Source organism: Schistocerca gregaria, chromosome 4 (genome assembly GCF_023897955.1).
Source record: "Schistocerca gregaria isolate iqSchGreg1 chromosome 4, iqSchGreg1.2, whole genome shotgun sequence".
Taxonomy (NCBI): Eukaryota; Metazoa; Arthropoda; class Insecta; order Orthoptera; family Acrididae; genus Schistocerca; species Schistocerca gregaria.
In genome coordinates this window covers 561,322,411-561,394,499 of record NC_064923.1, presented here as the reverse complement: position 1 = coordinate 561,394,499, position 72,089 = coordinate 561,322,411, and the positions used below count along the sequence as shown (strand labels likewise).

General features: G+C 40.3%; 1 protein-coding gene across 1 annotated transcript; it reads left to right on the top strand.

The window, feature by feature from the left end:
- The first annotated feature begins 20,006 nt into the window (after positions 1 to 20,006).
- Positions 20,007 to 68,224, top strand: LOC126267951 (mitochondrial DNA helicase-like). The gene is made up of 6 exons (XM_049973282.1): positions 20,007 to 20,447; positions 43,512 to 43,750; positions 43,841 to 44,123; positions 66,352 to 66,653; positions 67,174 to 67,833; positions 67,938 to 68,224. Exons 1-6 carry the CDS (start codon positions 20,018 to 20,020, stop codon positions 68,046 to 68,048), a joined length of 2,025 nt encoding a protein of 674 aa, XP_049829239.1. The 5' UTR covers positions 20,007 to 20,017; the 3' UTR covers positions 68,049 to 68,224.
- The last annotated feature ends 3,865 nt before the right edge of the window (positions 68,225 to 72,089 follow it).

The window sequence follows — 72,089 nt, the reverse complement described above, 5'->3', positions numbered from 1 at the left end:
CGTTGCACCACTTTGAAATTTTATCTAGATCTGGCTGAATATTCGTACAGCTTCGCTCTGACTGTACTTCATTGTAGATAACTACATTATCTATGAAAAGTCTTCAGTTACTATCAGTAATGCCCATAAGATCATAAATACGACAACATGAATAGCAAGGGAACCAACAAACTTCCCTGGGGTACATCCAAAGCTACTTCTACACCTCCATCCAAAATAATGTGCTGTGACCTTCCTACCAAACAACTGTTAATTCAGTCATATATTTAGTCAGATACTCCATATGATAGAACATTTGATAATAAGCTAGTAGGTGTTGGACTGAGTCAATTACTTTTCGGAAATCGAGAAATATTACATCTTCCTGACTGCCTTGATCCATGGCTATGATGATGTAATGTCAGAAAAGTGTGAGTTGGTTCTCATAATCTATGTTTATGCTCGTTGGCATGTAGGAGGCCGTTCTGTTCGAGATACCTCATCGTGTTTGAGCTCAGAATATGTTCTATGGAACTAATTTTACAGATCACTTCTGCTACCCTTCTTGTAGACAAGTGCGAAATGCGTTTTCTTTTAGGTCCGGGGGACCGTTTTTCGTTCGAGGAATCTACGAGAGATTATAGTGAGAAGAGTGGCTAACTCAGCCGCAGACTCAGTACAGAATCTGATAGACATTTCAATTTTTAACCATTTCAGATGTCTCTTAAAGCTACTGACACTGATGTCTATTTCACTCAGATTTTCAGCGGCATAGGAATTAAGTTTGACAATGCTTCAGGGATTTTACTGGTAAATGAACATTCGAAAACAGTGTGAAGCATTTCTTCTGTTTCCAGTCTTGCCAATGAATACTAATGGATACTAACGTTGGTCCCACTAACACCATGTACATATGACTAGAATTTCTTTGGGTTTTGTGAAGTATCATTTGACAATATTCTGCTACGGTAGTCATGAGAGGCTAGATGCATTGCTCACTTGACTGCTAAACATGTATCATTCAGCATCTCTCTATCTGTAGCCATATGATTTGTTTTATACCTATTATGCAGTGGCCTGTTTCTACAGAAGTTTCTAGGCTGTGATTGCATACCATGGAGGATCTCTGTCATTATGAACTGTCCTACTGGGTAGATATCTATCCAGTTATGATCAACTCTTCTTTACACTAGAGCTATAGTTTCTCTACATGCTCCTGTCCTGAGCTAAATGTTTCACATTCCTCATCGAAGTACGACACTACTGTTCCTCTGTCTAGTTTGCTGACTTTATAAATCTTTCCACTTCTTTTAGTTGCCCTTTGTGTTTTGGTATACATTGATGCTTTAACTGCCTTATGGTCACGGATACAGTTATGATGAGGACCTCCTCAAAGAGATCAAGTTTATTTGTTGCCATTTAAACTAATATATTTCTGTCGTCAGTGAGGTACTGAACAATATGTTCTATGCAGTTTTCAGAGATGGCATTTATTAACTATAAGTATTCCAGTTCATTGTTTGATGATTACAGTCTCCTCCAATGATTACAGTACCATTAGGGAAATTTTGTAGAAGCGAACTGTGGTTTTCTCCAAAGTTTTCTTTTACATCAGGATTAGAATCTGATGGTAGATAAAAGAAACCTATTATAATATTTTGCCCACCATTGATACTGGGGCTTGCCCCAACAGTCCCACATGCAACTTCAATTTCTACCTCAGTGGATTTGAATTTCTCACCTGCTGTGAAAAATCACCATCTCCATTTCTCATTTCCCTATCCTTCGGTATGAGCTTAAATTTTCCCCAAAGATCTTGCCACTGTCAACTTCACGTTTTATCTGCACCTAAAATTAATGAGCTGTGGTGCTTCTGAGGAGCGCGTCAAGTTGTAGTACTTTAACCACTAGGATTTTGACAGAAGCATCTGCAGGAGCCATTTGTTGGGCCCTTATACTGATACTTACGTGTTTCCCACAGCTGTTGTTATCTGTGTTGGATAGAGAGTCACCTAATAAAAAAAACCGCACAAACTTGAGTAGTTGCCTCTGATGTTCAAATGTATGTGAAATCTTATGGGACTTAACTGCTAAGGTCTTCAGTCCCTAAGTTTACAAGCTACTTGACTTAAATTATCTTAAGGACAAACACACACACCCATGCCTAAGGGAGGACTCGAACCTCCACCACGATCAGCCGCACAGTCCATGACTGCAGAGCCTTAGACCGCTCAGCAAATCCCGCATGGCCTAGCTTGTCACAGAACCCTTGCAGTCTAGGGTTCAAGCCTTCCACTCTCCAAAGAAACAGGAGGCCACGATCTGTTCTGCGAACTATTCTGCAGTTTTTGAGCTTCGGTGAAACTCTGTAAGCATGGCTGGTATTTTCAGCGCTTTCTGTAAGTCTCTGAAATGAACCAAATCTGACTTCGTGTCTGGCCGAATAGTCTCTTCAGTATGCTTTATGAGGCTTCCAGGGATACACACTAAATGTACCTGGTGTTCCTTTCCAACCTTGCTGCCGTTTCCCTACGGGGTACCATTATTCGCCATATGTCTGTACTGCCGATGTTTAACAGACTCCTAACCATTTGCATTTGTTCCCATTGACAAGGGAGAAGGTAGCTTTACCCAACACAGGTGAAGTGAGTCCCACTGGTTCAGTTTCAGTTTCAATGGGAGACAGTACCTCAAACTCATTTGTCAGATGGATCGTTGAAGCACCATGAGTTCTTCCTGGTCCCTGTGTACCCTGTAGAGGATGCCTAGACCCAACATTGCCACACGAATACCAGTCAAGTGAACATTTAATGATGGGGCTAGTATTTCCTGTGGGAGAGATACAGTGTCCCCAGGAGAGGATAATACATGAGGTAAATTTGGAACCTCTGGTACACAAATCTGGTAACCCTCGAAACACTCCCATTTGCAGCAGCTTCGAATTGCTTGAGAGTAGTCAGGGCAATTTCCAGCCGCTTATGAATATCAACCAACTCATATCCTGACCAAAACAGCGAACACAGTGGAAGTGCGTTATGGCTGGTGGAATATTTAACAGAACAGTAAAATTTTATGCCTAGTGCAGTATTTTACAGAACTGCAAACAAATAACTTTATACTAAGCTTTCTGATTATCTTTTAATTTATGACTTTGATATGTCACAAATTTCATCTACAGTCTTTTGGAATTTAACTAAATTGTGGGCAAATATGAGATCCCTATTACAACAGAAAATTTGGAGTAAGTTTTGCTACAACACTTAAACAAACAGATTTTCTAGTGATCAGCACATAGATATCTGTGCTTGTGAATTAATACAGAAAAATAATTAACTTTTGATTGTAACTGGATAATGATCCCCAGTGGAAGATTTTGACTTGTTGATAAATATTATGGATTCCTTATTATGCTATCTGTCATACAGCAGGAAACAGTTAATAGTCTGTAGTGATTTCACTGTAGATTTTCTAAATGACTCCGATAGGAAAAATGTTCTGGAAACTTTACTTGGAACATGCTCCTCAGGGGAAATAAGTTGGAATAATTAATTATTCAAGGACAAACATTTTGAAGGATAATTTAAAAGAGATGACCTGCAATGAAATGTATAATGACCTAAATGCTGAAACAAAATTTAAACTGTTCCATGATAAATCTATATCATCATTTGAAAATAGCTACCAACATAGGCTAATCAGAGGAGACATTAAATAACAATGTAAAAAATCTGGTACTCTAGAGGGATTGAAGAATCTTGTGAAAAGAAGAGGGAAATCAATTTGTTGTCAAGAACAAGTAGAGATCCTGCTGTAGTTGTACACCACAAAAACTACTCAAAATTACTCATAAAAGTTACTGAGAAATCAAGAAACATGCACATTACGCCACGAATAAGTTAGTCTGATAAAATATTTAACGATACATGGGATGTAAAAAACGAGAGATGGGCCAATAATACACAGAGTAGGATAACATCGCTATTAATTTAAATGACATTCTCTAAATTATCAGTCAGAGGTTACAGCTGTGTTTAATAATCGTTTCCTAAATGTGGCAGAAAATATAGGCACAAACAGTTGAATCAGTAGCATATGTGGGACAAACTGCTTTCATTAAATTGAATCATATGGATGTCTAACACACTTCTCCCTTTGAAACTTAGAAAATTATGTAGTCCCTCAAAAACAAAAGCTTGTCTCGATTTGATGGGATTTCCAGTAGAGTACTAAGAACTTGTTCCCATATAATTAGCATTTTCTTTCTTGAATCATTTAATGCATCGTTAACTCAGAGCATTTTTCTGGAGATACTAAAATATGCCATTATTAAACTTCTCTATGAGAAAGATGATATGAGAGGTGTCAATAATAACCAACCCATTTCTCTACTGTCATTCTGACATCATTTTCTAAGTGTTTTGCAGACGTAATGAATTCGAGAATAGTATCTCATCTGAACAACAATAATATCCTCAGTAAATCACAGTTTATGTCAGAAGAGATACTTAACAGAGAATGCTATTTACAAATTCATTCATAAAATTTTATAAGCACTAAATAGCAAAATAGTATGAGAACTGAGTGAAAATAATAATTGCTCACATTAGAAATAATAAGATCCCCCATGGCCCACCTGACACTAGATTGTAGAATTACAGCCTGTCTGTAAATATCCAAGATGCGACTAATAAACCACAACTGGGAGCCCAAGCTAAGTTGTAACAAATTCTTTAAAATCTCCTTATGCTCGCCGATGGCGGTCGTTCGCAGGGTAGCGGTAATCAAGGCATTCACGTCAAGTTATTAAAATACAATAACAGAATTGATATCTGAGATGAGTTAACTATGGATCGGCAAAAGTGTCAGTCATACAGAAATCTTAGTACAAACCTCCGTACACACCACAGTAGAAAAAGATCCTCCTACAGTAGCATTACACAGATGTGACTTTGTCAGTGTCTTGCCACAGAATTTATTTAACACGATTACAGAAATAGACGAAGTGCTAGTTTAGCTGGTACAAAATTGTCGTATAGCTCAAAGGCTAGGTGCTAAGCTGCAACCTGTCAAGTGGCAGACAAAAGTACATGTTATCATAGTTAATGGAGTTATGTGGGTAAGCACATTAAAGTTGACGTGATATTAACCCCAGTAGAACAAGTCAGTAAGCATTAAGAGCTAAATATTACCAGGGAATCAAAACAAATTTTCGAAAATAACGATTACACCTGGTGGTAGTACATCAAAACACTATTATGAAAGAGTCGGTAACAAAATCTATTCATGTGATAAGCACTGGAAACTTCTTATCTTAATGCACATTAGTAACTAGAAATAACAAACATACTTCTCAAAATAACAATAAACAAACATATTTTTGAAGTTCTAAGGTTTTCAGGAGACACATCGTGTAATTAAAACATATGTGTACCATATTGATGTAATGGTAAATGACATGTTTTGCCATTAATACTACTCCATTCTGTGGACAAAGTGGGAGGCTGTTGACAGAAAAATAAGATGAATGCTACAAAGGTAGGTGACTGAAGTGTCTCATTCCCCATACTGTAGTCCATTACTAGCAGTTAATGAAACTATGACCAATTTAGTTTTGGCTGCATGTACTAATAAAAAATAATTGTGGCAGTTTCCATGCAACCTGAAAATTTAGAAGGGCAATTGCAAACATTTCATGGAGTGCTCTATTTACCTGGCCCTGAGCTGAGATGTTCATACTGAAAGGCTGTGTTATCAACTGAATCTATGAAATACACAGCTTATGTACGTTCTGGCAGAAGTTACCACTCATGTTTTTACTTTTTGAACTTAACGTATGTTCTGATATGTTTATAATGATGCTACAGTCAGTTCTATGGCATGACCTCTGAGATAAAATAACATATGTTAATGACATCCTGACTGCTATTGCTACATAAGCGAAACACCTTGAATTACTGAACAGAATATTTTGTAGGCTAGAGTGAGTTAACTTACAGTAAGGAAATTTTGATTATGAGGAACTTACATTTTTATGTTGTATCATGTCTCCTTCAAGAATAACATCTGTTCCTGATAAAATAAGTGCAGTAAAAAAATTTCCATCTCTAGAACGTAAACGGCAATTAAAAGCATATCGTGGTCTATGTTCATTTTTTCTGGCCATTTTGTTCCTGCGCAGTTGCTTAATAGCCCATCTCTGTTGAGTTTGTTAAAGAAGAATGTCATATGGTTTTGGACAGATAGATGTCAGATGGTTCAAATGGCTCTGAGCACTATGGGACTTAACATCTGTGGTCATCAGTCCCCTGATGTGTGTGATGTCCTTAGGTACTTAGAACAACTTAAACCTAAGTACCTAAGGACATCACACACACCCATGGCCGAGGCAGGATTCGAAACTGCGACCGTAGCAGTCACGTGGTTCCGGACTGAGCGTCTTAACCGCGAGACCACCACGGCCGGCAGAGATGTCAGATTTCGATGCAATAAACAACACTTTGTTAAATTCTGAGATCATGTGTCACAACAACACGAGTTTAGGTTTTTACATTGCAATTGCATCCTTTTCGGAAATTGGTGCTTGTTACTTCCTATCCCTGAGAAGGACAGTACAATTGCAGCTAACATGGTCGATTTCACCAGTAGAATCCTTTCAGAGTGTGAGGCTGTATATTCAGTTACAGAAACTATAGCCATAATAACAACACCCAAGAATATCAACTATTACGTTTATAGAAACACATTAAAGTATTTTGTGATCAACTGGATCTGTGCTTTTTCTTAACCTGTAAGTTACTTTGTCCTGGAATTGCAAAACAGAATGCATTATAGAATGAAATTTTCACTCTACAGTGGAGTGTGCACTGATATGAAATTTCCTGGCAGATTAAAACTGAGCAACAGACCCGAGATTCCAACTCGGAACTTTTGCCTTTTGCAGACAAATGTCGGAATATATCAAATGTTTGGACGGCAGACTCAAGACAAATAAGTACACGCATGCATCACTCGTTGTGACCGTGATGGTATAAGCAACTAGCAAAGGACACAAGTAAAAATCGTAGAGGGAAACCAAGAGATGAATACACTAAGCAGATTCAGAAGGATGTAGGCTACAGCAGGTACTGGGAGATGAAGAAGCTTGCACAGGATAGAGTAGCATGGAGAGCTGCATCAAACCAGTCTCAGGACTGAAGACCACAACAACAACAACAACACACTCACACACATATACATACACACACACACACACACACACACACACACACACACACACACACACACACACACATATATATATATATATATATATATATATATATATATATATATATATATATATATATATATATACTTGCAAACAGCTTCGTCCATTGACAACACATGTTTTGAAACAGAATCTGGATGTCTGGACGCTAGTTTCCCTGTCCCGTGGAGGTTCGCAAAATGTTTACATTCCTTTTGGCGGCTTTTTCCATAACAAGGGCCCATCCTCTGTTTTATTTGCGGCTTACAATGTGCTATCGGCGATTTTTCGGCGCTAGGCCACATACCTGGACGTCTGCCTGTCGTCCAGCGCCATCTTAATGTGTTTCTGCACAATGCGACCGCTGCACACAGACGTTTTCTCCAGAGAAAACGCGCACTGTCGGCCCACCAACGCCGTGCTTTTACTGCAGTCATTTAAGTCGGCAACCTGTTCCTTTGAACGCAGGTGAAGCTTACCGTATTTTCTTCCCTAGAGCATGGAAACAAAACCATAAACTACTGCCCACCATTTCATCATAATGTATGAAGTCAAATCGCATTAGATCGTATTCCCTACACCAGATCAGAAGTGAGATTGCCCTGCAATCTCTCAACATTACTGTGTACTTTTTGTTAGACAAAAGTTGCAGGTGGCAAAAAGAGTCACATATTGCTACCAATCGTCTTAACCTTGAAAGTTATTTCCAAGGTGTTTTTTTAATGGAAACCATAACATTTGATCTCAGTTTTGAAAATAAAGGAAAATTTTACATATAAAATTATACATTATTCAGGGTCATGACAAGGTTCAACAAAGGTGAATTAAGCAAATTTGTTTTTAGTTCTAGTAGAGAACAAATCAGAATAGAGGAAGCATGCAGCAAAATACACTCCCGGAAATTGAAATAAGAACACCGTGAATTCATTGTCCCAGGAAGGGGAAACTTTATTGACACATTCCTGGGGTCAGATACATCACATGATCACAGTGACAGAACCACAGGCACATAGACACAGGCAACAGAGCATGCACAATGTCGGCACTAGTACAGTGTATATCCACCTTTCGCACCAATGCACGCTGCTATTCTCCCATGGAGACGATCGTAGAGATGCTGGATGTAGTCCTGTCGAACGGCTTGCCATGCCATTTCCACCTGGCACCTCAGTTGGACCAGCGTTCGTGCTGGACGTTCAGAACGCTTAAGACGACGCTTCATCCAGTCCCAAACATGCTCAGTGGGGGACAGATCCGGAGATCTTGCTGGCCAGGGTAGTTGACTTACACCTTCTAGAGCACGTTGGGTGGCACGGGATACATGCGGACGTGCATTGTCCTGTTGGAACAGCAAGTTCCCTTGCCGGTCTAGGAATGGTAGAACGATGGGTTCGATGACGGTTTGGATGTACCGTGCACTATTCAGTGTCCCCTCGACGATCACCAGAGGTGTACGGCCGTATGCAGTCCTGATTGTGGCGCTCACCTGCACGGCGCCAAACACGCATACGACCATCATTGGCACCAAGGCAGAAGCGACTCTCATCGCTGAAGACGACACGTCTCCATTCGTCCCTCCATTCACGCCTGTCGCGACACCACTGGAGGTGGGCTGCACGATGTTGGGGCGTGAGCGGAAGACGGCCTAACGGTGTGCGGGACCGTAGCCCAGCTTCATGGAGACGGTTGCGAATGGTCCTCGCCGATACCCCAGGAGCAACAGTGTCCCTAATTTGCTGGGAAGTGGCGGTGCGGTCCCCTACGGCACTGCATAGGATCCTACGGTCTTGGCGTGCATCCGTGCGTCGCTGCGGTCCGGTCGCAGGTCGACGGGCACGTCACCTTCCGCCGACCACTGGCGACAACAACGATGTACTGTGGAGACCTCACGCCCCACGTGTTGAGCAATTCGGCGGTATGTCCACCTGGCCTCCCGCATGCCCACTATACGCCCTCGCTCAAAGTCCGTCAACTGCACATACGGTTCACGTCCACGCTGTCGCGGCATGCTACCAGTGTTAAAGACTGCGATGGAGCTCCGTATGCCACGGCAAACTGGCTGACACTGACGGCGGCGGTGCACAAATGCTACGCAGCTAGCGCCATTCGACGGTTCCTGGTGTGTCCGCTGTGCCGTGTTTGTGATCATTGCTTGTACAGCCCTCTCGCAGTGTCCGGAGCAAGTATGGTGGGTCTGACACCCCGGTGTCAATGTGTTCTTTTTTCCATTTCCAGGAGTGTACATTAGATACAAGTTGGAAGGGGCATAAGGGGTCACATATCATTATCAGTAGCTATGATCATAAATGTAATCATCAAAGTCGCTTGAAGGTTGGGTTTTGTTTCATGGCCTCTTTTTTGTGACGCTAGCTTTGGAAAGAATGAACTTTAAGTTTTAATTATTGGTGACAATAAAGACAACAAAACATATAAATTTTATGTTGACACTTACAAGACAGAAAAACAAATAAAAGTTATATAATTTATTTCCAAGTTGCTGAGTGAGTCCTCTCACCTGTCATTCCTTGGGATGTACCTTCCAATTTGTATTTAACTTTGTATTTTGCTGTATTCTTCCTCTTTCAAAATCAGTCCCTACGAGAATAGAAAACATATTTGCTTACTTGACATTTTTCACACCTCGGTATGACCTTGAATAACGTATCATTTTACATATAAAATATGCCGCTATTTTCAAATCTTAAATAATACATTAGGGTTCCCATTTTAAAAAGTCCCTTTAACCTCCAAATTACCTTGAAAACAATTGGCTTACAACTAGATCTGCAGTGAGATGATACTGTCGTCATAAGTGATGATTACAAGTAGTCACTGATTCAAAGTTTGTGTGTGACATGTCGGATGTTTTTTATGACACCATAAAGAGTAAAAACTCATTTAAAAGCTAATATTTCAACTCTTGCACTCACTCCACATCACTTAAATATGATGCAATATTAAATTTACTCTTTACCAATTTTTGGAGCTCTCCTTTGAGGAAGTGAACTGAAAGACACTGTAATGTAGCTGATTTCGTTTATTAAAGGTATGCTGACAATGAAATCCTTATTATTTCCTTCCTCAAACCAGCTGGACAAGTTATGAAGTTTGCCATACCAGTATCTGAATATACTGCAGTACAGCATTAAATTTCGTCATTTTTAGAACAAAGTGAGTTAATGCGTACCCACAAATCACTTTTAACTATTAACTAATACTTGATTATTCACAAACAAATTGTACCCATACGTCATAAAATAGACACCATATACTTCTAGTACATAATGTGCACATAAACACAATGGCAAAACCTTTACACACCAAAGTCGCACACCCTACCACTATAGCATAGTAGGCATGCTCAGAACAATGTGTCTTGGACAGGTCTGTAACATGATATATCACTGAAACTACATATTTTCGTAATATTCAAGTATAAATATGGAGACCATAAAATATGGCTCGTTAGTTTCAAAGATAGCAGCTCTCTCTGAGCCAATCGTGGCATCCCTGTTGGCTGTCAAATCACACCATGTCACATCACAGCACAGTTCTACCTGTTTCTCAGATAGATTGTTTTGATGGCTGACATCATTATCCATTGTTGATTATATGACCCTTCAGCTCATTTCCATGCTTTACAAAGTCATGCATCCTTCGTTTAATCATGCTATTTGTGGATGATCTCAGTTAGTATTCGGCATGTTTTTTATTTGATATTTTTGTTATTTGTTATATTTTTTTCATTTCGTTATTTTAATTTCATAATGAATTACTAATGGTTAATTGATGGAGTGAGACAGCTGTCTGAATTGTATGACGTAAGTGTACTGAATTCTCCTACCTCTATTACATTTATAAAGAGGAGTTTCATGTATAATGGTACCGTTTCTAAGATTTTACAATGAAATGGATTGCAGTATGGCTGCAACTTGAAGTGAACAAAACACTACAGGTAGAACCAGACTGATTAGTAAGTGGAATTTATTTGTATTTTGGCAGACATTTGTAATGTTTGATAAAGAAATGAACTGAAATTTTCAGGCGCTGCAGCAGTGACAAAACGCTTTTTTGTGATATATACATAATACAATGCATTAGAGTTGCTTGTTTAGGAATGTGTTTGTGGCAGGCTTATTTAATGTTAAGTAGCTCTCTCTATGGGATGTGAAACAGTTCTGCAAACATCAGTAGTCAGTATTTATTTGGTTTCACTAGCTAAGTGCAGTAAAAACAAGGCCCTTATAATATTCAAAGCGAAATACAAGTGTAAATCCCGAAGGGAAAGATATTGAGGGAGATATGACATACAAATGTTTGCAGAGGACTGGCAAATGAACTTAAACAAACAAATTTTTCACTAGGTGTGATGACAGCTTGTAGCACAGAGTATTTTTTTAAGTAATTCTGGGTGCACTTTGACATAGCAAATGAAAAAATTGGTGCTTCAGATTCCTAAAATGTTTATAAAATGCTGTTTCCTCTTCCTTGAGTTCCTTGTAGGGTGTGTGAAATTCTCGTTCTGTACTGTGTAATGACATGCACTGATGTGCCAAAACATTAAGCCCAGTGCCCACCATCACATTAGATGTTACATGGTGGCATTGTGGGCACATTACATGGTAACAAAAGTAGGTGTGCGGAGCACACATGGATGTGGGACCACCCTAGTGAAGACATGGGTTGCAAATGGGGGCATAGCCTGAGAATAAGTATCTCGAAAATGACGAGCTGGTCGAATGTTCACGTGCTACTGTTGTAATAGTCTATGGAAAGAGGTAGGAGGCAGTGAAAATAACATTAGGCACTAAATTGCTGGACGTCCAAGACTCTTCAGAGGATGTGGGCTTCGAAGGCTTGTGTGCTCTGTAAGTACAAATAAGGTAGATGGTGATATATGGAATTTCTGCCAAAAGAACATAGTACAGGTCCATCCACAAGTGTTTCAGAGCAAAACATTCATTGTACATTGATGAACATGGAGATCTGCAGCAGGCCTATATGTTTACACATTGATCCAACAGCATCGTTATTTAGGATTGCAGTGGGCGTGGGACAACAGGTATTTGGCTGCCGATCAATGGAAGTGTGTCGGAGTTATCATGAATTACATTTTTGCTACACTAGGTCGCTGGTCTTCTCCACAAACGCCATCATCGAGTTGAATGATGGGTTGAAAGATGCAGTGCGCCATGGACGCAGGCTTGTGGGAGTAGCATTATCTCTCCCGTTTGTATGGGACACGCTGACAACTGTGAATCACTTGCATCCCTTCATGCTTGTTGTCTTCTCCAAAGGTGATATCATCATTCAGCAGTATAGAGGTCTGTGTCACTGAGCCAGAACTGTGCTAGTGGTTTGCGGAACACTAAAGTAAACTCACATTGATGTCTTGGCGACGAAATTGACCTGATGGAACTCATGTGCGTCGCTATCAGACGCCATCACCGTGTACGCAAATCAGTGACTCATTGTTCACGCGCATGCATAGGTATCTGATGCCACATACTTCCACAAACATACCAACGAACTGTCAGATCCCTGATACTCAGAATCAGTGATGTATTTCGTTCCAAAGACGGACAAACAAGCTGTTAAGCAGGCAGTCATGATGTTTTGGCCAGTGGGTGTATTTCTTTGTTTGCATTTTTTCGTACTTCAGTCTTCCTCTTCTAATATGAGAACTTCTCTTGCAATCTGCAATCCATTTGACTTCATTAAATGTCATTTTCATACAAATGTGAACTCGAGTAGTCACATATATAAGCTACCACATTGTGTACACTTCACACATAAAAAAGTTGAGAATCATCGTGCAAAGACCGCAATTCCAGCAGAAAAACAGTTGAGGGCAACCAAGCCTTTATAGTGGCGGCTGTGGGACAGCCATATGAGCTGTGATCATGTGACTTGAATTTTCTTGACATGGCGTAAAGTTATGGACAGTACTGAAAAACACTGACGTGACGATGCTGTAACGTGATTGTGCGACGACAGCCAGTGTGGACTGGCCTTAAAGTGGCATTAAGAAGTTAAATCATTTGGATTACACAAGGAATAAAGATATTATGTGGAAAAAAAGAGGCTGTATCTACTATCTGGGAACAGCTCTGATTTTAGCATTGTAATACAATTCAAAGAACACTGAATAATATTGAAACAAGTAATTGAGGAATCGAAGCAGCTTTATTATGAGAAAAAGATAATTACATCAGGCAACAAAATAAAAACTGTATGGGATATAGTGAAGAAAGAGAAAGGTGGGGCCATATAGGAAGAGGAACAGTTACCTTTAAAAACATATGAGACTTCGATAACAAGTGCATGTAGTGTTACAAACTTCTTAAACAAGTACTTCGTTTCTGTTAACGGCAGCATGGGGTTATCAGCTTCAATGAACAGTGTAATGGGGTATCTGAGACCAGTCTTTAAAAGTAAGTTCAGCAAAATGGAAATGACACTCACGTCTCCCAAAGAAGTAGCATTCATCATAAAACCCTTAAAATCTAAGTAGTCTAGTGGGTATGACAACATGTCATTGAAGTTAATCAAAGAGTGCTCATGCAGGTTGAGTTCTTGTGTAATCAATCTGTTATCAGTGTAACATTTCCAGACTGCCTAAAATAAGCCTCTTTACAAGAAGGGAGATAAAGAGATACCATCAAACTGTCGACTAGTTTCACTTTTGCCAGTCCTCTCAAGAGTATTTGAAAAAAGTTGTGTTCAAGCATCTCCTTAAGCGTCTGGCTGCAAATAATATATTGTCCAAGTCACAGTCAGCGTTTCTTAAGGCTTTTGATATAGGAAGCTGTTTACAGTTACAGTGAGAAAATACTTAATACATTAGATAATAAATTAGAGGCTACTGGCAATTTCTGTGACCTTCAAAAGCCTTTGACTGTATGAACCATAGCATTCTCTAAAGTAAATTAGAATATTGTGGTGTCACCGCCAATGCCGCAAAATGGTTTGAGTCTTATCTATCTAACAGGAAACCAAGGATGTCGTTGAGAATTACCAGTGCAGCAAACAGTCAGTCTTCATCTGATCAGGAATTAGCTACATGTGGTGTCCGTCAAGGTTCCATCTTGGGTCTGTTGCTTTTTCTTGTGTACATTAATGACCTCTCGTTTGTTACATTGCCAGATGCCAAGTTTGTTTTGTTTGGAGATGATGAAAACGTAACATGTCAAGCACAGATTTAGAAATAGCTACTAATCAAATTGTCACTGACATTAACAACAGGTTTAAAGCTCTCATTAAACTCTGAAAAGACTGACTATATGCAGTTCAGAATCTGTAAGAGATTTCTTTACATTATGTGTATAGCACATTAAGACATGCAGATGAAAGAGGTTGGCAGTGTTAAATTTCTGGGATTACTACTGAATAATAAATTCAGTTGGGAAGGACATACCACAGAATTGCTTAAGCGCTTAAGCAAGTCTGTATTTGCAGTGAGAATTATGTCAGATGTAAGAGATATAAATATAAATAACTTCACACTTTGCTTACTTTCATCATATTATGTCATATGGGATCATATTTGGGGGAAGCTCATCAAACCAAATACAAATTTTTAGAGTGAAAAAGTGTGTAATTAGAATCATTTGCTGTGTAAATTCAAGAACATCATGTAGAAACCTGTTCAAGGAATTTGGTTTTCTAATCACTGCTTCTCAGTGTATTTATTACTTAATGCAACTTGTTGCAAGTAATATATTTCTATTTGCTACCAGTAGCTCAATACATAGTATCAAAACTAGGAATAAGAACACTTTACATAAAGACCAAAAAACACTTATCTTGGTCCAAAAAGGGGTCCAATATTCAGGAACACACATTTTCAATAAATTACCAGCAATCGTTAAAAACTTGGTTTCAGATTAAGCACTGTTTAAATACAGTTCAAAAGACTTTTTGATAGACAATATCGTGATGAGAGCTGCGATAGTCATATATGAACAATGGAAGAACCTCACTTCGATATACTCTCTTTTGGAGATATTTCCAGTCTTCGTACCGCTTGTGGATGTAAAACTATTGTTTCCTGACATTTCTGTTATTCCCGATATGAGAGAACATTTCGCACTTTTTCATCAGTGGATGTTTAGTATCTGCCACCCGCTGTAAGATATAACGATCACACGCCATAGTTCTGTGAATATGTAGAGGCATTTCTGATGCTCCCAGGAGAAGGGAGTTGGTGGGAGAAGAATACATAGTTCCAAGGCAGATGCAAAAGCTTTTGTACTGCAGCTTATTCAGTAGTGTTAGGTACTTATTAGCACCAGTGTGATAGACCGTGCATCCATAGTCCGTATGACAACGTATCAACGTTGGTAGAGGGTGAGCAGAGTGTCACTGAAATGATAAGGTTCAATGGTTTTTCACACGTACTGATGATGGTTTGAATATGGGGTATCCAACTCATTCTGGAATCGAAGAGAACACCGAGAAACCTCGCATGGGATCTCAGTGATATTTTATAACCAGAAAGTCTTGCACTATTCAAGTAGCCTAGCATAATTTGTTTCGTGAAAGGAACAAGTACCGATTTTTTCTGCCGAAATCTGTAACCAACAGCTACTTAATGTTTGATCCAGTGTGCCCATCGCCTTTGATAGCTCACACACAGCCTGATCCATTACTCTTGTCGACACATACAAACAAAAATCATGTGCATACTGGAGGATTTTAACTGGAAAAGGAATGATCCTCGCCAGTTCGTTAGTATATAGTGCAAAGAGTAGGGGGCGGATGATAGCTCCTTGTGGAAGACTTGTTGTAAGACGATGTGGTCCAGTTAATTTATTTTGGAATCGAACCCATATGTGTCTTTCAGTGAGTCAAGTGCCGATTCCATAAATCAGTTGTGGCGGGATTCCAATGGTTTCCAGCTTCCATAGCAACACAGGTATAAGAACATTATCACACGCTCCAACTATAACCAGGAATATAGCTGTTAAAGTCTCTTTTCTTGCTGTTGCGTCATAGATCTCTGAGGTTGAGATATTTAAATTATCTATTGTTCCCTTGCCTTTTCTAATCCCGTACTGGCTCGATGACAGGGTCTGATTAGATTCCAACCACCATTCCAGGCGATTTTTTATCAGGCATTCTAAAGTTTTACCAATTCAGAAAGAAAGAGAAATAGGTCTATATGATTTGGCCTGCTCTTCATCCTTATGTGGTTTCAGTATGGGTACCACTACTTGAGTTGTCCAATCTTCTATAAGCATGTCATTCATCCATATTTGTTTAAATATCTGTAACAGTTTTCTGAGTGCTATGTCTGGGAGATTTTATATCATCTGATCGTTATATCGTCCTTACTGGGAGTGGAAGTCACGCTCTTTTTAATACCATTCGTCAGTACTTCATACGAAAACGGCACCCCAAGCTGATGATTGTGATCCTGTTGCTCTGGGAGGCAATATGGCTGCTCAGCTGTGGAAGCTGGTGAGATTAAATTCACAAAGTCTTCAAGCCATGCGTCACTTGATGGCTGATGCATAGTGCAGTTTCTTTTTGTTTGAAAAATCTTAATTTCTTTCAAACATCAGTGATACTAACATCGTTACTAAAGATTCAGAGAAATTTTACCAGCTCTTCTTTTTACTGTCTTTTAACCGCCTTCGAACTTTCGCTGCTATTTTCTGATATGGAATTTAATTTTCTGCATTTTGTTGTTTACAGCAGTTACTGTACGCAAGTTTGCGCTGTGCTATGGTTCCAGAGCACTCTTGTGTCCACCAGACTGGGGGCCATTGCTTCAAAACGGTGACTTCCTTTTTCCTTGGAATAAGAATTGTTGCAGCATCTTCAATAATTGAATTTAGTTGTTGGTAGGCCTCTTTCGCAGCTGAAAAACTGTTAATAGATTGAAACTTCAACTGGACTGTTACAGTATACTTTGGCCAGTCAGCATCCTTTATTTTCCACCTGCTGATTGGGTAGATAATTTCTACTGTATTTATAGGTAAGTCTATTGTGATTTCCAAAGGGAAATGATCTGAGCCAAGAGGGTCTCGTTTGACCGTCCGCTCCGTTACAGAGGTTGAAGTCAACAGAGCACAATGTCCAATCGACGGCCGACGGTCGTCTGTTTGGGTTATGTATCATAGTAGGAGAACCATCATTTAGAAGATTCAAATTGAATTTTTCAAAAAGTGTAACTAACTCTGTGCTATCCACGTCATCTATTACGCAACCCCATAGTGAGTGGTGTGTGTTGAAGTCTGCATGAAGAAGAAATGGCGTTTGATGCTGGGCTACAAGCTGATCCAGTGAAAGATCTTGTATTTTACACTTAAGTGGTTTGTAAATGGTGACGATGGTGAATGCGCCGTTAAGAGTGTAAATTTCAGCAGCAACTACCTGTCATTCTGTTGTCCTAATAGTGATGTCCAATTTTTTAAACTTAATTGTCTCTCTAATCAACATGGCTACTCCTCCTCCTTTTCCATCGTCTCTGTCGTTTCTGAGAATAGCGTATCCTTTGAATTGTATTCGTTGGGTTGGCTGAAACTAAGTTTCGCAAATACAAGCTACCGGTATGTGGTTGCTGTTAAGCTCCTGATAAAGACTTTCTCTGTTGGAGATTGCTGACCTTGCAGTCCACTGGAGTATATTAAAAGCCATTGTAAGATTCGCAGAAGTCTTCAACAGCATTACATATAAGAGCAGCCTGTGTCGTTACCATGTTTGCTTCATTTTTAAGAGAAAGATAGATCTGCATTATTAAAGCACAAAGGCTGTTAATAGTAGTTTCTCGAGAAGTTTAAGATGTTGCCAGAGTAGTGGGAGGGTATGGATAGATTTGTATTGAATTCTGTGGACCCTACTATTCGTATAACATATCAGAATAACCATGCTTGTATGGACTGCGAGTAAATGATTCATTTTTGTAAGACCTGGGAGCTGGAACCGACATAACTGCATGCTTAGGTCCCTGTTGTAACCTTTTGTCCGTCATGTTCAAACCTTTTAGTTTGTCGCATATTTTACGCTAGTCACTAGGAGAGAGCTCTCGTGTCGTAGAAACACCAGCAGTAGTCTGTGCAATGATGGTCGCGGTGACTAGACGGCAGTTGCGAAAGATGTATCATAGGCTTTGTTGCACTTTGCTTCCTCGTGCTACTGATAAATTCGGCAACAGCGATCAGTAGCGAGGTGTTTTCCGTTGCAGGGCAAACACCTGGGCTCTCCGGCATATGAGCACTGTGAGGTCTCGTGGCCTCCCATGCATTTGGCACAGTGGGCACTATTATGACATTCCAAACTTAAATGGAAATATCTTATGCAATTATGACATTGCAAAACTGACTGGACATACGGTTCAACAGGTCATCGCATACCGCACAAATATATATACTGGGGAAGTTGTTGAGATTTAAATGTTACAACACATTTTGGTGTGGGAATTACTTTCAACTCTCCATTTTGTATTACTTTCTTTGCGAACCTTCGGACGTCGGTTACTAAAAACTGCGACTTTATTTCTGCAAGGATGCCTTCGTAGGACAATGCAATATCAACATCACGGATAACTCCCCTTTTCTTTGTTAGGAAATTTGGAATGTAAGCTTCCATATTCTTCAGCCGAAACACGTCAAGCAACCGCAACCTGTTTGCAGACTGCCCTGTTTTGGTTTCAATTTTGTATCTGTTTCTACCAATAGCTGAGATATTCATCTCTTAAGCTATTACTTTCTGTAAACAACATTCTTCCAAGAGCCATCGGATGTAGCTTTCCTATATTACCATCTTCTCCCTCTACAAAGACGATGTAGGAACCCATGTCTGTTGATTGATATGTATTATCTTTACTAGCATATTTGTTGTTACCAGGAAACGTGTTATTTCCTGTAGGAGGTACCGTAGTGGTCACTGAATTGTCCAGGTTTTTACGACTAACAGACTTTTGGGAAGCAGGCTGCTCATTGCAATTCCTGTCTCCTATATTTACAAAGCTACTGTCTATTCCTGGAACTTCCACAGTGTGTGCAACATTATCAATATCTACCATATCTACATCCCCTTCAACATTACTACTGTGCTTTTCAATTGCCTTTGCTTTCTTTGGAACATTTCGTCAGGAGCTGCTGCCTGTTGGGGTGATGGTGATCGGTGTCTTGCCTTTTGTCGCTGGGTGTTGTTTGTCCGACACTGCGACAAGGCAGCTGAACTTGATGAATGCTGCTCCATCTCCATCTGATCATTCTGAGGACATTAATCTTGAGAGCACATTTCTATGGTACCCAGTTGATGCTTATTTCTAATTAACACTGTTTAATGTGGGTGCATCATGACTGTCTCATTGTTGTGACTCCTATACAAGCGATTGGCCGGTATCGACTGGGATTTCGTCATTAGTTTCCATTTTAAAAATAGCCGCCGAGAGAAATCTCCCAGTAACGATGCTTTGACACTTGTTACTACTTGTCGTTAAAATATCCAGTAAATTAAACTAAAAAAACCTGATAACAGTTCAACAAAACACTTTATCTAATCGGTGCCGGCCGCCGCACGAAGAACAAACGACTGCTCAACGCGGCTGCCGCATCTGCAAGCAACAATTTGCCCTTACCCGCTCGTCGGAAAATTTTTCACTGCAGACAACACAGTTTAGAGTAAAACAGTTAATAATTAACCACCCTTTCTCAATATTCTTGAGAGCGGTCGGAAAAACAGTGTTGTTTATTTCAATGCTAACCAAAGATCCACAGATACTAACCTGATTCCATCTGTGATATGATGCAATAAAATCGATGTTTTGTTTATATTCCCATGTGGCGCGAGAGTGGTGTAGTTAATGTAAACATTAGCTGGGTAATGTTTCGCAGTACGAAGTACAGGCTGTTATTAAAGAAAATTGTTCCAGAATGTGGGGAAATGTTCATAAGAAAGGGGAGGTCTGTAAGAATTACCGGCAGTGGACGTCCCATGTGTTGTTATATGAATCTTCACTTCTATTCTCCAAAAATAAGGCCTATCACGAATCCAAGAGTTGAGAACTGTGGCAACGCACGTCATTATAATGCTGTTAACGTCGAAGAAACGCGCGCCGTTACGGTTACAGATATTAAGAAGACCCTCAGGAATCATAATCTTACTTTTGAGGATGGGCATGCTTGTATTTCCGTGAAATGTCCGGTGTGTATGTACTTACAAGAGCCAGACAACAATGCTGGCAGAGCTTACATAAATAAAACTACAGGTAATTATGTTGGTACAGACTTTAAGAAAATTGAGCTCTTCGTGGTGTTTTTCGTAATCCCAATGTGGATATGTTTGATTAACTTTTCCGTAACAAAGGATTCATTCAGCTTTTACCCATTGATTTTTTTTTTCATACTTTGATACGTTTAATACCACTGTTCTGTCACAGATTGCATTACAGTGAAAGAGTGAAAGCAATCAGCTACATGTGGTGGAAGAACTGTAAATTACTCAATGACCGGTCATGATGTATTTTACATGTTAGTTCCATATACTGTATTGCAGATGCATAGTGTGCGATAGTCATTCTTACAATGCCCCTATATCTCTTCTATTCTAATTAAATTGAATGTATTATGGTCAAAAGAGCCTGGTTCGTGTATAACAATGGTAGTCAAAATTACGAACCCTGGAACTAGTTGTAACAGCAGCGGCTCTGCCACTAGTACAAATAAAGCCCTGTAATTGTCAGGCAAGTGGAAAAACAAATGCGTGACTTGCATCATTTTCGGTTTTTGTTGTTGAGAGATGTACGTAATATTTGAAATTACATGGACAGTATTTACATACATACATAAAACAGTTGTCCAAGATTGAAAATAAAGGTTTGTTATTTGTAAAACGACAGTGGAATTAAAGTCATGAAGTGAGTTTTAAACCATCACAAGATGACTCATGTATAACTGGTAGCTCACAACCATGAGTTTAAAAAAGCTATATCTGTATCATAACAATAGCCAGAATAAGACCCAACTTGCAGTGAGAGAGAGAGAGAGAGAGAGAGAGAGAGAGAGAGAGAGAGTGTGAGTGTGAGTGTGAGTGTGTGTGTGTGTGTGTGTGTGTGTGTGTGTGTGTGTGTGTGTTGGGAGGGGGGGGGGGGATTAGTACACACAATTTTTCGTATTCCAGTCTTCAATTTAATGAATTTGTAGCTACATTTTTTCTACTTCATACGTTTGGTAAAGAATAGTAGCACTAAAAATTGCACCAAAGCATATCAAAACTAAATGAAGACTGTTTACAGAAAAAGTGTTCTGTGTGAAATGCCCCAAGACAGTTTTATCTGCTTTATAATAGGAAAAGTATCCCTTGTGTGAGAGAATTTTTGGTCAGTACTTCTCTTCAGAAGATGAAATTTTGACCATCATCAGTACTGTCAATAGCCACAAAAGTACACACCATTATCCAAGCTTTCAGAACTATTAGGTCCTAACTTGGAGAGGAATTATGGATACGTTGGACAAGCTTAAAAAATAAGGGCAGCTCACTCAGTGCTCTTGATGAGAGGGATATACCTGTCGTGAGGACCCCTGAAATCGCCGATGTCGTGACACTAATTTGTAGCCCAGCTTGAGGTCTAGGTTTGGTTGAAAGGTGGTAGTTTGTTTGTCAGTTGGCAAAGCCAAATAAACATTGTGGTAGTGAATTTACTGGTTAATGTTTACGTCCTCACCATATTGAAAAAATGCATCGGGGGGAAGGGGGGGGGGGTCTAATGTGAATTTTTACTAAACTAACAATAAACTAACACCTTGTAGTGACACACAACATTGTCAGTTCTTATTAATTTTCTAGGCATATGCTTTTTCTTGGGAAAGTGTAGGCCTACATCTGTGTGTCAAATGGTAAGCAGAATACAGATTGCAGTTCAGCTGATTGGACCATTGGAAATGTCGAATTCGTTAAAGTGTTTACTGTGTACAATGTGCCAGATTAGGCTACAAATTTGTGCTTAAAGATGGAAGAAAGTTCCTCAATATGTTGCACTGTAAACAGGTTAAAATATGCCAGTTACTTATGAACCACAATATCAATAGTACCATCCCACACATTTACTGAGGATGGAAAAAAATGAAAACTGGTATATGTATATATGAAACAGACTTTATTTATGGGAGTCTGGCAAGAAGAGCTTCCACGATATTGGCATTTACATAGACGATTCATCTCGCAATGAAAACAGAGCTATATATGATGTGTGAAAGCATTATATGTATTGTACAACTAAATGAGGAAGTTGGTATTGTGAAAACAACTGTTTTTATTTGTGCACAGTGAGTGAGTTCATTGTTAGAAAACTAATAGTAGCCAAAAGGGTAATGGAAAGGTAAGTGTTGAGCTACACAAAGATAGGTAAAAAGAAAGCAGTCAGTATCAGGTCAGTAACATAATAGAAAGAGTGAATACCTTGAAATGGCAGTAGGCTGGCTATATCACTCGAAGAAAATATTGCAGGTAGTCAAAACAAGTACTAAATTGGAGCCCAACTAACCCAAAAAGACCAGGGGAAAGACCACTGGACAGATGGGACAGAGACTTGAGAAAGACAGCTGGATTGAACTGGCAATGGGAAGCTCAAGATCGGCAGAAATGGAAGAATCTGCAGGGCTCTGCTGACTCAAAGGAGTCGCATCACCAAATGATTGAACTGGCTCATTTTTATATAAGATCAGGTCTGCAGATTTTGAGATGTATTGCAGTAGAGCTTTAGTTTTTAACAGTACAAATGTTGTATTCACACTTCAAAATTGCTCAGAAAAGTGTTAAAGTAACATTTTAAGAACTCTAAATTTCACATGAAACGCACTCTCATGATTGTATGTGTATGGAATACGCAATATTTACAGTTCTGAAACTGTTATCATACATGTGTTTAGTGACAATTTTATCGTGTTTTCCACAACTTGCCTTTGCATAAGATATTATTTGCTTACATGTTGACCAACAGTATGTAATATTATACAAAGTAATTGCTGTTGTAGAAGCAAAGTATGCTCTTCTCATTGTTATCGGGTCACTTGTTAGACTGCTCCCTCTGTGTCCCCAGCTTGCGATCGCGTTCTCGCTTCCCGAGCACGGGACCCCAGGTTCGATTTTCGGCGGGGTCAGGGATTTTGACCTCCCTCGAGATTACTGGGTGTTTGTGTTGCCCTCATCATATCATCATCATTCATGAAAGTAGTGAGATTGGACTGAGCAAAGATTGGGATTTTGTATGGGCGCTGATAACCACACAGTTGAGCACCCCACAAACCAATCATCATAATAATGCTCCCTCTGTAAACACTACCAAGTTTTTTATACAAATAAAATCTTCTTGCTACATCAGTTAAAGTGAAATTTTCACACATTTGACAGGCGTCTATGTCTTGGACACTGGGAGAAAAATTGTTAACTGCCAGGGCTGGCAATCTGTTTGGCTTCTTGATACTTCTAGAGCAGGGCTGAAGTGATGTGTGTGAAGTGAGTTGAGCAGCTTCTGGCTTTGGATATCAAGCAGAAATAAAGATGGATGTTTGACACTTATAAGGAGTGGACTGCTTCTTTGGAAAGATCATTTTGCAGTTACAGTTCTTTCTTTTTTGCTTACAACTTCTGTTGTTTTCTATTATTAATCTGTCATGTACTGCAGGTTGTTGTAATTTTTAAATGTTTTTAAACTATTGGTCAGGCATTTTATATCCCTGGGTAAGTGATCAAAACTTTTTGTTGCAGTATTGTGCACCGCTTTTTGTGCTAAAGATAACCTCGGTGTGGAGTAATGAACATCATTTTTCCCTCTGATATTGCAATTATGTGCATCATTGTCGTTTTTGAACTGTAGGGAATTATTTACAACAAATTTCATGAGGGAATAAATATAGTTTGAAGCAGTAGCCAGAATGCCCAACTCTTTACAGGTGATCATGGGTGAGCACCATGTATTATTTTTACAGTTTGTTTTTGAGCAATGAAGACTTTCTTTCTTAAAGGTCAGTTACCCAAGAACATTATTCCATATGACATTATTGAATGAAAATATGCAAAAATGACAGCTTACTGATATCTCTCTTCCCAAGATTTGCGATGATTCTAAGTGCTGAACTAAGTTGTTTTAGAAGTTCTAAAATGTGTTTTTTTTCCCCAGTTTCAATTCTCATCAATATGGATCCCTAAGGATTTTGAAGTTTCTGTCCTATTTATTATTTCCTCACATGCATACATCTTCCTCCATTCTTTTGGTAAAATGATTTATAGGAGATACTATGATTCACATGGCAAAATGCCTTAGATAGTTCGCAGAAAATACCAACTGGCACTTTTTGTTAGTTAGTGCTTGTAAAATTTGATGATGGAACCTGTGAATGGCGTTTCAGTGGAGCATCTCTTCTGAAATTCAATTTGTGATTTGCTGAGGATATTGGTGTAGCTCAGGTGAGACTCTGTTCTACAATGTATCACCATATCAAAAATTTTGGGAAGTTTCAGCAGTGAAACTGGTTGGCAGTTACTGACATCTCTCCTATCGTCCTTCAAAAATAGGGGTATGACTATGGCATAGGCCTATTTTAGCCTCTACAAAAAAATGCGTTCTGTTAGTGGTGTATTACATATTTCAGATATGACGGCTTATTGTATGGGAACAAATCTTTACTACTCAGTTTAAAACCCCATCAAAACCAGATAAGCTTTTATTCTTTAGCTCTCCAATGGTGCGCAGGAAAAACGGGCACTTAAATTTCTCTGTGCGAGCCCTGATTTCTCGTATTTTATCATGATCATTTCTCCCTATGTAGGTGGGTGCCAACAGAATGTTTTCGCAATCGGAGGAGAAAACTGGTGATTGAAATTTCATGAGATCCCATCTCAAGGAAAAATGCCTTTGTTTTAATGATTGCCAGTCCAATTTACGTATCATGTCTGTGGCACTATCTCCCCTACTTCGTGATAATACAAAACCAGCTGCCCTTCTTTGTACTTTTACAATGTCACCCGTCACCCCCATCTTACAAGAATCCCACACTACACAGCAATACTCCAGGAGAGGGTGGACAAGCATGGTGTAAGCAGTCTCTTTAGTAGACCAGTTGCACCTTCTCAGTGTTCTGCCAATGAATTGCAGTCTTTGGTTGGCTCTACCCACAACATTATCCATGTGATCATTCCAATTTAGGGTGTTTGTAATTGTATTTACATGAATTTACAGCCTTCAGGTTTGTGTGACTTACTTTGTAATCGAAATTTAGTGCATTTCTTTTAGTACTCATGTAAATAACTTCACACTTTTCTTTATTCAGGGTCAATTACCATTTTTTGCACCATACAGATATCTTATCTGAATCATTTTGCAATTTGTTTTGGTCATCTGATAACTTTCCAAGACAGTAAATGACTGCATCATCTGCAAACAATCTAAGACGGCTACTGAGATTGTCTCCTGTGTCGAGAGCAGGAACAATAGAGGGCCTATAACACTTCCTTTGGGAACGCCAGATATTATTTCTGTTCTAGTCGATGAATTTCTGTCTGTTACTACGAACTGTGATCTTTCTGACAGGAAATCACAAAACCAGCCACACAACTGAGGCAATATTCTGTAGGCACACAGTTTGGTTAGAAGACGCTTGTGAAGAATGGTGTCGAAAGTCTTCTGGAAATCTAAAAATAGGGAATCCATGTCACATGCCCTGTTGACATCACTCATTACTTTATGAGTATAACAAGTTAGTTGTGTTTCCCAAGAATGATACTTTCTGAATCCGTGCTGACTACGCGTCAATAAATCGTTTTCTTCAAGGTATTTCATAATATTCGAATACAGTATATGTTCCAAAACCCTAATGCAAATCACCGTTGTCATATGGGCCTTTAATTCAATGAATTACTCATACTTCCCTTTCTGGTTATTGGTGTGACTTGAGCATTTTTCCAGTCTTTAGGTGTGTATCTTTACTACTTTAAGTGTCTCATTTCCTAATCTAATTCCCTCAGCAGCATCCGACTTAATTCGACTACATTCCATTATCCTCGTTTTGCTTTTGTTGATGTTCATCTTATATCCTCCTTTCAAGACACTATCCATTCCATTCAACTGCTCTTCCAAGTCCTTTGCTGTCTCTGACAGAATTACAATGTCATCGGTGAACGTCAAAGTTTTTATTTCTTCTCCATGGATTTTAATACCTACTCCAAACTTTTCTTTTGTTTCCTTTACTGCTTGCTCTATATAGAGATTGAATAACATCGGGGAGAGGCTACAACCCTGTCTTACTCCCTTCCCAACAACTGCTTCCCTTTCATGTCCCTGCCATCTGGTTTCTGTACAAATTGTAAATAGCCTTTCGCTCCCTGTATTTTACCCCTGCCACCTTTAGAATTTGAAAGAGAGTCTTCCAGTCAACATTGTCAAAAGCTTTCTCTAAGTCTACGAATGCTAGAAACGTAGGTTTGCCTTTCCTTAATCTTTCTTCTAAGATAAGTCGTAAGGTCAGTATTGCCTCACGTGTTCCAACATTTCTACGGAATCCAAACTGATCTTCCCCGAGGTCGGCTTCTACTAGTTTTTCCATTCGTCTGTAAAGAATTCGTGTTAGTATTTTGCAGCTGTGGCTTATTAAACTGATTGTTTGGTAATTTTCACATCTGTCAACACCTGCTTTCTTTGGGATTGGAATTATTATATTCTTCTTGAAGTCTGAGGGTAGTTCACCTGTTTCATAAATCTTGTTCACCAGATGGTAGAGTTTTGTCAGGACTGGCTCTCCCAAGGCCGTCAGTAGTTCCAATGGAATGTTGTCTACTCCGGGGGCCTTGTTTCGGCTCAGGTCTTTCAGTGCTCTGTCAAACTCTTCACGCAGTATCGTATCTCCCATTTCATCTTCATCCACATCCTCTTCCATTTCCATAATATTGTCCTCAAGTACATCGCCCTTGTGTAGACCCTCTATATACTCCTTCCACCTTTCTGCTTTCCCTTCTTTGCTTAGAACTGGGTTTCCATCTGAGCTCTTGATATTCATACAAGTGGTTCTCTTTTCTCCAAAGGTGTCTTTAATTTTCCTGTAGGCAGTATCTATCTTACCCCTAGTGAGATAAGCCTCTACATCCTTACATTTGGCCTCTAGCCATCCCTGGTTAGCCATTTTGCACTTCCTGTCGATCTCATTTTTGAGACGTTTGTATTCCTTTTTGCTGCTTCATTTACTGCATTTTTATATTTTCTCCTTTCATCAATTAAATTCAATATTTCTTCTGTTACCCAAGGATTTCTACTAGCCCTCGTCTTTTTACCTACTTGATCCTCTGCTGCCTTCACTACTTCATCCCTCAAAGCTACCCATTCTTCTTCTACTGTATTTGTTTCCCCCATTCCTGTCAGTTGTTCCCTTACGCTCTCCCTGAAACTCTGTACAACCTCTGGTTCTTTCAGTTTATCCAGGTCATATCTCCTTAAGTTCCCTCCTTTTTGCAGTTTCTTCAGTTTTAATCTACAGGTCATGTGCCCCTGGAAATGTCTTACAATTTAAAACCTGGTTCCTAAATCTCTGTCTTACCATTATATAATCTATCTGATGATTCTTAAACCAAGTATTAGCTATGATTAAGTTGTGCTCTGTGCTAAATTCTACCAGACGGGTTCCTCTTTCATTTCTTAGCCCCAATCCATATTCACCTACTATGTTTCCTTCTCTCCCTTTTCCTACTACCGAATTCCAGTCACCCATGACTATTAAATTTTCGGCTCCCTTCAGTCTCTGAATAATTTCTTTTATTTCATCATACATTTCTTCAATTTCTTCGTCATCTGCAGAGCTAGTTGGCATATAAACTTATATAATTGCTAAATATGGGGAGCTATTGTGTCAGCATACTCAGAGAGGAATCTAACTGGTATATAATCTGGACTGGAAGCCTTGCTTTTATTAAGTGATTTAAGCTGCTTTGCGACACTGAGGATATCTGTTTCTCATCTTGGCAGTTGTTCCTGATTGGAATTCAGAAATATTTTCTTCCTCTTCTTTGGTCAAGGAGTTTAGGAAAACCATTATCGTACAATGATGGTATTGATTGCGTCTTGCGATTGGTGTGCTTTATGAATGACCAGAACCTCTTTGGGTTTTCTGCCAGATTTCGAGACAGAGTTTTGTTGTGGAAATTATTGAAAGCATCTTGCATTGATGTACACACTATATTTCGAACTTGGGGATTTTGCATTCTTTTAAATTTGGCATGCCTTTTTATGCTGCTTCTGCAACAGCGATCTGACCCGTTTTGTGTACTGTGGGGGTTCAGTAACATCACTTATTAATTTATGTGGTATATATCTCTCAATTGCTGTTGATACTATCCTTCTGAAATCATTCCCCAACTTTTCTATGCTTACATGATCAGATCGGAAGGAATGCAGACTGCCTCTTAAAAAGGTGTTACGGGCATTTTTATCAGCTTTTTTAAATACGTATACCTTGCATTTCTTTTTAATGGTTGTAGGAGTTATGGTATCCAGCCTAGCAGCTACTGCCTTGTGGTTGCTAATCCCTGTATTCGTCAAGATACTCACTATTTGCCAGGATTATTTGTTGCTAAGTGGTCAAGTATGCTTTCACAACCATTTATGCTTCGAGTGGGCTCTTGAACTGATTGTTTAAAATAATTTTCTGAGAAAGCATTTAGTACAATTTCAGATGATGTTTTATGCCTGCCGCCGGCTTTAAACGTATAATTTTTCCAGCCTATCTAGGGTACATTAGTCACTACTGACTACAATTGTATGAGTGAGGTACTTATTTGAAATGAGACTCAAGTTTACTTTGAACTGTTCAGCAACTATATCTTCTGAGTTGGGGGTTGGCGAAACAACCCAATTAATAGTTTAGTCCGATGTGTCAAGTATAACCTCTACCCATACTACTTCGCAGGAACTCTCTACTTCAATTTCACCACAAGGCAAACTACTTCTGACAGCAATAAATACCCCACCACCAATTGTATTTAATCTATCCTTTCTGAACACTGTTAGATCGTTAGAAAAAATTTATGTTGAGCTTATTTTCGGCTTTAGCCAGCTTTCTTTACCTATAACTATTTGATCTCCAGTGCTTTCTATTGGGGCTTGGAGCTCTGGTTCTTTCGCAACACAGCTACGACAATTTACAACAACAATAACGATCATTTCTACAACTAACTTACTGTGTTTTACTGCCCCCTTTCAGACGGACGCACTTTCTGTGGTTCCCTGATGCCTTAAAAAAAAAAAAAAAAACGCTCAGTCCCTTCCACACTGCCCCCACTACCTGAGTAGCTCCTTTCTGTGTGTAGTGGACTCCTGATCTATTAAGCGGAACCTGGAAACCCACCACCTAATGGTGCAAGCCAAGGAATCTGCAGCCTACAATGTCACAAAACTGCCTGAGCCTCTGATTCAGACCCTCCACTCGGCTCTACACCAAATTACCACAGTCGGTTCATTGACGATGCTGCAGATGGTGCGCTCCGCCTTAATCTCGCAAACAAGACTGGCAGTCTTTACAATTTCCACTAGCCGCTCAAAACCAGAGAGAAACTCCTCTGATCCAAAATGACATACATCATTGGTACTGACATGAGCCACCACCTGCAATTGGCTGCACCCTGTACTCTTCATGGCATCCAGAAGCAGCCTCTCCACATCCAGAATGACTCTCCCCAGTGTGCACACTGGCTTCCTTCCCCTCCTTGGCAGCCATGTTCCTAAGGGGCCCCATTACGCACGTAACGTTGGAGCTACCAGCAAACCCACCCTCTGTGAATGCCCAGACTTTGCGGGCCGAGAAGCTTCCTCTGGAACAGGGTGAATGACTGCATCCAGCTCAGAGACATCGTCAGCCACAGATAACGCCCGAAACCTGTTTGTCAAACAAACTGGGGAGGCCGTACGATCGGCCCCTCGGAAAGTTTTTCGCTGCCTGCCAGACTTTGGAAAGATCTCCCACTTGACAACGAGTGAGTGGTCAACCTCAGTGCAGGCAGTACCCGGGGCAGCCACAGCAGTGGACCGAACGGGGGACACGTGGGATGTGCTCGACGCCTCTCGCATCCCTGTGTCTCACCCCCAAAAGTGATGCCCCTTGGCAGCAGCCTCAAGCTGTGTGACAGAAGCCAACACAGCCAGGAGCTGTGAGCGAAGGCTCACCAACTCAGCTCGCATCTGTGCACAGCAATAACAGTTCCTATCAGTTACTGCAGTTGCTCCTGTTTGTAGCTCGTAAAAATACACATAAAAATACACAACAAATGAATTGTGTGCTTGCCTTCTTAGCAGCAGGAATGTGAGGTGCTCTGTCACTGATGGTCTATCCGACATGGAGCTATACTAACTACGATACAAGGGTCGATAGCAACACTGGTACGGTACAGTACACTACACTGTTATTAAAATAAAAGCTTGTGCGTAGTAAGGACATGAACACACAAGAAATTACAAAAAATAATCTAGTAACTACATAGGTATCTGTAAGTAAATAAGTCGCTCCTGCTGGAAGCTTGTAAAAATATACAACAAACGAACGGTGTACTCGTCTTTTTCGCAGCAGGAACGCGAGGTACTCTATCACTGACTGCCCATCTGACACTTGTTTGTCCATACTTTCTGATATATTTGTACTGTGCTATGAAATTTTATTTGCTACCTGTGACCCATCATTTATATCCCTTTCATTCAGTTCAATAGGAATGTTATCCTAGTCTGTTGCTGGTTGTCCTATCTCTTGTTTCACTATATTCTATGTAGCACTATATCTGTCATTGAGATTACTGATTCCTGACAATATTGGCATGTTTCTTTATTTTTTTAATAATGTTTCTGAGTAATTTTGAGTAGTTTTTCTATTGTGCAACTACTGCAGGAACTATACTTATTCTTGCCAACAGATACAGTTCCCCTTTTGTTTCACAAGATACTTTTTTAATCCGTTGAATGATCAATGTTTTTTTACATGGCCGTTTAATGTCGTTTCTGTTTAGCTTATGTGGAAAGGTATTTTCATGTAATGATATGAGTTTATCATAGAATAGATTAAATTTCATGTTAGCATTTGGTTTATTATAAATTTCATCCTATTTTCTATCTTGTAAACTATTCTTAAAAACAATTGTGCTGGAGTCCTTAATTACTCTAACTGATTACTACTGAGGATGACCCATACCACTATGTTATTTACCCTCACTAACTGTGCATCATGATCATAGAGAGCATTTATTACTGGTTATACAGGCGTTCTTTTGCTTTGAACTTCCCCAAGGACAACATTATCGATTAATCACTGAGATCAAATTTTAGGAGCCAGGTAAGGTTTGCAGGTCATTTTTCCTATCAGAATGCTTTAGAAAATCTATGTTGAAGTCACCACAGATTATTAACTGCTTGCTGATGTCAGACAGATAGCATAGCAAGGCCTCCAGATTCCTCATAAACATTTCAAAATACACCAGTGGGGATCTGTACATAGTTACAGCTAAAACTGAATAGTTTTTCAGTATTTATTCACAGGCATAAACTTCTATGTTCTGATCACTACAAAATCTGCTTGTCTCAGTCTTTTTGAACTTTCATTCTGTCTAAATCTATGCAGTAACTTTTCCTTTTCGATATTAGTTCTGCGTAGTAAGTTGCTAGAGTGTAATCTTTTATATGTGACTTATATAACCGTGTGATTACTCATTGCTCAGATAGGCACAGGATTCAGTCTTTTCGAGACGGAAGAACTCTTCTATCTAATTAATCAGCCTTCTAATATTTTAATGAAATAATCTAACTTTATTTTTTTGTGTCCTAAGCATTTTTGGGCTCTTCAGTTATTTTGACTTAGTTCAAAACAGTGTTCCTCCATCCTGATTCTTACCAAAAAAAGTATCTCTCTGACATCAGTAACCACAGGATTATATTTTGTGCAAGGTAGCCCCCCATATATTATCTGCAAAAATTTCAGCCAGCCTATCTTCCCCTTTCCCTTTCAGGTGTAGGTCTTGTTTAGTACATCCTCATCTCCCAATTGTAGCAACAAGCGCTGCGCCCATATGAGATTTCATTTCATTTCAGTCACCATCAGCCTGCTCAACTCAGTGTTCACCCACCTCACACATTTTGATTGTTGTTCCCACTACAGAGTACTAAAAGAAGAAAGGCCAAAAGTGCTATAAACAATCAATTATCTTCTGTGGTTATGCTCGAGTTGTTTGTCTATGAATAGGAAGAACTGTCCAACAATAATAAAATGCCTTGCCAAAATTTTTATGCTCAGACAATAGTGCTATGCTTTTCAAGAACACTTCTTATTTGTATTGTCCTTCTCTTGTTCAAAATAAAATGATAACACAGCTATAAAAATATAGCAGCGGATGTTGAAAATGAATATCAGTTTAATTTTGGTGGTAATGAATACTAAAAATGTTCCAAAAGAAATAGGATAACTGCGTGGTGCACCAATTTGTTAATGAACTACAGAGAAAGAACAGTTTCGTCCATACCAAAAAGTATACTCATACATACTTTGTAGGGATGTGAAATGGATGTTCTCGCTTCCCACGCCTGGGTTCCTGGGTTCGATTCCCGGCAGGGTCAGAGATTTTCTCTGCCTCGTGATGACTGGGTGTTGTGTGATGTCCATAGGTTAGTTAGGTTTAAGTAGTTCTAAGTTCTAGGAGACTGATGACCATAGATGTTAAATCCCATAGTGCTCAGAGCCATTTGATGTGAAATGGAATGATCACTTAGGTTCAGTTGTGGGTAGACTGTCCTCAAGAGTTGGCCAGTTCAGTTCTCTCAATAGCCCTGTGACACACTCCCACAGATTAAACAAACTGTGGCCATTCGTTGCTGTCCTTCTCTGCATATGGTCAGTATCCTCTGTTAGTCGTATCTGATACAGGGCCCACACACTTTGGTTTATTTATTGGTAGAATACTGGGGAAGTGCAATCAGTCTACAGAAGACATTGCTTACATATCACTTGTGCGACCAGTTCTGGAATATTGCTCAAGTGTGTGGGACCTGTATCAGATACGACTAACAGGGGATACTGACTCTATGCAGAGAAGAGCAGCACGAATGCTCACAGTTTGTTTAATCTGTGGGAGTGTGTCACAGGGGTATTGAAAGAACTGAATTGGCATACTCTTGAGGACAGATGTAAACTATCCAGAGAAAGACTAGTAACAAAGTTTCAAGAACTGGCTTTAAATGATTATTCTAGTGATTTACTACAAGCCTCTACATATCGCTCACACAGGGATCATGAAGATAAGATTAGAATAATTACTGCACACACAGAGGTATTCAAACAATCATTCGTCATGCAATTCATATGTGAATGGAAGAATCAAGAAATCCAAATAACTGGTACGATGGGATGTACCCTCTGCCATGTTCCTTATGATTGTTTGCAGAGTGTAGATGTAAAAGTTCATTAAAAACTTACACTCTTATTAATGTTGGTACTCATAAACTGTGGTAGAAAATGTGGTTACTTCACTTGTATGGAAATATGCTGATACATCATATACTGAGCTAGTATCAATTTTCTGATACATTAATATTGAGCCTGAAGAATATAATCAAAGGAAACGCCAGAATTGAAGTGAAGGTAATACTGCAGTCAGTTACCATTTCCAACTTCCTGGAAAGATTTTAAAATGCTTAAAACAAATATGAGAACACTTTTAGTTAGGGGAGAAATTCTTTTGAATTGCAAAAGACAGAAGTTTTCAGCTTTATACAACAGAAAAAAGTTTTCGAACAGGGAAGAGGTGCACTTCAGAAACCTACGATATTATGTATTATGTGATACATCAGTAATTTCTTCATTACATGAAAAAAGGGTTACACTTGTAATAAATTTTTGAAAGCTGAAAGATATGTGTAAAATTCCAAAAAATTGTAATTATAGATAATGTGTATTTGGAAAAAAAAGAGTAAGAATTATGTAGGTATTAGACCTTAACAACATTAATATCTGGCGAGAGTACTGAGAACAGAGAATTTTTAGATATGTTGCCTGTGGGAATCTTTACAAACAAATGTCTTTTGAAAATTAAAATGAGGGTACAATATGTCTATTATCAAGGAAAATCATTCATAATGTATGAATGTTTTAGCTAAGATAAATCAGTTCCACATTTCAAGCAGTGAAATATTTTTCTTGGCTCTTCCAAACAAATGGGTCATGCCGTAGTTTGGGCACTGGACTCTCATTTGAGTACCAAAATTTCATCTTTAACAAACTAATCATTGATGAGATGTAAAAGCCTAGTTTTCCTTCCTTGTGTTGATTGTGCTGCTTATGTTAGTCATATCAACCAAATGCCCATACTGTCAAATAAACAGAAAGAATCAATTTACCTCTATTAGCAAGCAAATACAAGGTGAACTGAGAATATGTGGAAACTACAGGAGCTTCCATGACCTGTTTCTTACTTAATGAACTACAGAAAATGTCTTTACCAATTGAATATTTATCCAATCAAAGATACAACAATCAGTTCAAAATGAAGGGAAAGGAAAGTGTCTTCCAGAGAAGATACAAATTCTGGTGCATTTTAACTCACACAGTTTGTCAAGTGGTGAGTAATGTAGCATTTTTTATGTTCTTTTGACACTTTCACCTAAGCTGAGTCGGGAAATTTTGTTTTCCACTGTTTGTTCTATATGGGTGATGTGGCTCTCTGAGGGCTAGATAATCATGTGAGACAGGTGTTTTTGGACATAACAGGCAACATGACACCACCTCATCTTTCTTCTGTAATGAAGCAAAAGGGTAGAGTGAAAGCTGAGAAAAATTATGGCTAACATCTGGCTGTGTTTAATCCAGAGGACTAGCTATCAGGTCATAAAGGCCCACTATAAGCAATAGAGTGAAATTCTTCACTGTGTTACCCAAAAAGCAAAAAACATTCCCTGTTCACAAAAAATTCAAAGGAAAAAAACAAAGACAATGTCATGCCATTACTATGTGTATAAGGAAAAAATTGGCAAGGCAAATGAAATTCAACTCCATGATGACAATAGCAGCGTGGCAGACAATGTTAAACTCAAATCGTGTACCACTAAATTGAATTAATTCTTTCTTAAAGTACCTGAACACATTGTGGAAAAGTGGATCACCAAAAGCAGATCTGGTAGATTTACTTAGGCAGACACTGGAAATCCTGCCAGCAGACATCAATTTTGGTATATCAGATATTAAAGAGATTATAAAAATAATTAGAATGTCACAAAATTCCAGCCAACTGGTTGCAAATAGAATATATAATTCTGTAACTAGTTTTCAATGCCAACTAGGGGCACCTTTTTCTGAAGAAACTGTTACCTCACATGTAACAGTTTCTTCTGAAGAAGGCATCCCTAGTTGGCATTGAAAATTACTTAAAGAATTTTATATTCTATTTGCAACCAGTTGGCTGGAATTTTGTGACATTGTAATTAATTACAGTTGCTGATTACAGCCATGTACAAAACCTTAAAAATAATTAGGTTGCTGAAAAGCATTAACTCTTCTAGTTTGCTGTTATTTCAACCACAGTATTGGTGCTGATTTGACAACATTGTCCTTGAATTACCTGTGTAATTAGTTGGTGAGTCAAGGTGAATTTCCAAATAGACTGAAATAGGCAATGGTAACACCCATTCACCCATTTATAAGATAAGTGAGTGTTCTTATAAATGGGTGTTATTTATAAGATAAGTGAGCATTCTTCTTCCCCCATGAACCATGGACCTTGCCATTAGTGGGGAGGCTTGCGTGACTCAGTGATACAGATGGCCGTATCGTACGTGCAACCACAGCGGAGGGCTATCTGTTGAGAGGCCAGACAAACGTGTGGTTCCTGAATAGGGGCAGCAGCCTTTTCAGTAGTTGCAGGGGCTACAGCCTGGATGATTGACTGATCTGGCCTTGTAACACTAACCAAAACGGCCTTGCTGTGCTGGTAGAGCGAACAGCTGAAAGCAAAGGGAAACTACAGCTGTAATTTTTCTCGAGGGCATGCAGCTTTACTGTGTGGCTAAATGATGGCGTCCTTTTGGGTAAAATATTCCGGACGTAAAATAGTCCCCCATTCAGATATCCAGGCGGGGACTACTCAAGAGGACGTCGTTATCAGGAGAAAGAAACCTGGTGTTCTACGGATTAGAGTGTGGAATGCCAGATCTCTTAATTGGGCAGGTAGGTTAGAAAATTTAAAAAGGGAAATGGATAGGTTAAAGTTAGATATATTGGGAATTAGTGAAGTTCGGTGGCAGGAGGAACAAGACTTCTGGTCAGGTGAATACAGGGTTATAAATACAAAACCAAATAGGGGTAATGCAGGAGTAGGTTTAAAAAAAAAAAAGAGGCGTGCGGGTAAGCTACTACAAACAGCATAGGGAACGCATTATTGTGGCCAAGATAGACACGAAGCCCCTGCCTACTACAGTAGTACAAGTTTATATGCCAACTAGCTGTGCAGATGATGAAGAAATTGATGAAATGTCTGTTGAGATAAAAGAAATTATTCAGGTAGTGAAGGTAGACGAAAATTTTATAGTCGTGGGTGACTGGAATTCGAGAGTGGGAAAAGGGAGAGAAGGAAACATAGTAGGTGAATATGGATTGGGGGTAAGAAATGAAAGAGGGAGCTGTCTGGTAGAATTTTGCACAGAGCATAATTTAATCATTGTCAACACTTGGTTCAAGAATCACGAAAGAAGGTTATATACATGAAAGAACCCTGGAGATACTCTAAGGTATCACATAGATTATATAATGGTAAGACAGAGATTTAGGAACCAGGTTTTAAATTGTAAGACATTTCCAGGGGCAGATGTGGACTCTGACCACAATCTATTGGTTATGACCTGTAGATTAAAACTGAAGGTTGGAATTTAAGGAGATGAGACCTGGATAAACTGAAAGAACCAGAGGTTGTACAGAGTTTCAAGGAGAGCATAAGGGAACAATTGACAGGAATGGGGGAAAGAAATACAGTAGAAGAAGAATGGGTAGCTCTGAGGGATGAAATAGTGAAGGCAGCAGAGGATCAAGTAGGTAAAAAGACGAGGGCTAGTAGAAATCCTTGGGTAACAGAAGAAATATTGAAATTAATTGATGAAAGGAGAAAATACAAAAATGCAATAAATGAAGCAGCAAAAAGGAAAACAAACATCTCAAAAATGAGATCAACAGGAACTGCAAAATGGCTAATCAGGGATGGCTAGAGGACAAATGTAAGGATGTAGAGGCATATATCACTAGGGCTAAGATAGATACTGCCTACAGGAAAATTAAAGAGACATTTGGAGAAAAGAGCTCCACTTGTATGAATATCAACAGCTCAGATGGAAACCCAGTTCTATTCAAAGAAGGGAAAGCAGAAAGGTGGAAGGAGTATATAGAGGGTCTATACAAGGGCGATGAACTTGAGGACAATATTATGGAAATGGAAGAGCATGTAGGTGAAGATGAAATGGGAGATACGATACTGCATGAAGAGTTTGACAGAGTACTGAAAGACCTAAGTCAAAACAGGCCCCGGTAGTAGACAACATTCCATTAGAACTACTGACAGCCTTGGGAGAGCCAGTCCTGACAAAAATCTACCATCTGGTGAGCAAGATGTATGAGACAGGCGAAATACCCTCAGACTTCAAGAAGAATATAATAATTCCAATCCCAAAGAAAGCAGGTGTTGACAGATGTGAAAATTACCAAACTATCAGTTTAATAAGTCACGGCTGCAAAATACTAACGCAAATTCTTCACAGACGAATGGAAAAACTGGTAAATGCTGACCTCCGGTAAGATCAGTTTGGATTCCGTAGAAATGTTGGAACACGTGAGGCAATACTGACCCTAGGACTTATCTTAGAAGAAAGATTAAGGAAAGGCAAACCTATGTTTCTAGCATTTGTATACTTAGAGAAAGCTTTTGACAATGTTGATTGGAATACTCTCTTTCAAATTCTGAATGTAGGTGGCAGGGGTAAAATACAGGGAGCAAAAGGCTATTTACAATTTGTACAGAAACCAGATGGCAGTTATAGGAGTCGAGGGACATGAAAGGGAAGCAGTGGTTGGGAAGGGAGTGAGACAGGGTTGTAGCCTCTCTCCGATGTTATTCAATCTGTATATTGAGCAAGCAGTGAAGGAAACAAAAGAAAAATTCATGGAGAAGAAATAAAAACTTTGAGGTTCAGCAATGACATTGTAATTCTCTCAGAGACAGCAAAGGACTTGGAAGAGCAGTTGAATGGAATGGACAGTGTCTTGAAAGGAGGATATAAGATGAACATCAACAAAAGCAAAATGAGGATAATGGAATGTAGTCGAATTAAGTCGGGTGATGCTGAGGGAATTAGATTAGGGAATGAGACACTTAAACTAGTAAAGGAGTTTCGCTATTTGGGTAGCAAAATAACTGATGATGGTCGAAGTAGAGAGGATATAAAATGTAGACTGGTAATGGCAAGGAAAGCATTTCTGAAGAAGAGAAATTTGTTTACATCGAATATAGATTTAAGTGTCAGGAAGTCGTTTCTGAAAGTATTTGTATGGAGTGTAGCCATGTATGGAAGTGAAACATGAACGATAAATGGTTTGGACATGAAGAGAATAGAAACTTTTGAAATGTGGAGCTACAGAAGAATGCTGAAGGTTAGATGGGTAGATCACATAACTAATCAGGTATTGAATAGAATTGGGGAGAAGAGGAGTGTGTGGCACAACTTGAGAAGAAGAAGGGACCGGTTGGTAGGACATGTTCTGAGGCATCAAGGGATCTCAAATTTAGCGTTGGAGGGCAGCGTGTTGGGTAAAAATCGTTGAGGGAGACCAAGAGATGCATACACTAAGCAGATTCAGAAGGATGTAGGTTGCAGTAGGTACTGGGAGATGAAGCAGCTTGCACAAGATAGAGTAGCATGGATAGCTGCATCAAACCAGTCTCTGGACTGAAGACCACAACAACAACGAGTGTTCTTTAATTTTAGACCTGTCACCCTCATTAATTTTTTAAGGTAGCATGTAACATTGTTTGTAGCCACTTTTCTGACAGTAATCTTTTTGCAGTAGTTCAGCTTGGGTTGTGGAAAGTGTTCTCTACAGACATATGGATATGTGATTTCAGAGTTCTGATGGAACCAAATAAAGAAAAAATACCCTTTTATTAATGTTTCCAAGGTCTTTGACTGTACAAGTCATAAAATTTTATGAGAAAAACAAGTGTTGCTATTTATCTTACATGGGCAGAAACATATCTTGATAACAGAAAAACACAAGAGGGAGAAATCATTAAATATGGTGTGTGACCTAAAAAATTAAATTAGCAAAGACATTGAAAGGCTCTTCAAAAACTGTAATGTTTGCTGATGATACAAGAAAATAGGAACTTATCCATATCAGACACACACCGGAGGAAAATGTAGCAGGCTTGCAGTGGCTTCATGGCAAGCTACTTAACCATCACTTATAAAAATGTTCAAGGTTTGCACTTTGAAATTAATGAAAATGAGTTACAGATAATGAAAAAGGAGATTAATGAACACACATTTGATGAAAATTCTATGTGTGAGGTCCTTAGGAATCCAGGTGGGTAACTAATTGAGTAGGCACCAGCATGCGGATAAGTTAAACAGAAAGCTTGATTCTGCTTGTCTTGCACACAGAAATCTCTCATTGCATTGACCTACTAGTAGGATTGCTAGCATAGTTTGTGTACTTTATTTCAATTCTGTCCTATGGCATAATCATTTTTTAGTGCAGATATTTAAGTACTAGTGTCAGGAGAAGTAGTTATTAGTGTGAACATATCGGCATTAGTCATACTTTCTTGTTAGTAAACTTTCCAGAAATTTCTTGAGTGGTTACTTCTGTCTTCTAATGTATAACTTGTTCCACTCTTTCATGTTGGGATTCATGGAACACAGTGTGTGCGTGAATGAATGTTATTAGATTATTTAATGTCTACCTACTCATGAACTAATTCTGTTAGCTCTGTGTGGCATTCAACACAGTAATTTGTGTTTTGTACACCTCAGTCAGTGAAATTTTCTCCACCATAATGAGAGGACACATCCATCAACATTGCAGCTTGTCATTCTCAGTCACATAATTTAGGGTGAAATTAAAACCAGTTACAGTTAACTCTTATATTCATCACAAGATGTCTACTGTGATTACTGACGCCAGTATGCTTATCAAACAATGGAAAATCCAGGACGGAATTTAACAATATTAGACGGGAAAAGGAAAGCTGCTACTCACCATATAGCGGAGATGTTGAGTCGCCGATAGGCACAGCAAAAAACTGTCACTAACAAGCTTTCGGACAGCAAGGCCTTTGTCAAAAGTAGACGACAGACAGGCACACACACTCGTGCAAATGCAACCCCCACTTACATGACTGCAGTCACTGGCAACTGAAGCTTGGGTATGTGCATGTGTCAGTTGTCTATTTTTGATGAAGGCCTTGCTGGCCGAAAGCTTATTTGTGACAGTCGTTTTGTTGCGACTATCTGCAACTCCAGCATCTCTGCAACAAGTTGAGTACCAACTTTCCTTTTCATAGTATCGTCACTGTCTCCAATACACTAAATCCAATGGTGATATCAAGACTGCAGTATTAAACTTGTAGCAGCTCCAGTTTGTGATGTGAATATAATATGATTTGTTCTACATCATCATGATTTATCGTGCAGGTGGTATATGGAGCATTAAAACTAACTATCTATCTCATCAGCCTTTGCCATTATGCGATATGTTTGGTCATCTGATGTAGCCTTAACATTATTGCTGCAATCTATTGCTGCAATCTACAGTTCCCTTCTGTTCTAATTAATTCTTTGCTTTTGCCGTATTAGCTCAGTTAATTGTAACAAGTGTCCATTTTCTGAAACTGTTGTGACAGCTGCAGCTCTGTCATTACCAAGAATAACCTGCACAAGTCGTCATGCAATTTATAGCAGAACATACTCCATCAAAGTGAGGCAGGTTTATTATACTGTTCATTCCCTAAAGACTCTGTAACACAATTCTCACTTGACCATGTATATTTTGGTTATTATTTTATAGTTATGTTCCACTGTTTTATTTTTGTTAATTATACAATGAAAGATACTGTTCTGGTAATATCCAGTGCAATTTCTCTCATTCAAACAGATGTGAATATGAATCACTAAGCAATGGGTCACTTTCATATCATTTGTAATACAAATCATCAAGTATAGATAACCAACACAAAAATGCTCCTATCAGAGAACATAAAATGTGAGTGCATTTCTGTCTATTTAAAAGTTTCTGACTGAGAAATGATTTACCAGGTCCCTCAGCACCTTTAAAAATTTTCCCAAAAGGTTTGACACACTAAGATATTCGTACTTTTTATTATACAACTCACCACAGACTCAAGTTCTCCTAACTGTAACTCTTACACCCATTAGTCAATTGCTGTAAGCTGCTCATACACATCCAGTCCTAGTTGCCCCTTCTCACTCATTCACTCAGCCCGACTCATTGTCATTATCTCTCTGTGTCTCTGTCATTGTCTCCTGTGTCACAGCCATAGTCCCCTTTGTTCTGTCCTACTGCTAAAGTCTCCTCTCACTATCGTTGTCTCCCTATTGCTCTCTCTTACTCTGATATATCATTCTTTCCTTGCTAATGCTGCTGTCTCTTCTCACTGTCACACTCTTCTTTCTGTCCCCCCCCCCCCCCCCCCCCTCCTTGCCACTGTCTCCTTCAATCTCTTCCTAGTGCCAATAGCACCATTATGTCACTGTCAACTATGTTCCAATGTCACTATCTCCCTCTCTTTCTCTCATACTACTATTGTCTCATTTGATCTTTCTAATACTACCTTCCAGTATATATTCCTTTCCCATGTGTTTGCCACTGCCACACTCTTCTTCTCTTTAAGCATAAAAAGTGTGAATATGTTTGCGTGCCAAAATTTTTTGGAAAGTTTCGAAAGGTTTTGACGAATGTAGAATGAGGCAGCTGGTACCCCCACTTTTAAATAAGCATGAACATATTAACATTTTTTTGTGTTCTGATAGGAGCATCTTTCTGCTAGTTCCTTTCTTTTCCCTGCTACACCAGAACATGTCCCTCATACGAAAAGAACTTGATGGATCAGTAAAAATTCTGATAGTTTTCTTTTGTGAAATTGAAATGACATAAATCTAATTTTACACCTCAGACCAGATTTTATGTGCACAAAAATTTTGCATTTGTTTCAGTACTACAGTGTGGAGTTCCCAGCATATTTCTCCTTCTACGTCACATTATTAATGACATTTTCGCCTCTCACCGGATTTTATGTGTATATTTTACATGTTTAAGTCGGAGAACTTTGAATGTCTTTATCTCGCAAACCGATAAAGACACGGAGAAAATTTTCAAGGTTGTTTGAGATTGGGAACTTAGAAACACATCAAAAAAATTACAGCCGTTTGCTGTACATAGCCTTCTCAGAATGCATGGCTAGGTTGTGATACCCAAAAAATAAGTCTTTGGGGAGTTTCTTGATAACTGAGGTTGGTGATTTTTCTAGATAAATGTCTATAGAGAATATACTGCTAGAATTTGAGTGGTTTGCTGGCTCAATAAGCCCCATAAGATGCATGATAGGCCACATATAACCCAAAAAGAAACAACTGATTTGGTCCATTTGCCTAAGGAGGAGCAAGTGTGTAGCACTCATACCTTGATCCTGTACTGTGGGATAGTGACACTAAGATGAGCCTTCTGTCGGGTATACAAGTAGTCCCTAGCTCAAGGACTATCCAGAGCAGTTGACCATGTCTTTTTATCATCAGTAGCACCTGTGGTGCGAGCACTGGAAAATCCAGTTTTTATATGCAGCATTTTGGAACATATTAGATACACATGCATACTGATTTGGCCAACAAACAGTTTGGCAAAATACATGGGTGATAGGGTTTAAAAATGAAATTTGCTTCATGTAAATAATTTGATATAATAATTATTCAACAGAAGGTAACATCCATACAATACAATCTTTTCGTAGTTGGCAGTATTATTGGTAATTATGAGTATATCCCACACCTTACACGTTTTCTTTAAAGAATTTGAGCCAACATTTCCTTATCTTCATTGCCTATTTCTCTTAGACTTTTCTTCTGCTCCCTTATCTTCCTGTGTCATCTCATGGAACAGTGTATGAGTGCAAGAGCTGAAGGATATAGGCTCTAAAGTTTTTCCTGTTAGTCCTGCAGTTTTGGTGAATTAAGCAAATAATCCTTATATAGGACTAATTTAATTATGTTGTTTTTCAGGGTATTTTGTTTGCTATAAATGTAAGCATGCTGGTCCTTGGGATATTATGGAGAAAGTTATACAACAGCACAAAAAGAAGAAGCCTTTTTCGAAATCTGAAAATGACATTTTAAAACATACCACTATTTCAAATGACAAAGTGAAACAGTACTGGAAGAATCTTGAAAATACCACAACAGCTCTTCATGATGTACCAGAATCTCAGCTACTCACTGAATTACGCTTATTTGACATAAATGTAAGTAAAGTAACAAATGAAGCTTCATTATGCATATGTGGTGTTATAAAACACATATGCTGAGGTTTCATATTATTATAATTTTTTCAGAATGTTCCATTATCAGTTCTTTTGCAATGTGGTGCAAGGATAGACTTGGAGGCCTCAAAATTGTATTTTCCTTTGCACAGTATTGAAGAAGAAATAGCAGGAATTAAAATACTTACAAGAACTGGTGAAGAAACCATTCCACATAGTGGTTGTGGAGGCTTTCTTAATCCACAGGTATCGAAAGGTGCAAAACATCACACAGTTGTTATTGTATCTTCAGTACTAGATGCTCTGGTCCTGCTTTCTCAGAAGCCAGCCTTTCATGTGCTGTGTCTCCCACATGGTAAGTTGCTAATTATTACTAACTTTGTTATGTTTATAATTATTAGTACTAATCGTTTCTGGTATACAGTAATGAAGAGTAATTGTGTAGATATACAGGGTGGGAGAAAATTCTACCAAAAAACATATAAAATTATTCAGTGGTGTTGGCTGAATACCATAATGAAAGGAACACATTATTCCTCATACTTTCGTATAGACTAATTCCAGGAATAAGAGAACCGTATTTGAGAATTGAGTCAAAAAACTTTGTAGTTTGTGAACCAGCTTTTAAAACAAGACCATCCTTTGCCCACTATGGTTCAGTACCTCATGTTCCTTTCTGCATCTACAAGTATACTATGTAACCCATTGTGTGGAATGCGGTGGAGGTTACTCAGTACCATTGCAAGACATTTCCTCTCCTGATCCACTTTCAAATAGAGCAGGGGAAAAATGACTGTCTAGGTGAGTGGGTGGGTGTTCGTGAGTGAGTGAGGGAGGTAGATTAATTCTCATGATCATGAAGGCTCATACAGGTGCTTGTTTGTCTTATCTTCATGATCCTTATGGGAAATGTACATTGGTGGCAGTAGAATTGTTGTGCAGTCGACTTCAAATGCCAGTTCTCTTTAATTTTCTCAATAGTGTTTCAAGAAAAGAATGTTGTCTTCCATCTAGGGATTCCTGTTTGAGTTCACAAAGCACCTCTGTAATACTTGCATGTTGATCAAACCTACTAGTAACATACTTCACAGAAGCTCTCCTGTAAAACTTGCAGAATTAGAACTCCTGAAAGAAAGGATATTGCGGAGACATGGCTTAGCCACAGCCTACGGGATGTTTCCAGAATGAGATTTTCACTCTGCAAGGTTCGCAGGAGAGCTTCTGTGAAGTTTGGAAGGTAGGAGACGAGGTACTGGCAGAATTAAAGCTGTGAGGACGGGGCGTGAGTCGTGCTTGGGTAGCTCAGTCGGTAGAACACCTGCCCGCGAAAGGAAAAGGTCCCGAGTTCGAGTCTTGGTCCGGCACACAGTTTTAATCTGCCAGAAAGTTTCATATCAGCACACACTCCGCTGTAGAGTGAAAATTTCATTCCAGAATTTTTTTCTACGTTATCTTGTATACTCCTGCACTCACTCGGTGATGACACCTTCCTGTAGACGATAGCATCATTAACAAGTAGCCAGAGATTGTTGCTCATTCTTTAAAACAACTTTCCAGATTATCTGCTACTGGGCCCCCATAACTAATATACTAATGTATTTATGAAAGCACTGCTTGCACAATCTGTATTGTCCCAGCTGATTAGCACTTGTCTTCAATGATTGGAACAGTTCTAGGAACCATGCTCCTTGTGGCATGATAAACAAGTGCTTCTTCCCTTTACATCCATTAGAATGAACTGAGTAGTTCGCTGTGATATCTGCAACTAACTCATTCAGGTTGTTTATTTCTTTGGGTTTTTGGGCATGTTTTATGCATTAGATTGATGGAGTCAGTGTTTAGGCCCAATCAGTCTGTTAATTAGCAATTCATAAACAGCCAGCCTCATTGAACTGTCTGTAAGCACTTATGTTTTATAATTTATGCAATATATTTTTTGTCCATTAACAAGTAACGATTACTGGGGAACCAAAAAATAAGGTTTAATTGATGATCTTAGTGTTCCCACTGTAAGTAAGTAAGTAAGTAAGTGAGTCTGCTTGTGCACAGTAGTGCTTATTATGAATATAAACATGGACCCATTTTTTTATCTGTCAATGTGCATGTTATGCTCTTTCTACCATAGGTATTACAGCACCACATTCTGAAACTGCAAACTTATGAATCATCAGGCTAATATCATTCCCTTGACAATCATGAGAATTAATCTACCTCCCTCACTCACTCACTACCTCCCACCCACTCCCTATCCCTTTCTCTTTCTAATTTGGCACACTAACTCCAAACTTCACATGTATCAGCACTCTGGAGTGTATAACCTCCTAGCTAAGATACGGAGATATGGAAAAAAATAGTATTTTTGCAGGCTCTACTGTTTAGACCTCTCTTAGGACATTCTTGTTGTGTGTGTGTGTGTGGGGGGGGGGGGGAGGGGGGGGTAGGTATCGGCCTACTTTATCACGTTTTGCAGGACATCGTACAGTTCACAGGCCATAAATGATTTTTCCACCCCCGACTTGTAGGCAGCCCTGCTCGACAGGTGTGTCCTGTGTGGGCATAGTAACAGCCTGTCTTATTGATTTACTTCGAAGAGCAACATATGTGTCAAGGAGCAAAATGTTGTTTTGAAACCTCGGACATGTAGGCTGCCCTGCATGACATGTTGTGGGAGCGGTATCGTGGCTGAGGAAAGCTTGACATGGATAGCAGGGAGGGGGATGGACAGACAGAGCAAGGGTATGAGGCGATGGACAGAGAGAGGGCAGGAGTGGAAGACAGAGGGAAGAGGACGGTGGAGGTAGATAAGAAGAGGGAAAGAAGGAGATCATCATGAGGGGGGGGGGGGGGCAGGAGGAGATGGGCAGGCAGAGTATGCAGGAGATGATGAATAGGGTGAGATGGGAGGGGGAAGTTTGAGGTGAGGAAGTGGGATGAGATGAGTAGGCACAGGGGAGGAGGAGATTGACATAGAGAGGGGGGACAGGAAGGAATGACCAATGGTGTGTGTGTGGGGGGGGGGGCAGGGGGAGCAGGGGGGGGGGGGAGTTGGCAGAAAGAAGGCCAGGAAAAGATGAACAGAGGTGAGACATGGAGGAGGTGGGTAGCGAGGGAGAAGGGATACTGGGGAGGAGGTGGTCAGAGAGAGGGGGATGAGGAGACAAGTAGAGAGGAGGGGCAAGGAGAGATGGCTCAAGAGGGGAGGAGATTTATGTCATGTTTGTGCAGAACAGTTATGTGGGTGAAGCTGTGAGGATCGGGTGTTCAGAAATTCCTGTTATAAACTTCTAGGATTTGTAGAGGGGAGTGCATACACAATATTTTAAATAGAAATCCAAGTCTGGAATGCTACAGCTGTTTGGAAACATGTTTTTGCTGGGTAGGTTTGCCACAGAGTACTCATGGGGTGGGGGGTGGGGTATTAAGTCAGATTGGTTGATGTCATTTGACATATATTTTACCTCTCTCACCTGGTTCAAGCCTCATTCATGTGTCTGTGAATGGTACTGGGAGCAACATCTGGTGCAAGGACAATTGCTCATGTACTTGTTGATGCGTTCTCTTCAACATGACACAGTGTGGCCTCTTCCAATTCAGGTGTGCTGTCTCTCTTTGGAGCCCCACAGTCATGCCTGCTGATAAACTTTCTTGAAGCCATTGTGTAATTGTGACAAAAAGGGTATGCAGTGGAGTTGGACATCTTGGAGAATCATCTTGATGAAGGTGGCGAGCAGCTCTTCCATTACAGTTATCTTTGCCATTCAGAAGGATCATTCCGGTATGTTCTGCAGATGTGTAACTCAACCATGTTACTCTGACACTCCCAGACACATGAATGAGACTCAAACCAGGTCAGAGAGGGAGGACAATACGCCAAATGATATCAACTAATCTGTCATAAACACCCCTCACCATGACTAACTTGTTGCAAACCTACCTAGCAAACACGTTTTTGAACGGATGCAGCATGGAAGTGGTATGTTTTTGGACGTGGGTTTCAATTCAAAATATTGCATACTCATTCCCTTCTACAAGTCATAGAAGTTGTAACGGAAATAGACGATTTGGCATTCTAATAACTAAACTTGGTTTTGTTAGCTGAAAAGCTAGAAGCCTTAGATAATAAAGATTTACAGCATAGTGAATACTTCAAGACTGTCTCCATAACTTTTATTACATACAGCAAATTGATTGTGTTTAGATTTTGAAATCAACTTCATTTAACTTCTTTATTTTCACGTACTTTTTTTAATGCTCTTATTTCTTTATCATAACCCTGTAAACACAAATAGGAAACTTGCTATTGTTTGCTGTCACTAGCCTGCAGTTTCTTTATTCTTCATGTTGGTTTGGGTAAGGTAAGGAAGCAATAGTAAACAACATGAAGGCTCTTTATCTGCCTTAGATAGTGTAACACAAGTAAAAACTGCTCACCTCCTGACAAGTAAAATACATTGATGTGTGAGAAGGAAAAGAGGCTGAAGACTTGACTGTATGTGTGTGTGTGTGTGTGTGTGTGTGTGTGTGTGTGTGTGTGTGTGTGTGTGTGATCTCCTTCCAGTCCCCATGTTTGATTTCAGTCAAATTTGGCACACAGACAGCACACTCCATGAATATAAGCACTGTTGGCTGTGTGATCCCTTGCTCCAGTAGGGGTGGAGCTATGAGCACAAAAGTGTTTTTGCAGCCCCTGTCATATAGGCTCCCTGCATGACAGGTGTGTGGGGTGTGAATAATATTGGGCTCCCTTATCGACCTGCTTTGCAGGGCAGCCTATCTGTCAGGCAAGAATTTGTTTTGCAGCCCCCATTGTGTAGGCTGTGCTGCACAAGTGAATTGTGGTTGCAATATAACCTGCATTATCAATCTATTTTGCAGGGGCTACACATGTAGATGACCATGACTGGAGGGTGGTTAAGATGGGTGGACAGAGAGAGGAGGCAGGAAGAGATGAATAAGGAAGGGGAGGAGAAGTTACTGGATTGGGAGAAGGTGGCAAAGGAGATGGAAAGGGAGACGGGGATCAAGAGGAGATGGAAAGGGAGAGGGGGGCAGGAGGAGATGAACAGAGATGGGGGAGGAGGAGGTGGACAGATAGAGGGGATGGGAGGAGTACATTGGTGGGAGAGGAGGAGATGTACAAAGACAGGTTGGTGGAGAAGTTGTGGTCCATGTATGTGACATACATGTGTGTGAGCGAAGCCACTGGGAAATGACTATATGTATATAGAGCAGATCGTATGTATGTATTTATGTCTATATGTCGGTCCATCCCTGATCTTGTCCCAAACACCTGTATCAATTTCAACCAAATTTGGCACACAAACAGCAAACTTAAAAACTATCAGCATTAAGGTCTTTATAACCTCCTAGATCCGATAGGGGCAGAAATAGGACAGAACATGTTTTTTTCCAACCCCTGCCAATAGCCTGTCAGAATGGGAGATGGAAGGGAGGGGGACAGAGATATGGCAGGAAGTGGGATGGAGAGATGAGGAGGAGGAGATTGGTACGGAAAGGGGGAAGGAGGAGATGAATAGAGTGAGGTGCAGAGGAAAAAGACAGGAAGAGGTGGATAGAGAAATTGGAAGAGGGTGAAATGGACAGAGAGAGGGGGTGAACAGGAGTTGGAGGGAGAGAGATGGGGAGGAGGGGTAGATTGACAGAGGGGGGGAAGGAAGAGGAGGTGGAGAGAGAGGGAGGGAAGAGGACATGGACAGAGAGGAGAGGGAAGAGGACATGCCCAGAAAGAAGGGGGAAAAGAGATGGACAGAGAGGAAGGCAGGATGGATGGGCGGAGGGCAGAGAGAGGGGGAGATGGAGATGGACAAGGATAAAGGATGAGGAGATGAGCAGAGGAGGGGTCGAGGAGGAGGTGGGTCAGAGCTGAGTGAGGAGGAAATGGGTAGAGAAGAGTGTATATAAAGAGTATATAAAGAAGAGTATATATAAAAAGTAGAGTGTGTGTATGTATATCTGGGCTCTCCTCCCAAACACCTGTATCGATTTCAGCCAAATTTGTCACACACAACAACAAACTATTCAAGTATCAGTTCTGTTTGGTTTGTAACATCCTAGCTCCATTAGGAGTAGAAACATGGGCAAAACTGTGTCTTTAAGCCCCTGCAATTTAGAGTGCCAGACAAGACAGGCTTGTTCTTTGGGAATATTATCAGCCTGCCTCATCGACCTGCCTTGCAGGGCAGCATACACGTCAGGCAAGGAACATTTTATCCGACATGTAAACAACCCTGCATGGCGTGTGTTTTGGTTAGTACAGCCCTACCTTATCCACTTGCTGTGCAGGGAAGCCTATATGACAAGAGAAACAGCAGTTTTCCAGCTGCCAACATTTGGGCTACTGTGCATGACTGGAGTGTTGTGTGGTAGTTGTATTGTCTGATTTATTGACTTACATTTGTAGATAGACACAGCTGAGCAGAGATGTGGGGAATGGATAGTGAGAAAAGGGGCAGGATGAGGTGGTCAGAGAAAAGGGGAAGGAGGAGATGGACACGGAGAGGGAGGGATATAGAAACCCATAGGAAGATAGACACAGAGAAAGTGATGGGGGCCTGTTGTGGGGATAGTGTCAGTGTGCTTTGCAGAGGCTACACCTGCGGATGGGCATGACTGAGGATGGATAGTGGGGAAGGGCGAGGATGAGCTAGACAGAGAAAAGGCGAAGGAGAAGATTGACTGACAGAGATAGGGAGGAGGTGGTGGATAGTGACGGGAGGAGGAGATGTACAGTGAGAAGAGAAAGGCGGTGATGGGGCAGAGAGAGGGGGAGGCAAAAATATATGCACTGTGTCTGTCAAACATGAACATAAGTGGAGTTCTGAGAAAAGTCCAACCAAATTTGCCACACAAACAGCAAAGTTCACAAGAATCAGCACTGTGGGGTTTATAACATCCTAGCCCAAATATGAGTGAAGATACTAGCAAACACGTTTTTTCAGTCCCTGCTGTATAGGCTGTCCTGCACAAATCTGTGTTGTGTGGTTTTAGTGCTGTAACTTTACCTATTGATTTTGCAGGGCTATATAAGTGGGTAGGGTGTCCCAAAAATGGAAATGAGCTATCGAATGAATTAGAAGACTGTTAAGCTCCCATTCAATGAGGCAGAACACAATGGCAAGAGTCTTAAAGTAACATCATTGCCTGGGTATTGATGATGATTAACACCAGCTACCTGTCCTTGAAGGTGTACGGATTGTTTTGGCATTTTTTATGCTGAAATCACTGAATTTGACTGTTGGAGCCTGTTTTTTGACGGGAATGTCATTAAAAAAACATAGAAATTTAAACAAACCATTATGTAGGGTAAATTATTTCTAAATTGTGTAGGCAGATTGCTTTGGGCCAGTTGGTTTGTTATGAAGCTACACAAGGTCACTTTTTTGCTATAATTATTCCCATGTGCCTTGTGCACAAACCAAATACATGCTATTGAAGCAGTGAGCTAATGTTTGATTTATCTTTCTACACAAAAAACATAAAGAAAGACAGATTTACGTAAATTTACTTTATGCTGCATGTAAATAGCAATGACGATTACATACATGGGGCAATCAAACCAGGATTCTTTGCACAAAATTTGGCCTTATTATGACAGCTTTGTAGTGTAAAGCAAGGGTGGTTTTTTTCCTGAAAAAAATCTAATGGTTGAAAAAGATTTATGCCCTTTTATTTGAAGAATTCAATTTAGAGTGTGTATGAAGAATTAGCCAAACAGGTATGGTATAAAGTTTTTCATTCTAAGTGATTCTGGAACAGCCTGTGTTATGAACCAAAAAGTGTATAACAGTACAGCAGAAAAAGATAATAGTGCAAATTCAGTAGTCTGTTATTCTTGCAACAATTATATACGTTAGGGTCATACATCATATGTGGACCAGCTTTATACTAGCACAAAGTTATATGAAGGATTGTTTGATAAGTGCATCTGTGTTATTGGCACAGTAATGAGGAATAGTAGAGGGCTGCCACAGGAATTGAAACAAGATAAACTAAGAGGGAGTCAAATGATATTCAAGAGAAAAAAAATGTGGTAGCACTTCACTGGACAAAGACTAGGTATGCGTTTGACCTGTCTAAAAAACACAGCATGACAAGTAGTATCAAAAAGGCAAAAAAAGTTGCAATGGTAGAAAAGTGGAAGCCTGACCTCATTCTTGATTATAATAAAAATAAAACTGCTGTTGACTGTGGAGATCAGTTGGTGACCGACTGTAATTTTCAACAGTAAACAGCAGAATGGTGGAAGAAGGTATTTTTTCATGTGTTTGTGATAGTTCATACTTGCTCTTCAAGGAATTTAGGTCTGTGTCTCTCAAACGAACCAGTTTGTTTACATTTATAGTGAAGCTGAGAAAACAAATTCTCAAGACTGCAGTTGGAGATTTTATCAAAACTGAAAAGCAGTATTCTTGCGTACAGGCTAACTGCAAGGCATTTCCTCACGCATGTCCCATTGTTAACAAGCTAAAAGTATGCTTCAGGATACTGCATTGTTTGTTCTGAGAAAGACACACACAGTACAGGCAAATGAGTTCGGAGTGAGGTCAGATGGTGATGTGAACAATGTAAAATATGGATTGTGTCTACCTGAGTGCTTCAAGCAACATCACATACAGGCAAAATTTGCTCGATGAAGAAAGTTACACAAGAGAGAGGGGCAGTGGTGATGGACATACAGGAGGGTGAGGACGGGAGGGACAAGAGTAGGGCAGAGGTGATAGGCAGAAATAGAGGAACAGGGAGAGATGCATGAGGCGGATGGAAGGTATAATGGGGGAGTGAGCAGGCAGGAAAAAGGGGGAAGAAGTAGCTGGGCAGAGAGAGGGGAGGAGGATATGGGCAGAGGAAGTAGGGAGAAAGATATGTTTGCAGATATGGTCTTCTCCGATAGATGGGCGCAGAGAAGATAGAAGATGAAGAGGTGGAGGTGGAGGAGGAGATAGGGAGACAGAGATAATGGCGTGCAGGAGATGAGAGAGAGAGAGAGAGAGAGAGAGAGAGAGAGAGAGAGAGAGAGATAGAGGAGGTAGAGGGCAAAACAGATAGGGGGAGGAGGAGATGAGTGTAATATATGTGTCAAACTAGTTCGTGAGTGAAGCCGTGGGAAATAGGAGAGTCCTTGACGTTATCTAACAATTTAAATTAAGTCCATATGTAACTTTACACAGTGCGCTTATCAGCTGTCTAACACTCAGAAACCTAAAGTCTGTGAGCAGTGTTGTTAACAAATCTCAGTTGGATCGCAGTGGCTACTGCAATCACCCCAAAGTTGTACCTTTTATTTTTACTTCTTTGTGTGGCACTGATTATGAGATAAAGGAGAAAAGCAAAAGCTTTTATTGACAGGTATACCTTCACATTTATTTAAGGTGTTTTGTAATTCTCCACATATTTACAGAATAGTTATATTTTGAAAATAGAAGATTTGGAGGTAGAAAAAAGTTTGTAAATGAAAAGCATAAGAATTTATTACAAAATAATCCTTCTCAGCACTCTCTCTGTCCATCTCCTCCTGACTTGGACCTACTGAACAAACAGACCCGAACTTTTTGACTCTGTAAGTGCAGAACAGGGAATCGGTGATCATAAGGCCGTTGCAGAATCCCTGAATATGGAAGTTAATAGGAATATAAAAAAAGGGAGGAAGGTTTATCTGTTTAGCAAGAGTAATAGAAGGCAGATTTCAGACTACCTAACAGATCAAAATGAAAATTTCTGTTCCGACACTGACAATGTTGAGTGTTTATGGAAAAAGCTTAAGGCAATTGTAAAATGCGTTTTAGACAGGTACGTGCCGAGTAAAACTGTGAGGGACGGGAAAAACCCACCGTGGTTCATCAACAAAGTTAGAAAACTACTGCGAAAGCAAAGAGAGCTTCACTGCAAATTTAAACTCAGCCAAAACCTCTCAGACAAATAGAAGCTAAACAATGTCGAAGTTAGCGTAAGGAGTTCTATGCGAGAAGCGTTCAGTGAATTCGAAAGTAAAATTCTATGTACCGACTTGACAGAAAATCCTAGGAAGTTCTGGTCTTATCTTAAATCAGTAAGTGGCTCGAAACAGCATATCCAGACAGTCCGGGTTGATGATGGCATTGAAACAGAGGATGACACGCGTAAAGCTGAAATACTAAACACCTTTTTCCAAAGCTGTTTCACAGAGGAAGACCGCACTGCAGTTCCTTCTCTAAATCCTCGCACGAACGAAAAAAATGGCTGACATCGAAATAAGTGTCCAAGGAATAGAAAAGCAACTGGAATCATTCAACAGAGGAAAGTCCACTGGACCTGACGGGATACCAATTCGTTTCTACACAGAGTACGCGAAAGAACTTGCCCCCCTTCTAACAGCTGTGTATTGCAAGTCTCTAGAGGAACAGTAGGTTCCAAATGATTGGAAAAGAGCACAGGTAGCCCCAGTCTTCAAGAAGGGTCGTCGAGCAGATGCGCAAAACTATAGACCTATATCTCTGACGTCGATCTGTTGTAGAATTTTAGAACATGTTTTTTGCTCGAGTATCATGTCGTTTTTGGAAGCTCAGAATCTACTATGTAGGAATCAACATGGATTCCGGAAACAGCGATTGTGTGAGACCCAACTCACTTTATTTGTTCATGAGACCCAGAAAATATTAGATACAGGCTCCCAGGCAGATGCTATTTTCCTTGACTTCCGGAAGGCATTCGATACAGATCCGCACTGTCGCCTGATAAACAAAGTAAGAGCCTACGGAATATCAGACCAGCTGTGTGGCTGGATTGAAGAGTTTTTAGCAAACAGAACACAGCATGTTGTTATCAATGGAGAGACATCTACAGACGTTAAAGTAACCTCTGGCATGCCACAGGGGAGTTATATGGGACCATTGCTTTTCACAATATATATAAATGACCTAGTAGATAGTGTTGGAAGTTCCATGCGGCTTTTCGCGGATGATGCTGTAGTATACAGAGAAGTTGCAGCATTAGAAAATTGTAGTGAAATTCAGGAAGATCTGCAGCAGATAGGCACTTGGTGCAGGGAGTGGCAACTGTATTGCGAATACATAGAAAGAAGGATCCTTTATTGTTATATGATAGCGGAACAAACACTGGTAGCAGTTACTTCTGTAAAATATCTGGGAGTATGCGTGCAGAACGATTTGAAGTGGAATGATCATATAAAATTAATTGTTGGTAAGGCGGGTGCCAGATTGAGAGTCATTGGGAGAGTTCTTAGAAAATGTAGTCCATCAACAAAGGAGGTGGCTTACAAAACACTCGTTCGACTTATACTTGAGTATTGTTCATCAGTGTGGGATCCATACCAGATCGGGTTGACGGAGGAGATAGAGAAGATCCAAAGAAGAGCGGCGCGTTTCATCACAGGGTTATTTGATAACCATGATAGTGTTATGGAGATGTTTAGCAAACTCAAGTGGCAGACTCTGCAAGAGAGGTGCTCTGCATCGCGGTGTAGCTTGCTCACCAGTTTCCGAGAGGGTGCGTTTCTGGATGAGGTATTGAATATATTGCTTCCCCCTACTTATACCTCCCGAGGAGATCACGAATGTAAAATTAGAGAGATTCGAGCATGCACGGAGGCGTTCAGACAGTCATTCTTCCCGCGAACCATACGCGACTGGAACAGAAAAGGGAGGTAACGACAGTGGCACATAAAGTGCCCTCCGCCACACACCGTTGGGTGGCTTGCGGAGTATAAATGTAGATGTAGACTGCTGTCTCAGTCCATCTTCTCCTGAATGCTCTCTCTGTCCATCTTCCCCTTGGCATTTATGTGTGATGTGTGGCTTATGAGCAGTCGCTCGACCACGCAATCCAAGTTTTCTCATCTCCTGCCTAACTGTCATGAACTTGCAGTGGTCCTGATGCAGTTTGGAATTCCTGTGTGATGGTCTGGACAGATGTCTGCCTATTACACATTACCCTCTTCAACTGTCGGCAGTCTCTGTCAGTCAGCAAACGAGGTCGGCCTGTATGCTTTTGTGCTGTACATGTCTCTTCATGTTTCCACTTCACTATCATATTGGAAACAGTGGACCTAGGGATGTTTAGGAGTGTGGAAATCTTGTGTACAGATGTGTGACACAAGCGACACCCGAGCACCTGACCACATTTGGAGTCCGTGAGTTCCACGGAGTGTTCCATTCTGCTGTCTCACAATGTCTAATCACTACTGAGGTCGCTGATATGGAGTACCTGCCAGTAGGTGGCAGCACAATGCACCTAATATGAAAAGCGTATGTTTTTGGGGGTGTCTGGACACTTTTGATCACATAGTGTAACAACTGAAATGATCATCTTGACCAGGTGCGAACAACCAAAGTCCATAGCGACATTGGTCCAGTGATAACACTAGAATAAATAAACTGTCAGGGTTTCACAGTAGCACTAGTGGTACAGTGCCATGGAGCTCTGAGAACACAGCGGTTATAGGAAGTGAGAGGCTCTGATGGAAACTGCTGGCTGCTCAATGTGGAATGTTCTTCCTGGTAGCTGATGGAGCAGTGGTGTGGTGTCCTGTTAGCATTTGCTTGGATCTGAGTAAAGAGTTGTCTGTGGGAGGTTGAGCCATGATTCAAACACACTGCAGGTGGAGGAACATAAGTGGGTGCTTGACGAGCACGTGACCTGCAAAAGCAAGCTAGTTCCCTTGATTGCAGTACTGCTGTTGCTGGTGTGCTCGCTGCCTGTGAATGATGATGGTCCCGTTGGTGGCAATTACTAGCATTTGGCCTGTCAAAAGCTTGTAATCAATACAGTGTCTACACATATGACATCTTAGCAAGGCTTGTAAACAGTCTCCAAAGGAGGACTACCTGCAGGTGTGGAGCAGACTATTTGATGGTCTTAGCATTGTGCCAAAAGGAGAAGTGGCCAAAGACCAATGGCCACATACTAGAATTATCAAGCAACAATATAGCTTAAGGATGAATTTGACATGAATCCACTGAAGAACCACACTTTTCATATATTGACCTCAACTTATCTCTCGTTACAGGTGTATGCATTTTTGATGTTACACATAACTGCAGTAAGTAATGTGAACACACATCCTTCAGTTGCTCTGTGCCACCGAGCAAAGTAGTGTGATGGTCAAAATACCAGACTTGCATTAGAGAGGAGTGATTTTCAAATCACCCCTAAATCAGTTAAGGCAAGTGTTGTGATGGGTCCTTTGAAAAAGACTTGGCCAGTTTCCTTCCTCATCCTTGTGCTATTCAAGCTTGGAGCATCATGTGTGTCAACATTTGTAATTATCTCTATGTCAATGGTATAGTAGTTCCCTAATCTTCCTTGCAATATACAGTTAATTTATATTACATGCAGTGATATTTTGGCTAGTAGTCATAGAGAGTTACATCTTATGGCAAGAATGTCAAACTGTTTCTTAGGAATTCAGTGGCAGCAACTTCCTGCCATTAGCTTATTCATGTGGAGGGGCCTTAATGTGCAGTAAATAACAACAATAATAATATATTTGAAATGAAATGCAGTGCAATGCAAAAAGGTATTGCACTTTAAAAAACTATCTGTTACTGGTGAGAGAAAATGATTCCTCCTGCTCATGTGTGTAAAATATTGCTGCTTTTGTAACTGATGTCACTAAAACACACCTGTGGGATTGATCTCAACCTGGAAGTAGCTGGTTAGAATCCTGGTGATAGAAATTTTCACCCTCAGTACTTGGCTGGTAAGGGTAGGATTGTTAGTGTCATGAAGTTCGTGATCACCAGACTTTGTGGCTTGAATTCTGAAACCTCTTTGCTGTATCTCATGAACTTTGCGCGTGTGATATTGTTGATGATGATATTTCTTTCATATGAAGATGTTAAACCCAATGGTTCCTTTGGTGCTACAATGGGACTAGCGATGTGCTAGTACTGGGTTTCAGCCTCTCCTTTCTCTCATTATCATGCAACACAACTACATTCAACAGATACACTAAAGACACAGCTTTCATTTTCTTTGTACAAAATATTCTGTGTTGTAATGAAAATAGCTTTACAATGTAACACACCTTATTTATTTGTTCGAAAGCTGTATCTTCATAATAACATTGTGAAATATCAAAAGATGGCTGCCAGTTGTGATACACAGATGTCTTTTGCCCACAAAAAGTACTTATTTAAATAGTGTTAAATTTAAATTTATTTTGTTTTGCTTATGTGCTGCACTGTCTGTTGTCTTTGCGCAATTGAATATTTGGTGTTCCTATTGTGTTTTTTCTTAAAAATAACCCATATCATCTGAAATTTCAACAAACATGAAGTATGCCAAAATATTGTGTGACATAAACACTGAAAATTCTGTTCAAGTTTTCTTAATAATACAGCTTTTGTTAAAACTAGGTAGCTACATGTTTTGGTACTGTGGTGTCTATTCTCATCACAAAAGTGTAATTAAATGTTTCTAAATGGTATTTCTCAACATATTTCTTATTGTTTACTGTAAGGGACAGTCCAATGAAAACTGAACACCCACCACAATAGATCCATGGAATGGTTCCATTCAAAAGTAATCACCACACAAATTAAGACATTTATCCCACTGGGAAACAAGATGACCAGTCCCTGTTTCACAGAAAACAGTAGGCCTCTGATGGATCCACAGTTGCAGCCAAATCTCGCACTTGCTGGTCCAGCTGAAACAGACATCCACACATGCCTTTTGTCAGGTTGCCAAAGATGTTAAAATCAAATGCTGAAAGATCCATTTTTTATGGAGGTTGTTGCAGTGTTTCCCAACCAAATCACTTGAAGCATAGCCTTGTGTATTTGGCAGTGTGGAGGTGGGATTATCATGCAAAAGGAAAATTCCGTCCAAAAGCAATCCTGGAAATTTTGCCTTTATGGCATATCCCAGTTTCTGCAAAGTGTCCTCATAGCACTGTGCATTGTTTATGGTTCCACACTGGAGGAACTTGATGAGCAGAGGCCCCCTGCAGTCGGGGGGTAGGTCATTATGAACTTACCGGAACTTTTGTGAACAACTTTGGGCTTCTTTGGCATGGGAGACGTGTGCTTTGCTGTTTGTACTGGGGCTGTCAGAAGGCTGTTGGAGGGAGTCATCCTTTTGCACAATAACACCCGCCCCCACACTGCCAATCAGATGAAGTCTACACTTCTGCAGTTTGCTTGGGAAACAATGCAGCATCCTACGTACAGCCCTGACCTTTCACTAAGTGAGTTGCACACCTTTGGTAACCTGACAAAAGACATGCTGTGAACATTGGTTTCGGTCGGACCAGCAAATGCAAGACTGGCTGCAGTTGTGGATTTGTCAGAGGCCAACTGTGTTCTATGAAGCAGGAAGTGATTATGTTGTTTTCCAGTGGGACAATTGTCTTAACATGCGTGGTGATTACTTTTGAATGGTATTGTTCTATGGTCCCATTGAGGTGGGTATTCGGGTTTTTATTTGACTGCTTCACATAGATGCGATATAGGACTAAATTTTCCAAGTTAAACTGTTTGAAAACCTCATCAAACAATCTTGGTAACATGAATTCTCTAAAAACAAAGCAATTCATTCTTCTGCCATATCTCTAAATCAGTTCCAAAAACAGTGGCAACCGCACAAAATACTTTCAGTGTCATTTCTGTTTACATATATCCAATTTTGTATCCTTGATGGACTTAATACATTCTTAAAAATTAATTTAATTCTTCTTTCAAAATTAACTGCGAGTGGGAAATGTGGTGTTTTTATGCTAGTGAGAGAAATTCTCTAAGCATATCTGATTTTACTTGAATGACACCATTCCAGCATGTTGGATTGGAAGAGGAGGAACAGAAGATGAACTTTATTGCTGGTGGCCTCCCAGTCTCCAGACCACACACTTTCTGACTTTTAGCTGTGGGATTACATGAAAGAACCCGTTTTTATCCACCCTTTGTCTGACACTCTTGAAAGTTTTCAACATTGCATCGTTGAAGCTGTGAATTTGATAACAAGAGACCATCTATTTCGTTTGTGGCAGGAAATGAAGCTCTGTTTTGATATTTGACATGTAACACATTATGCTCACATTGAATGCATAAAAATTTGAATTTTTCTCTTTCCAGGAACATTGGAATTGTAGTTCTTTTTTTTTGTAGTTTGGAAGCAATAAATGTTTGGAATCTGTTCCTTCTTTTTGAGCCCTGTAAATGTGAAAATACATTGAGAATTGATAGCAAAATTCTCAAAAAATTCTGACCAATAAAGCTTCAGATGAACAAAAATTACATATATTTTTAAATATATGTGGTATATAAATAGATATTTAAGATCTATACTACTACACAAAGAGAAGTTGATGTTACCAAAAATCACGAAAAGTTCTTGACCGATTTACTTCACATTTTTACCTGAAACTCTAACAAAGATTCATATGGATATATATATATATATATATATATATATATAAACAATAGTGTACAGGTTTTCTGTTAAAACCGAATGAAAAAAAGAAAATGCTGCACTTTGAAAATGTGCTGTTTACTTTTCTTTCTTGCAATCAGTTTTAAATATGATAGCAAGGCATTTAAACGCTCAGACAGGTTGTTTCTCCAATTTACACTGAAGTGCCAAAGAAACTGGTATAGGTGTGTGTATCTGAATACAGAGATGTGTAAACAGGCAGAATACGGTGCTGCAGTCAGCAACACCTATATAATACAGCAAGTGTTTGGTGCAGTTGTTAGATCAGTTACTGCTGCTAGAATGGCATGTTATCAATATTTAAGTTACTTTGAACATGGTGTTACAGTCAGAGGCGTGAGCGATGGAACACAGCACCTCCAAGATAGCAATGAAGTGGGGATTTTCCCATATGACCATTTCACAAGTGTCTTGTGAATACTAGGGATCTGGTGAAACATCAAATATGCGACATTGCTGTGGCCAGAAAAAGATTTTACAAGAACGGGACCAATGATGACTAAAGAGAATTGTTCAACGTGACAGAAGTGCAACCCTTCCGCAAATTGCAGCAGACTTCAATGCTGGGCCATCAACAAATGTCAGTGTGTGAACCATTCAACAAAACATAATTGAAATGGGCTTTCAGAGCTGAAGTCCCATTCGTGTACCTTTGATGAACGCATGGCACAAAGCTTTACGCCTCACCTGGGCCCATCAATACCAACATTGGACTGCTGACTGGAAATATGTTGCCTGGTCGGATGAGTCTCACTTAAAATTTTATAGAGCAGATGGACATGTACGGGTATGGAGACTACCTCGTGAATCCATGGATTCTTCATGTCAGCAAGGGACTGTTCATGCTGGTGGAGGCTCTGTAATGGTGTGGGGCATGTGCAGTTGGAGTTATGTGGGACCCCTGATATGTCTAGATACGACTCTGACAGGTGACTTATGTAAGCATCCTGTCTGATCACCTGCATCCATTCATGTCCATTAAGCGTTCTGAAGGACTTGGGCAGCCCTAGCAGGGTAATGCAACACCCCACACATCCAGAATTGTTACAGCAGAATGGCTACAGGAATACTCTTCTGAGTTTAAACACTTCCGCTTGCCATCAAACTTGTAAGACATCAACATTGTTGAGTATATCAGGGATGCTTTGCAACATGCTGTTCAGAAGATATCTCGACCCTCTTATACTCTTACTGATCTAAGGACAGTCCTGCTGGATTCATGTTGTCAGTTCCCTCCAACACTACTTCGGACATTAGTTGGGTCCATGCCACATTGTGTTGCGACACTTCTGTGTGCTCGCGGGGGCCCTACGTGATATTAGGCAGGTGTACCAGTTTCTTTCGATCTTCAGTGTATATTCTTTCTCCTTATTTACAATATCAAACAAAAACTGTCTGCCCAGGGGGTCCACAGCTCTTTCGTGGCTACGTGTGTGGCTCGCATGTGGCCTGGAGGTTTTGCAGCCTCTCATTCCTGCTGGGCTGCTTTTCCATCCCTGTGTCCCTTTATGATGACCTGGCTATTCCCTCAGTTCTGCTATTCCTTTACAGTCTTTTCTCACTTTTCCACTCTCCCTGTTTTTGACTTTTTCTGGTCCCTCTTGGGGTTTGACTTCCCTTTGAAAAATATTTCTGTAGCATGAGTCATTTGGGAAGAACTCCCTCCCTAGTGTCTAGTGTGGGTTTATCTCCCCTCTCCTTCTTCCCCCCTTCCTTCCCTGCCATAGCCTCCACCTCTTCCAGGTCACCAACATGGTAGCCAGACTGTGTAGAGGGACTGTTATGTACCCCATCAGGCTGAGCTCACTGACAACACAGGGATCACACTTCTGGTACCTGAGTTGTCACTGCTTTATGTATGTCTTGGAATGGCTGGCTTGGGCCAAAACCCTTTCCCTGTTACTTGGTTTGACCCAGGGCAGATGGGGAGACATTCACCACTGCTAAACCACTCTTTTTTGTTGCACACATTGAAGATAATTTTGGTGAAGTTGACTCCCTTAGTAAGATGTGAGGTAGTTCCCGCTCTTGTGCCAGTTAGTCGGCTTCCCTTTGTGCTTGTGTGCTTTTGGGAGACATCCTAGTGAGTATTACTCCTCACCAGTCTTTAAATTGACACAGAGCATTATTTTCACAGGGACCTAATTATCAGTCTGATGAGGAACTCTGGACTAATCTGGCATGACATGGCTTTCAGTTTTGTCTGGCAAGTGGAGAGAGGTCCTAAAACAATTGTGTTGATACTGACTCTTTTATCCTGGCCTTCCAGTAAAAGTTAAAGTTATGGTTTACTATTATGACAAGAAGCCCAATACTCCACCTCCCATGGGCTGTTTCTGGTTCTCCACTTTGGTCACATGTCTTCATGATGTGAGGCAAATCCCATTTGCAGTGACTGCAGCTGGCCTCTCTATGTTGGGAGTTCTTGCAACCCATTGCACAGGTGCATGAACTGTTCCGGCTCACATTATCCTCACTTTCCAGATTGCCCAATTTATAATAAGGAAAGGAAGATTCAGGAATTCAAAACTCTTGACCATCTGTTCAACTCTGAGGCCCAGTGGAAATTCGATAGTGTCAGCCTGGTATCTCCATTATCTACCTTTGCTTTTGTTGTGTCCTGTCCTCCTCTTCCTCCTTACCTCGATCCTGTCCCCCTTCCCTGTTCTCCTCCCTGGTGGTCCCCGTTCCGTGCCTTCAAGGAACTGCTCCTTCTCCTTGGCCAGAAAACCCTTTTCTCTGGCACCTACTGGGGATGGGGCTCTATCTCGGAGTTCTCCTCCCTGGCATCTCCAGGACAAGAAGTCTGTTACTTCAAGTTGGATGTGGGACGCAAACTCTGTGGGCCTCATGGTTGCTCATTCTCTTTTAGGTCTTGATATTGCCACAACTTGCTTTCTTCCTGACCACACCTCCTCTTGCCCTCCAGAGGAGGAGGAGGAGGAGAAGAAGAAGAAGAAGAAGAAGAAGATGATGATGATGATTTGTAAGTCTCAGGGCCAGCCCCCCCCCCCCCCCCCCCCTCCCGCCCTGCCCCTCTCCCTCACATCCCATGGCATGTTGCCACCTCCATCTCAATCAGGGTCCCCTCTCACATTCATGGATCTCGCTCCATCTTTATTAGTGACAGAGACTGTTTAGGAATAATGCTCAATTCTGGCTCATTCAATGCCCATTCAGACTGTAGTACTACCCTCTTCCAATGGAACTGTAATGGTCAGTGTCATCACCTTTGAGAATTGCGGTCTCTTCTTTCTCTCTACTCTGTAGCCTGTGTTGTATTACAGGAGTCTCATTTTATGGACAGTCATTCACTGAATCTTATTGGTTTTCATGCCTTCTGCTGGAACCCGGTCAGCTCTTTGCTGGACGTTGGTCTGCACAGACATTATTAGATCCTGGATTCCTCTCCAAACCACAATGGAGGTGATGCCTGATCTGATCCTTTGCAGAAACAATATGCAGTCTTTGTCACCCCAGACTGCCCTCCTAAGTTTCCTGCTCTTCTTGCCCTCCTTTAACAGTTCCCTCCTCCTGTCTTTCTCCTTCTAGATTTTAATGGCCATGACGCTCTGTGGAGTATTACTACAGTCATTGACTGCGGTAAGATTGTTGAAGATCTGCTGGCAGGGTTTGATCTCAGCCTCCGCAATACTGGAGCACCCACACAATGCAGTGTAGCACACAGCATTTTTTAATAATTTATCTTTTCATCTGTAGTCCTGGATTCCTCCCCTCCATTCAGTGGAGTTCACGACAATTTGTGTGATTGTGATCATTTTCCAATTGTCTTACTTCTTCTTCAGGATCATTCACCTGCATGCCCTTTCAGATGGGCATTTACTAATGCAAATTGGGATGCCTTTCCCACATGATGGCATTGATGGGTTCATACAGAGTTTGACCAGTGCCATTCTTTTGGCAGCTGCTTCAGTAATTCCCTCTTCCTTGGGTTTACCTGAATGGAAAACTGTCCCTTGGTGGATCCATGAAATTGCTGTGACTATTAAAGACTGCCATCATGCTCTACAATGCTAGAAATAGCATCCATCTCTCGACAACCTCCTGGCTTTCAAATGGCCTCATGCTTGGGCCTGTCATCTAATTAAATACAAGAAGTGGATTTGTTGTGGATGATATGTTACTGCTATAGGGCTGCATACTCCTCCTTCACAGGTATGGGCAAAGATCAGGTGCATTTTTGACCCATGTCCTCCTATAGATGTCTTGGGAATTTCCCTGAATGGTGTCATCCTCATTTTGCTCAGAATTTCGCCCAGGCCTCAGCATTGGTCCACTATCTGCTGGTGTTCAATCTTCTCAAACACCATCTGGAATTACTCCATTTGTCTTTTGTTCTCCATTACCTGCAGCCTTATAATGCCTCATTTAGCAAGTCGGACTTGTCAGGACCCTTGCTTTCTGCCCCGACATGGCTCTTTGACCAGAGTGCGTGCACAATCAAATGCTTCAACACTTATTGGTGGCTAGGCAATGTCATATACTTATTTATATTAATTGTCGCTGGAGTGAGGGGATATTCCCTTCCCAATGATCAGAAAGTGTCATCATTCTAGTTTTGAAACTGGGTAAACTGCCTCTTCAGATGGACAGCTGTTTGTCCAATCAGTTTAACCAATGCCCTCTGTAAGTTCCTTGAATGTATGGCGTGTTGTTGGCTGTATTGGATCCTTGAATCCCAGAACCTAATTGCTGTGTCCCATGGTGGCTTTTGCTGAGGCTGTTCTGCTGCAGATAATTTAGTCCACTTTATTGCCGTATGATTAGAATACTACTACAGAATTTGAATTAACAGAAACTTTGTAATCCTACCCATATGCAGATTAAAACTAGTTCTTCGTAGATCCAGCAGCAGGAGAGGTCTCTCTTATCCTGTATCAGCAGGAGAGGTCTCTTATACCGTGTGTACCAATAATCCCTACCAATTTACCCACTTATTTTAAATAACTTTAGTTCACTATCAAGATTTTGTTGGCAATAACAGTAAATAAGGCTTAAGGTCAGCAAATGGTGGGAAGAGGAGATGGAGATGGGGTAGGAGGAGACAGACATAAAGGGGGTAGAGGAAGAGGGGTAAAGGCATAAGAAGAGGAGGGGGGGGGAGGAGGAGGAGGGAGGAGGTGGTGGTGATGGACAGAGGGGGAGAGGAGGTGACAAGCAGAGAGAGCAAGAGGGCAAAGGAGATGGACAAACAGAGAGGAGATGGACAGAGGGGGGGGGGGGGGGGGAGGAGTAGTTTAGGATGTAGGTCCAGTTCCCATACACATTTAGCATTTTTGAAGCATTCCCGATTTTGCTATTGTCTATATATCAGAATTAGTTTATTTTTGCTGTTCTTCAATTGTAATACGAAGACATGTGCAATATCTTTGTAAAAGAGATCTGTGGGCGAATTAAACTACCACTACTACTATTACCACCACCACCACCATCACCACCACAATAAAAGTAGAATATGACAAGGAGCTCATATGTAAAGCTTATTACTGTTTCAGGAGGGTACAAATCAGGAGAGGTATAGTCTGAACTTGTAAATGTATACATTCCAATTGATCCAAAAACAGTCATCTTGTTATTTTTTTAGACCTGATATTGCGTGCCATTAACATGTTTAAATTACTCTGTGGCTCTGATGAAATAGTTAATAGCTAGTGGCTGTCCACTCATGCCAAATCATATATATATATATATATATATATATATATATATATATATATATATATATTTTTTTTTCCTGGCGAAGCAGCCGCTGGTTGCGAAAGCTCAAATTTTGTGTGTGTGTGTGTGTGTGTGTGTGTGTGTGTGTGTGTGTGTGTGTGTGTGTGTGTGTTTTTCCCCCTATTCATTGTGCCTATCTACCGGAACTTTCCCGCTTGGTAAGTCTTGGAATCTTTGTTTTTAAGATATATATGTTCGACCTTCTGCTGCTGACCACGGAATGTTGAATAGTAAAAGCTTGTCGTCTCTTGTAATAGATTAGAGGACACCCAATAAGCCCACTATCAAGCGATTTAAATTACTGGAATTATACACTGTATTTTGATTTTTATTTATGTGCTGTGCCTTCCCATCCCCCTTTTTTCATTTGACTACTAAAGTGTGTTTTTACTCTGTAGGTATTACAAGTTTACCACAGCTCCTGTTACCATTTCTTGAACGTTACAATAAGATTGTACTGTGGCTTGGAAATGAGGTTGGAGCTTGGGATGCTGCAAGGATGTTTGCTAAAAAGATGAGTGAGCGGAGGTGCTATTTTGTCAGACCAACGGAGAAACAAATTTCTGCTGCTGTTGCTTCAAACCTAGGTCAGGATTTGAAGGGAATTGTAAATACTGCCCAGCCTGTTTGGCACCAAGCAATTACAACTTTCTCTTCGCTACGAGAAGATGTTCTGTCAGAGTTACAGAACATAGATAAAGTAATAACCATTAATTATATGTGTGAATAAAGTAAATTGTGTATCTTATGGTAAAATGCATCTTTGTTGTTGTCATAGCTACAGATATAATTTTTGTTATTTATTAATAAACTGCAAATTTCCGGCCAATTACCACATCAGAATTTTTACCTACATCTCATGTTCCTTGTCTTCCAGGGTTTTGCCTTTCATCTGTGTGCTTTAAGATAACTTTTTCCTGTTTTCTGTCTTATTTTTTCATAAACAGAGCTATTATGAAAGCCTGAAGATTCACTCATTCCTTAATTTTTTTACCTGACTATCATTGTGTGCCTCTCCTGGTTTGAGCAGTTTCTGAGTAAATGTTTCTCTTGTGTCTTGCATAATGTCATTGTGAGTTTCACCTTTCATATTTTGTATTTAGATGTGCAGTATGTAACTGCTTTTTCTAATTTTATGTATTTATTTTTGTTTGTTGTGTTTGATAATATATTACAATTTTTTGGCAGAATTTGTTTTTGTTGTATCTTACATTTTTTAGGTCCAAGGTGTGAAATGGAAGAGGTTCCCAACACTCACAAAAATATTGAAAGGTCACCGACGTGGTGAATTCACTGTCCTGACAGGTCCTACTGGTAGTGGTAAAACTACCTTTGTGAGTGAGTATTCCTTGGATCTAGCCATGCAAGGTGTAAATACTCTTTGGGGGAGTTTTGAAATACGTAATGCCCGTTTAGCAAGGACAATGCTTCAGCAAATGGCGACAGTACCATTAGATACACACTTGGAACAGTTTGATTACTGGGCCGATGTTTTTGAAAAATTACCAGTTTATTTCATGACTTTTCATGGGCAACAACCAGTACGTGTTGTAATGGAAGCCGTTGAACATGCAGCTTATGTTCACGATATTGCCCATGTAATTATTGATAATGTCCAATTTATGATGGGAATTTCTGAAGAGCCACGAAACAGTGACAGATTTTGGAAACAAGACGCTATAATTGCATCATTCCGCTCCTTTGCCACAAAGAAGAACTGTCATGTTACTTTGGTTATTCATCCTAGAAAAGAGAGAGATGCTGATGACTTAACAACAAATTCTATTTTTGGTAGTGCAAAAGCTGCCCAGGAGGCAGATAATGTGCTTATAATACAAGACAAAAGGTTGACTTCTGTCAGAGGCAAAAAGTACTTACAGGTGAGATTGTAACTAGTGTATATAACTTCACATAAATACATTAAGAGGGTTTAATAACTTTTGAAATTGGACTAAATTAAGGTATCTGTTTATTTGAATTCTAGGTGGCGAAAAACAGATATACTGGTGATCTTGGTATGATGCCCTTGGAGTTTGACAAAGACAGTTTAAGTTATGGACATCACAAGAAAAAGAACAAAGATAAAGAACAGTAATGGAAGAACCATAGTGTATAACACATTAGATTTACTGTTGTGTCAAAATTGATACTTTTTAGCAGGCTATGTCATTGCTTGAAACAACCAGTACTTTTAGCAATAATTCCTTCAATAATATTTGTAACTTCCTACAAAAATAAAAAAGAGCTTACACACAAATGCAAAGTTCTTCATGGTAAACTTATTTTGATACACATGACTAAAAAAATTCATCATTAGAGTGGCATTGCACAGAGCTGAAATATTGATGTTGTACTTACAAGGAACCATGTTGAAACCATAATTCAACCAGTCTAAAATTGTTATCCATGGTTTCTTGAAATTACTCTATTTTGTTCTACAAGTCTATTATCAATAGTCTTATTCAGTCTCTAGCAACATTGCTATGAGTAACAAATTAGCCCATAGCTCACTGCAGTATAGATTTAGATGTCAACAACCAAAGCTTTATTCCAAATGAGCACCACATTTAAATGGAAAGCACACATCGCACTGGAATAATAATTTACAGTTGGTATTGATATGTTAGTAGTGGTATACCAGTAAACCATGGTTCTGTAGCCAGGAATGAAGCAGGAAATTAAAAATCAGTTATAATGAATTAACCATTTTAAGTGAATTTTGTGTTATTCAGGCAAATCTGTTCTGGTTGAGGGAAACAGTTTTATTACCCAAGTGTAACTATACATTCATAATTACAGGTTTTAGAGCTAGTTGAATGATTGTTTCTCCAATATTGTATGATGCAAATCCTGGAAAGCCTAAGTGTAACTAAAACAATAAAAGAGAGAGAGAGAGAGAGAGAGAGAGAGAGAGAGAGAGAGAGAGAGAGAGAGAGAGAGATAAATAAAAGTCCAGAAAAAAGACAGCACAGACAAGATGTTAAAGTATCAGTCAACACAAGGCATTAAAATCTAGAAACAAAACAAAGAATAAAGAAAATAAAAAGATGGGAAGGGTAGAGGCTAGGCTGGACCACCGAGCTAGGACCACGAAGGGGGCAGGGGGTGGGGGGAAAGGGGACAGGAGAAGGAGAAGGAGAAGGAGAGGGGTGCCCAACCAAACTGTCAGGTGGTCAATGATGCCATAAAGCATTAAGGGATGAAGAGAAACCACCTTTGCAGGCAAACTTAACACCAGGTTAGCCACTTTAGCATAATCTGCTAGCACCAGAGGTAGTGTATCAGGACGATTAAGATGCTTTCTCAATACAGCCGAATTAGGGCAGTGTTGAGTAAGTGGTCCACCATGAGGCGGGTTACGCATCAGCAGTGAGGGGGATCTTCACATCAGAGAACACGGCCATGGGGCAGCCAAGTGTAGCCGATGTGGAGTCGACAGAGGCTGTGGATTCCGTGTGAGAAGCACACAGGAAAGACTGCTACATGGTCATTGTCTCCTTAATTGTCCTCAGTTTCTTTAGGGAGACCAGGACAGACCATTCTGAGCTCTGGACTTCAGCAGTCAATGGCATATAAACAACCAAAGGTCTAGGTCTGGGACCCCATTTCCAAAATCGGAACCCCGGTGGCCAGCTTGGCCAACTGGTCAGCTCGTTTATTTATCAAAATCCCATCATGACTAGGGGTCCAAATGAAAATGACTGGCCATCTGGCTTGATGAAAGTCAGAGTTCAGATACAAGATAGCTGTAACCAGTGGGTGAGGAGAGTAGTCCTGGTCTAAAGCACGAAGGCATTACAGATTAGAATGCTCTTGCCAGTGCAAGAGCAAACATGGATAAGGGCTAGCTTAAGGGCAATTAATTCAGCAGTGAAGATACTGCATCCATTTGCCAGAGAGTGGACTTCATTGCAATGTGCACATTTGTGTGCAAAACCTGTTCATCCATCAACTGTTGTGCCATCGGTGAATACCTCTTCCGAACAGTGATACATATCAAGGACAGCCAAGAACAAACGGTGAAAAATTGTGATGTGAACGGAATATTTTGGACCAAAGGAGACTTCAAGACAAATGCAAGGTCGGAACATAAGCCATGGTGGCAGATGTAGTTGCAATGTCTCCCTGACCAGAGACAACAGTGGAGGAAGTTGCAGTTGTGAACACACTGGAGGCGTGCAACAATTGTAAGCGCAGTTCTGGATTGCTGTTGTGAGAAGTGGAGATCCCTTCCAGGGAAAAGGAGATGGTAATTGGGATGTTCAGGGAAGCTATGGATGCTTATAGTGTAATTCAGCAGCTGTTGTTGGCACCTGATAGGTAATGGAGGGACTCCATCCTTGAGTAGTAGGCTGTTCACAGGGCTAGTTAGGATGGCTCCTGTTGCAAGTCAGACCCCACAATGATGGATTGGGTCCAGTATCTGCAGTGCTGAGGGTGATGCTGAATAATATGCAAAACTCCCATAATCAAGACAGGACAGAATCAGGGCTTTGTGGAGCAAAATAGTAGAGCGATCTGCACTCCAGCTGGTGTTGCTGAGGCAGCAAAGTGTATTGAGGTGTTGCTTGCACCTTTGCTTAAGTTGGCAAAGGTGGGGAAGCCGCATCAGTCAGGAATTGAAGACCAGTCCCAAAAATGGTGTGTTTCTCAACTATAAGAAGTAAATGATCGTCTAGGTAAAACTCTCTGGGTGTGGGTGGGCAGTACGACAACAACAGAAGTGCACGACATGAGTCTTGGTGGTTGAAAACCGAAAGCCATGAGTAACAGCCCATGACTGCGCCATTTGTATGATGCCCTGTAGGTGATGTGCAGTGACCATACTAGAGGAGCGATAATAAAAGGAAAAATCATCGACATATAAGGAGGGCGATACTGAAGACCTCACAGCTGCCACCAGACCATTGGTGGTCACCAGAAAGAAGGTGACAATCAGAATAGAGTCAAGGGACTCCATTCTCTTGGATATGGGGGGAAGGGAGGTTCTGAGTGAACCACCCACTTGAACCTGTAACATAAGGTGCGACAAGAAGTTCTTGACAAAAATTGGGTGTGGGCCCCAGAAATGCCACTCATGTAATGTAGTAAGAATGTGGTGGTGTCATATCATGTTGGAAGCCTTCTGTAGGTCAAAAAATATAGTGACGAGATGCTGACGAGGTGCAAAGAACATCCAGATAATGGACTCCAGGTGAACCAAATTATCAGCTTTTGCGAAAACCGCCTTGAGGTGCAGTCAAAAAGGCTATGAGACTCAAGGAGTCACACAACCATTTGCTCACCATGCGTTGAAGAAACATACAGAGGACATTGATAAGGCTGATAACTATCTATTTGTTAGAGGGTTCTTATCCGCTTTCAGAATTGGGATTATTGCTCTTTCTCACCACTGAGATGGGAATTCACCATTGTTGCAGATCTGACTAAAGAGAGCAAGGATGTGACACTGGCAATCTACTGAGAGATGTTTCAGTATTTGGTTGTGGATGTGGTCGGCTGTAGGGCTGTGTCAGGGCAATGGGCTAGGGCACTGGAGTGTTCCCATTCACTGAATGAAGGATTATCTGGCTCCAGATGGCGGCTAATAAAAGATAAGTGCATTTGCTCCACCCATTGTTTAATGAACCAAAGGGCACGATGGTAGTTCACAGATGCAGATGCGTGAGCGTAATGCTCAGCAAAATGTTTCGAGACTGTGTGTGGACTAGTATAAATGCACCATCTGGGGAAATAATTGGTACCTTTACAGTGGACTGGAAGCTGTATAGGGGCATCTGATATTTGCCCATACCTACGATGGAGAGGTATGTGATCCAATGGTGGCAATTTACTGTTACCAGGACTAAGGCTTTTGTCATTTTATGAGGTAGCTGATGCGGGCACGGAGCTGTTTAAAGGCAATGAGGTGCTCCAATGAAGGCTGCGCTTATGGCGATGGAGAGCCTGTCTATTATCTGTAATGGCCGCAGCTGTCTGTGGAGTACACCAGGGTACCATCCTCCAATGAGGGGTCAGCTTGGTTGGCTGCCAAGAGAACATCTGCCGTTGATTGCTGAACAGCTGCATTGATACTACCTTGTGATGGGGAGCTAAGGATGACAGCAGAGGTGAACCCAACCCAGTCAGCATTATG

Bases quoted from the DNA above. Each gene is read 5' to 3' on its own strand.
- LOC126267951 (XM_049973282.1), top strand. From the start codon at position 20,018: ATGTGGCGCGAGAGTGGTGTAGTTAATGTAAACATTAGCTGGGTAATG. The intron at 20,448-43,511 runs GTAATTATGTTG...GTTGTTTTTCAG, and splicing joins TTACATAAATAAAACTACAG to GGTATTTTGTTTGCTATAAA. The intron at 67,834-67,937 runs GTGAGATTGTAA...TTTGAATTCTAG, and splicing joins GAGGCAAAAAGTACTTACAG to GTGGCGAAAAACAGATATAC.